Genomic DNA, 72,089 nt, shown 5'->3' on the forward strand with positions numbered 1-72,089 from the left:
AGGCTAGGACACAAAAGGTGATACAGCTTCCATCTGGGTCTTTCTCTGGGACCCTCCCTTTTGGACCTCAGCCACCAAATTTTGAGGAATCCAAGGCTCCATGAAGAAGCCACCTGTAGGTGATCTGGTTGACAGTCCTAAATCAAGTCCCAGATGAAAGCTATTATCAACTGCCAGGCATGCAAGTGAATAGCCTCCAGATGATTCCAGTCCCTAGTCTTCCTTGGTAGTATCTTCCAGATGAGGCTTCATCAATATGGATCAGAGACAAGCTATCTCTCCTGTGCCCTATTCAAGTTCCTGACACATAGAGAATCTGTAACAAATGGATGTTTTTGCCTTATTTGGGGAAATCATGGAAAAACAACTTTCACCCTTATAAAAATGGAATACTCACTTTGAGTTATTGAAATTAATAATTATTGAAGCATATATGTTTAAAACATCAGGTTTGAACAAGGCTGGACACATTCACACCCTTCCATCACCAATGCTGGTTCTAGTGTAGAATTAATTATTTTACTAGAGATATGAATCAATATCAATGGATCTCAGATGTCTCAGGTGGGCACTTCTTCCTGTCCTTTGGTATTTTCTCTCCTGTGTAGCTGAAAATGTTTAAAATTGCAATAGATTCTCCTAATGTTTAATTGAAAATTTCCCTTCCTATGTTTTAAGGCATTGTCTCTAAGGTTTCTATCTAATGTCAGCCTTGACCCTCCTATTGCATGCTGTATACTCTACTGAGATTCATTTCTCTTTCTTGGCACCTGCATTCTCTGTTAGGTTGGTAGAGTTGAATGAGAATTAATAATTTATTCATTTGGAAGGAATTGATAAGTTTATTATTTAGCAAGTATATTTCAGAATGCCTTAGGCTTATCTATTAAGGATTCCTACTCCTTTAGATTGTAAAAAAAAAGCAGTAAGGTTTTACCCAAGACACCTATTAGGTCAGCCCTGCAAAAAGAAATCAAATTGGGTAAGACCTTGTTTTGTTTTTAGTTTTAGTGAGCAAGACTCTTTGCTTGGACTCAAAGCTTGATGCAACAGTTAATGGGAAATTTTATCTCTTTCTGATGATGTGCAAATAGTCACACAGTTGAGTGTGAGTCTTATATTCAATCAAAGATTAAAGCCTACGTTCATTTATGGTGTCTCGGGTTCTGTTTTGGTAATGAAATTCAGTGTTTTAAAAAAATTTACTCTGCAGCTTGTTCTAACACAATTGCTATCTGACTACATTTATAACCTACACCATACCATTTATGGATAAAATAATGAAATTTCACAGAGAATTAATTTAATGTTCTCAGGGGAATTTTCCATATCTGTTTTTTTCTTTACTTACCAAATATGGCTGTGTGAATAAGGGAGGGGAAAGACATGGGAAACTAGATTCTATTCCATTGCTGCGGTTTGATCTAAAGCAACTAAGAGACATTCTTTTTTCAGGTTCCTCAGATGGAAAATTTTCTACTCATGTTGGTCCTTTATCTTCCTAGGTGAGGTATAGATAATGAATGGGATACTGTTGCTGATTTGAAGATGAATATGTTAGAGAGGTGTTAGGATTAAATAATAATTTGTAATTTGTGGTATTAAATAGTCTAGTGTTACTTTTAAATCACTACCTCATAAATTAGAGTTGCCAAAAGTGATCTAAAATTGGAAATATGTAGGGGCATCTAGGTGGCTCAGTCGGTTAAGTGTCAGACCCTTGATTTCAGCTCAGGTCATGATCTCACAGTTTGTGAGATGAAGCCCCATGTCAGGCTCCATGCTGACTGCACAGAGCCTGCTTAGGATTCTCTCCCTCTCTCTCTCTGAAAGTAAATAAATAAACTCTAAATAAAATGAGAATATGTAGCATTAATACTCTATTCCTTGTGTCTTGAAAACCAGACATGTTTGCTGCTACAGCTACTTTATGATTCTTGGTGTGCATGTATATATACATGTGTATGTTTACAAAATGAAACAAAGACCAGAGAAGTATATCCTTTGAGAGAAAGTGCATACAAATAGGAAAAGCTTTTTACCCTGAGGTTATTGATAACTTTCTCTCCAGTTCCTTTCAGGAATTTTCCTTCAGATAATCATGGAGCTGAGAGAGTAGGACAGAACTCACCCATACAGGATGTTACACTTGCTGGATGTTTTCTACTCCTTTAGTGTAGCTTCTTATCTCAAGCAGGCTTCCTTTTTGGCAGTGTCCAATCATGACAGAACTATGTATGTAAGAGAACTCAGAACATAGACATAGCTAGAACGTCTTCATTCATTATGAGCTAAAATATAAGTGTGCTTATATGAAACGTGTCCTTGTGTTTGTTTTGGTTTAAAATAGGTTTCTCTGATTCTGGGTTGAGCTTCATATTCTAGCCCATGAAAATAATTTTCCAGATGGATTTCTTAGGCACTTAATTTAGTACTTTCTAGTCATGGCAATAGAATTTTGAAGTGGCCCTATTTTTTTCCCTCTTTTTGGACTACTGCAAAATATCCTCCACTCAGTCAACACTTAACTGTGAACTATGGTGTGTGACCAACTCTATTGGTGAAACTATCTATTCTTGCAAGAAATAAGGGCATGCGGATTTGGGAGATTAGTTTGTGCTCCACAGTCACAATTCTTTTTCTTTTAATGAACTTAGGACATTATTCTCAAAGCATTCAGGGGGCAGGTCTTTCTGGCATTTTTTCTTATAATAGCCATAATCACCGTTAGTACTACTGTCACTGCATTCTGTTTTGTGGCTACCTACCAGATGTCAGACATTGCTCTCCACGTTCAATATGTTATCTTCTTAAACTTTGTGAAATAGATATAACCCCTTGTTTTACAAATGAGTAAGTCATAGTCACCAAAGCACAGTGGCTATAGTAAAATTATTGGTGTCACAGAGACTTGAACACAGTCTCTGCCACTTCAGAGATGTGGTATTATTGCTTAAGTCATTGGATTTTTTTTTTAATCTCAACGTCATAAAAGATTTAAAAAAATGTTTGGTTTGAGGGAACCATGAAGCAAAAAACAAATGAAAGAAAAACAAAAAGCAAAAAACAAAACAAGCAAACAAAACAGACAACCAGACTTTAAAGATTCTTTCCCCACCCCACCCCCCTTCAGGTGTCTAAACTGTTGTAAAAATGACCAACACCCACGTTGATCAGGTGAACTTGAACTTCTGATTAATTTCCCTTGAAGTTTAATAAATCAGTCATTCTTACTGATAAGCTGACGTGTTTAAGTAACCAAGGAATTCATTTTATGTGTTTTTATATATGTATTTAAATTCTAAACAGCCTAAAAATATTATTTTTGTCCTAAGTTTAAGCTACCATGAAGTTATGACTGAATCTCTGGTTAATCAAGAGTTTTTATCATTTCAGTTTAAATCATTCTCTTATAGAAGAAAACAAGTATTAATTGGAAAACCGAAGTATTAACCAAAGTTGATTTTAAGTTATCATGTCTCTTGGCACCCTTTCTTTTCAAATGAAGTTCCGTTAGCTTTTTCACTTACACTTTAAACCAAGACATTTACAATTTTTTTTAACGTTTATTCATTTTTGAGACAGAGAGAGACAGAGCATGAATGGGGGAAGGTCATAGAAAGAGGGAGACACAGAATCTGAAACAGGCTGCAGGCTCTGAACTGTCAGCACAGAGCCCGACGCAGGGCTCGAACTCACGGACCGCGAGATCATGACCTGAGCCGAAGTCAGACGCCCAACCGACTGAGCCACCCAGGCGCCCCTAAACCAAGACATTTAAACTGACAATAGCCAGAAAAATAAAGAGAGAGACACTATGGGGTTTTTTAAATCTCAGCTCTGGAAAACCAATATGCGTATTCAGTCTTCCAGGATTCATACTTAGTCTAGAAGACACAGTCCAGATGTGCAATGCTCTTTGGTGAGATTTAAAGTCTTCATCTGGCCCAGGGTATGTGGAATCTTTGAAGCTTCCTCTGAACAGAGGTATATGCAGTAAAATATCACCTCTGGTTGCCCACAAGAGGAGCCTCCTCACCTTCTAATTTGGCCAGATTTCTGTGATAGCCTTTGTTCAGAAAGGATGAGTTGTGTATTAATGGGTACTAAATACCTTATACTACCAAAGAGTGTTCCTTTTCATCTTCTGGTATCAGATGATCACAGTAATCTAGGGAGAACATTATTTTGTGCTGAGGTGACTTTTTCTTCTGAATACTTCAAAGTGAAACTATCATTAAACCTGAGTGGCAGTCATTATTTGCCTCTAAAACCCAAATGAGCAGATGAGTGGGGACTGTCTAAATGGCAAAGGGCGTGACAACTGACAGAATTCTAAACCTGATGCTCAACCTATCCCTTGTCATGAGGACAATGATATGGAGATAGATTTTATACTATGGAGGGTCCACATAAGAGAGATATTCCCCAATTGTGGTCTGTCAATTAAAAAACACTCAACAAGAATTTGTTTAATGCCTACCATGTGCAGTGTTGTCCCTGAGCCACATCACTCTCTGGGAACTGTTCTTCAGAGCAAACAATAAGCCACACTCATGAGCAAGTTCTTAACAGCTATGACCTTAAAGGATAGAAGTGTGGTTTCACATTAAAGTTTTCCAACTGGAATTAAATGCTGGAAAAGGCATGGGAGTCAGAGACACAGCTAATCCCACATCCTATAGACAGATACAGAAGACTTACTTAGAAAAGACTTTGCTAGAAACATGATTCACCCCAGTTTGAAATGTCTTAAAGGGAAATGTTCACAATTTTCCATGGAAGCTCAAATTCATGGTCTGTTAGAAGCTGGTATCCCCCTATTTCCTTGAATTTAAAGGAGAATATTTTTCTTTCTCTTTTTGAATCTTTCGCCTCCTGTTATTTCCTTACAGTGTAATGCTTACCCTATTCCATTATCATTTCCATGTAACTGTGGTTTGGAAGTTGATACCTAAGGATTTCTAAAAGTTGGCCAAATATCCTTGGAAGGTACCTTGATGATTATCTCAGATCCACTAAGATATCTGCATTTTATATCGCATACAAATTAAAAATAAGTGCATTTTTGCTATAAAAAAGGCTGAAAAATCCTATTTAAATAACCCTGTGTGGAACTCTTTTATAATCAATTCTTTAAATTATTCCCTTACTAAAATTTGAGGTAAATGAAGGTAGCAAGGTTCTCTGGCACTTGGATCATTAAGTATCTGCCTTCCTTTTCCATATCATAAAAGACAGTCTTTTGCCTTGGTTTTCTTTCCTGTGTCTATTTAAAGAATGCTTTGCCTGCATGCCTTTGACACATTGCATTTCATATCCTGCTTAGCCTTTGCTGGTCAAGAGAGCTTGGGTTTTCTTTTTTTAGAAGGTCCATTTGCTTAGAGACAAATTATATGAAATGATATCAGTAAAGGTGGCCTTGGGTGATGAACATGTGCTCATATCATTCATGTGCATGCCCTTCAACCCAGTACAAATTAACTTTTAATATGTTAATTAAATCACTGTCTCCTTAAGAACAGAGAGCACATCTCTATCCTCCCTTCTCTCTCAGTCTTTCTGTCTTCTATCGTGCCTAGTAGGGTGTTGTATACTTTGTGATTGCACTGAGGAAAGGGTGCTGGCACACTTTGAAGACATAGTAATATAATAATAATAAAACCTTCTATTTTCTTTTCTAGTTTCCTAATCTAAACTCTGTATCTTTCTATCAATCACTCTTATGGTTCCCCTCAGCTCCCTTCATTTCAATTGTATTCTTCCCATAAGAAAATGAACAAACCAATGTCAATTTTCAGGTGGCAATCTCATGCATTTCCATGGCTTTATTTACTATGTATGCAGGTGACAGCCTGCTCATTCCATCAATCACAGAGGTAAATTCCCATGAGTCCCCGAGATGCCTCGATTTATTATCCCTGGACTATTCCCTTTGAGAGATTTATCAAAGAAAGGGTGTTTCAGAGAAACCTAACAATCCTTGCATTGAGGTTCACTCAATCATTCAGACAGTCTAAGGAATCACATTTGTGAAGCCTCTTGATGCATAAAATAATGCAAAGAGAGGAATAAAACTTACCCTGAACTTGCACTAGTGGGAAAGCCATGAATTGTAGTGATTAAAAACACAGACTTTGGATTCAGCCAGTCTGGATGCAAATCACAGCACACCAATTACTGGCTGTGTGATGAGGGCCAGTTCCTGAATCTCAGTTTCCTCATATGCGAAAAGAAGTAAGAATATCTACCTCATACGACTGCTGAGAAAATCGAATGAGATAATGGTTGTAAATATGAAACCTAGTAAGATGTGCATTTTCCCAAAACTGTAACTATAGTTATTCTTAAAGGCTGCAAAATGGCCAATCTCATTATGAGAAGGTTTCTTATTTCAGTTTCACAGATTCCTTTAGTTAAATCTCATTTTTCAAAATATCTCTATTGAACATGGTAGGGAGCACATATTATCAGACACCACCAGTCCTGTTTTGCCATCTGCAGCATTATCAAGGGGCAGGGGAGCCATCTCATCACATTACGAATTTGGCAGAAGGATTAAAGATGTATATAGTTTGAATCATAGGCTATGTGTTAATTAGTATAAAAGCCAAAGGAGTACTTGATTTAAGTTCAACTTGAAATTTTTAATTTATTTCTCAGTTCAGTGGGACAGTAATATTAATAGCTAGCATTAATGGAGTGATTACTCTGTGCCAGGCACTAGATTCCCTAGCACAAATATTTCTCAATTTAGGGGAACATTCTGTAGGTGTCTGGGACAACAATCCTTGGGTAGGGAATAATTATTGTGCCTTCTCCTCAAGTGAATCAAAATTCAAATTAAGTTCTCCTTTGACTTTAGATATGCCAACATCTGGCATCTACTTTGACATCTATGTCTCACCAGGCCATTTATAACTCTCTGATTTTGTCTTCATTCTGAAGGCTGCTTTTTAATGAATTCCTCACCAATGTACAAAGGCCTTAAAGTTCAGTGCATTTTCACAGTCAGAGGCAGATTTTTAGGGATCAGCTGTGTTATCATGTTGGGTCATTTGCGACATCACTAGGATACTCCTTATTGCCCAATTTTTATTTATTCAATGAAAAAGCAGAGGACAGTTAACACTAAATGACACATCTGAAAGACTTATAAATAGGGTAACTAAGGGGCTACACTAGGCTGAAAGCAGTAATTTCATGGCAGGAAGAATGCCTAAAGGGCTTATTTCAAATTCTGATGATGCAGCAGATCTAGATGCTAGCATTTTATAGTAATGCCTGAACTGACAAACATTAACCAGAGATCATTGCCCATGATACAGGTGGCAATCTATCATGGTAAATGTCAGTCTGGGGAAGACTTTAAAAGCCAAAAAACAAAAAAGATCAGACACAAAGCTCATCCAATTGGACTTTGCTCCCTAGAGGACTTGTAAATTCAGATTATAATTGGGTGACCTCTGCTCTTTATAAGTTCTCAAAAAGTCCTCTCACTCTGGGTGGTACTGTTTACTGCCCTACATGATTACATATCAGTAGAAGAGAGGCAATCTTTGCATGACACAAAGATTTCTAGGTTCTACATGACGGCCCATGTATTCCAAGCTACATTCAAGTCAATAAAATTTCAAAGTAGTACAAGTGATGGAGTTGGATTCATCCATGTGAATCAGTATTAATAAAATTTAACTCTCAAATTTATTTTTTTTTTTCAAATCAGAAAGCTAATCTAAAGATCCTAAGCAGAATATATCAGCTTCCCCTTTTAGATCGAATATCCTTATTTCAATCAATATTATGATAGAAATCTCCTATTAATATGTTTTTAAAACATAAAACTGAAATACAACACTCAACTGATTAAAAAATTCTAGGACTCTTGTTCCAGAAATAAAGCCTAAATCACTGGCAGAATACAAAATCTTTCAAAATGACCTCAACTTAACTTTCCAATCTTTTTCCTACATTTCTACTCATCTCCAAAATTTATACCTAAACTATAGCTACATGGATCTGTTGCAGTTTCTCTAAAATTTCATGGACTTTTACCTGTTTCTTGCACTTAAATGACCCACTTCCCTTCTCTGTATGAATGATTCCAAATCAGTCTTCAAACTCCAGCTCCACTACAACTCACAGAGCTGGTTGCCTCCTCCATCTGTGCAGAGTTGATCTATCAGAGCCTCTGCCACATTGTGCTGGCCTCTGACCACATCACAGAGAGTGAAAAACTCTACTTTGCCTTTGTATTTGCAGTACTCAGAATTTCATTTAAGAGTCAGTGGACAATAAATAATATATATATTTTTTTCTGAATGAATCATTCCCAGGGATGTTGTGTATATCTGTGCAGGTTATGCATAACATAACTCTGAGAGCCCCAATTCAGATAGATTATGATGTGAACAGGAGGCCTGCAGTTGTGAGGTGAACACCAGGAGCAACAACATGTGGCAGACTCAGTCATTCAAGATGAAAGTTCTATATTCCCTCATGCTGAATGTTAGTATTTTACGCTACTCATGCCCTCTTCCATTGGTTGCCAAATCCTGATAAATCAGGATTAGCTAGGTTTTGCTGTAGTAACAAACAGTTCCAAAATCTCATTATTTAACCCAAGAAAAGTGACTCACTCATCACACATGTCCAATACAATTCTTCTCAAGATTGTCTTTCAGAGAACCAGACTAACATAGGTTACAGCTTGACATATGGTCATGATCCTTGAGATGTTAAAATCAGAATATGGCAGATGATGTACTGGCTTTTTGAGCTTCTGTTTAGATGTGGCACATATCACTTCCAGTAACATCTCAGTGACCAAAGAAAAACATGTAGCCATGATACAAAGGTCAAAAAAAATGAAATTCTACCACATACTCTAAAGAAGGGGAAAATATTCATAAATAGGAGTATCTCCTATTTCTATTCCATTTATCTGGTTTAATTCCTTCTTACTTTATCCTTGGACTATTAGAATCACCTACATAGCCTCCCTGCCTCCCTTTTCTTTCCTCTATCTTGCCCTCATACCTTCTTTCCATCAATGGCAGACTGATCTTCTTAAAACACAACTCTTTCTTCTTTCAAAGAAGACATTTTTAATTAAACACCTTTAGTGATTATTCCACTGATTACCAAATTAAGCCTCAATTTATTCATCAAATCCCTCCTTTCATTCATTCTACAATTTTTGTGTTCTTAATGGGAATCAGGCATTTAAGAAACAAAGAAAAGAGTTCCTGAATTTAACATAGCTTATAGCCAGGCATAAAGAGAAAATGAGGGCATTTCAGAGTGATGCTATAGTGGCATAATTCAGTGGTAAGATCAAGAAGTAAATAACTTTGATTGGAAGTCAGTAAAGGCATCTCTGAGGAGGAGATGCTTAAGGTGGTTCTTGGATTTTTAATATATGCTTTCTAGGCAAATATAGTTGAAAATAGGCAAACTAGGGAGGAGTGAAGGAAGAGGGAAGAGAGTAGATAAAGATAGATGGAGGCATGAAAATTGGTGTGTTGTAAGAAATGTAAATGGTGAGGAGCCAAGATAGTGGAACAGCATGGATGTTTTTTGTGTGTTTCGTGTCCATGAAATACAGCAGACCAACACTAAACCATCCTACACATCTAGAAAACTGATTGGAAGATTAACACATCAATCTGCACAACCTGAACCACAGAATTCAGCATGTATGCAGTATGGAGAAGTGAATTTGGGGAGCAGGAAGCCGCAGAGGGTAGGGAGCCACTTTTGTGGGCAGAGAGAGGACAGAGACTGGGGAGGGGGGAGCATATCGGAAAAGCACCCCTCCCCAAAAGCAGCTGAAGAGAAAGTGGAAAATTGGAAATAGCCACAGGGACTAAATTAAAAAGGGAGAAAGGAGAGAGGAGAGGGTTTAAATTCCATTAAGACTGTAAACAAGGGGAGCGCAAAGGCTGCAGCTCCGCAGCTCCATACCTGGCGGTGCTCTGGTGGGAAGGGCGAATCCCCAGGAACAGAGTGGGGTCCGGGAGGTTCTCAGGCCACACAGGGAAAAGCAGTCCCACTGCTGGAAGGACACTTGGTAGAGACTGTTGAAGCCACCTGGTCCCAGCAGACCCTGGAAAACAGCCACATTCGCTGGTGTTGAAACAGGTTCGTAAGGGTGAAGCCTGGTGCCAGATGTGTGTTGTGATTTTCCATAATCCCTGAAACGCCGCTGCTACACTATCTCATGAACTTTTTCTAGGGCGGGCTGGCAACTGGCCATAGTCTCAGGGACCAGCAGCAGCAGGGTCCAGCAAGTGTTCCTGGGTGCAGCCGATATTCGGCCATTGCTCAGTGAGACCCTCCCACAGAGGGTCAGAATGGGTCAAAGCCACAGTCCTTCAGAAGGAAGGGGCCAGGGAAAACAGCCACATTTGAGACAAAACTTGGGAGAGAGTTACTGCCTGGGGCCTGGTCATGGAGAGTGAAGAAGCGGGGAGTGGATGAAAGCTGTAGACAGAGGACCGGTGCGTGATTGTTGATCCCGTAGAACAGACTGGGTAACTGAGTGGCACCATCTTCACTGCTCCCGCGCATGTGCATACGCACCTACAAGCCTTGCGACAATTCACCCCAGTAGGCTAGCAGCACCATCTAGTGGAGAGCGGAGCTGTTACACTGAGCCCTGCCAAACTGGGCTGACTTTGCTCTTCAAGAACACAAGTCTTACCGCGTGCTTAGTTTATGGACTATAAAGCGCTACATAGACAGACTTCTAGGGGAAAAGGAAGTAATTTCAGTCCTACTTCAATCTGTTAGCAGGTCCATCTATTCAATTTTCTCTCTTTTCTTTTTTTTCAAGTTTAGAATTCTTTTCCTTTTCTTGAATACAGAAAGAGAAAAAATTCATTTCTATTTTCATTTTTTAAAAATATTTTTAATTTTTATAACTGTTTTTAACTTTTGTGTAATTTTTTCAAATTCTATTTTACTTCCATCATTTTATTTTAGTCTGCTTCAGTGTATTCAATTATTCAAAATCTCAAACGATTTCTTTTTTTTCTCTCCCTCCCATTTTTTTCTCTAATCTGTCAAACCATTTTCAATACCCAGACCATAACACACCTAGGATCTAGCATCATATATTCAATTTGTGTGTGTGTGTGTGTGTGTGTGTGTGTGTGTGTGTGTGTGTGTTTAATTTTTTAAGTTTAATATTTTTTTTAATTTATTTTTTTAATTTCAATTTTTCTACCTCATTAATTCCTTTTCTCCCTTCAAAATGACAAAATAAAGGAATTCATCCCAAAAGAAAGAGCACAAAGAAACGACAGTCAGGATTTAACCAACACAGGTATAATAAAGATGTCTGAACCAGAATTTAGAACCATGATAACAAGAATAATAGCTGGAGTTAAAAATAGATTAGAATCCCTTTCTTCAGAGATAAAAGAAATAAAAAATAGCCAGAATGAAATTAAAAATTCTATAAATGAGCTGTAATCACAGATGGATGCAGCGACAGCCAGGAAGGGTGAGACAGAACAGAGAATCAGCGATATAGAGGACACATTTATAGAGACTAATGAAGCAAAAAAAAAAAAAAAAAGAGGGAGATTAAGGCAAAAGAGCACGATTTAAGAACTAGAGAAATCAGTGACTCATTAAAAAGAAACATCAGAATCATAGGGGTCCCAGAAGAGGAAGAGAGAGAAAAGGGGGTTATGTGAGCAAATCATAGTGGAAAACGTTCCTAACCTGGGGAAAGACACAGACATCAAAATCCAGGAAGCACAGAGGACCCCCATTATATTCAACAAAAACCAACCAACAACAAGGCATATCATAGTCAAATTCACAAAATATTCAGGCAAGGAGAGAATCATGAGAGCAGCAAAGGAAAAAAAAGTCCTTAACCTACAGTGGAAGACAGATCAGGATTGCAGCAGACCTATCCACAGAAACTTGGCAAGCCATAAAGGAGTGGCAGGATATACTCAGTGTGCTGAATCAGAAAAATATGCATCCAAGTATTCTTTAACCAGCAAGGCTGTCATTCAAAATAGAAGGAGAGATAAAAAGCTTCCCAGACAAACAAAAATTAAAGGAGTCTGTGACCACTAAACCAGCTCTGCAAGAAATTTTAAGGGGGACTCTCTGAGGAGAGAAAAGATGAAAAAATATATATATATACATATATGTGTATAAATATATACATATATGTATAAATATATATATATACACATATATGTATATATATGTGTATAAATATATATATCAATATTTATACATATTATAAATATATTTATATTTATATAAATATTTATATACACAAATATTTATATTTATATATATATAAATATTTATATATATATAAATAAATGCCAAAAGCAACACAAGATTAGAAAGGACCAGAGAACACCACCAGAAACTCCCACTCTACAAACACCATAATGGCAATAAATTCATATCTTTCAGTACTCACTCTAAACGTCAATGTACTCAATGCTCCAATCAAAAGACACAGGGTAACAGAATGGATAAGAAAAAAGATCCATCTATATGCTGTTTACAAGAGACACACTTTAGACCTAAAGACACCTTCATATTGAAAATAAGGGGATGGAGAACCATCTATCTTGCTAATGGTCAACAAAAGAAAGCCGGAGTAGCCATACTTATATCAGACAATCTAGACATTAAAATAAAGACTGTATTGAGGCACCTGGGTGGCTCAGTCAGTTGAGCGTCTGGGTTCGGCTCAGGTCATGATCTCATGGTTTGTGAGTTTAAGCCCTGCGTCAGGCTCTGTGCTGACAGCTCAGAGCCTGGAGCCTGTTTCTGATTCTGTGTCTCCCTCTCTCTGCTCCTCCCCTGCTCATGCTCTGTCTCTTTCTCTCTCAAAAATAAATAAATAATCATTAAAAAAATAAAAAAATAAAATAAAGACTGTATCAAGAGATGAAGAAGGGCATTATATCATAATGAAGGGGTCTATCCACCAAGAAGACCTAAAAATTGTAAACATTTATGTGCCAAATGTGTGAGAACCCAAATATATAAATCAATTAATCACAAACATGAAGAAACTCATCGATAGTAATACCATAACTGTAGGAGACTTCAACACCCCACTCAAGCAACGGACAGATCATCTAATCAAAACATCAACAAGGAAACAATGGCTTTGAATGGCACGCTGTACCAGATGGACTTAACAGATATATTCAGAACATTTCATCCTAAAGCAGCAGAATATACATTCTTCTCCAGTGGACATGGAATGTTCTCCAGAACAGACCATATACTGGGACACAAACCAGCCCTAAGTAAATACAAATATCGAGATCATACCGTGCATATTTTCAGACCACAATGCTATGAAACTCGAAATCAACCACATGAAAAAATTTGGAAAGGTAACAAATACTTGGAGACTGAGGAACATCCTACTGAAAAATGAATGGGCTAACCAAGAAGTTAAAGAGGAAATTAAAAAGTATATGGAAGTCAATGAAAATGATAACACTACAACCCAAAACCTCTGGGACACAGCAAAGGTGGTCCTAAGAGGAAACTATATAGCAATCCAGGCCTTCCTAGAGAAGGAAGAAAGGTCTCAGATACACAACCTAACCTTACGCCTTAAGGAGCTGGAAAAAGTACAGCAAATACAACCCCAAACCAGCAGAAGACAGGATAAAGATTAGAGCAGAAATTAATGCTATTGAAACCAAAAAAAAAAACCCCAAAAAACAAAAAAACAAAACAGTAGAACAGATCAAAGAAAGCAGAAGTTGGTTCTTTGAAAGAATTAACAAAATTGATAAACCACTAGCCAGTTTGATCAAGAAGAAAAAGGAAAGGACCCAAATAAGTAATATCAAGAATGAAAGAGGAGAGATCACAACCAACACAACAGAAATAAAAACAATAATAAGAGAATATTATGAGCAATTATATACCAATAAAATGGGCAATCTGGAAGAAATGGACAAATTCCTAGACACATATACACTACCAAAACTGAAACAGGAAGAAACAGAAAATTTGAACAGACCCATAACCAGTAAGGAAATCGAATTAGTAATCAAAAATCTGCCAAAAAACAAGACTCCAGGGCCAGATGGCTATCCAGAGGAATTCTACCAAACATTTAAGGAAGAGTTAACACCTATTCTCTTGAAGCTGTTCCAAAAAATAGAAATGGAAGGAAAACTTCCAAACTCTTTCTATGAAGCCAGCATTACCTTGATTCCAAAACCAGACAGAGACCCCACTAAAAAGGAGAACTACAGACCAATTTCCCTGATGAACATGGATGCAAAAATACTCAACAAGATATTAGCCAACCGGCTCCAACAATACATTTAAAAAATTATTCACCACAACCAAGTGGGATTTATACCTGGGATGCAGAGCTCATTCAATATCCACAAAACAATTAACGTGATTCATCACATCAATGAAAGATAGGACAAGAACCATATGATCCTCTCCACAGATGCAGAGAAAGCATTTGACAAAATACAGCATCCTTTCTTGATAAAAACCCTCAAGAAAGCAGGGATAGAAGGAGCATACCTCGAGATCATAAAAGCCATATATGAACGACCCAATGCTAAATCATCCTCAATGTGGAAAAACTGACAGCTTTCCCCTAAGGTCAGGAACAAGACAGGGATGTCCACTCTTGCCACTGTTATTCAACATAGTATCGGGAGTCTTAGCCTCTGCAGTCAGACAACACAAAGAAATAAAAGGCATCCAAATCGTCCAGAAGGAGGCCAAACTTTCACTCTTCGCAGATGACATGATACTCTATATGGAAAACCAAAAGATTCCACTAAAAAACTGCTAGAACTGATCCATGAACTCAGTAAAGTAGCAGGATATAAAATCAACACACAGAAAACAGTTTCAATCCTATACATCAATAGTGAAGCATCAGAATGAGAAATCAAGGAATCCATCCCATTTATAATTGCACCCAAACCAGTAAAATAACTAGGAAAAAAACCTAACTGAAGGGATGAAAAATCTATATGCTGAAAACTATAGAAAGCTTATGAAAGAAATTGAAGAAGACACAAAGAAATGGAAAAACATTCCATGCTCATGGATTAGAAGAGAAAATATTGTTAAAATGTCTATAACTACCCAAAGCAATCTACCTATTCAATGCAATCCATAGCATTCTTCACAGAGCTAGAACAAATTATCCTAAATTTTGTATGGAACAAGAAAAGACCCCGAAGAGCCAAAGCAATCTTGAAAAAGAAAACCAAAGCAGGAAGAATCACAATCCCAGACTTTATACTACAAAGCTGTGGTCATCAAGATAGTATGGTATTGGCACAAGAACAGACACTCAGATCGATGAAACAGAATAGAGAACCCAGAAATGGACCCACAAACGTATGGCCAACTAATCTTTGACAAAGCAGGAAAGAGTATTCAATGGAATAAAGACAGTCTCTTCAGCAAGTGGTGCTGGGAAAACTGGACAGCGACATGCAGAGGAATGAACCTGGACCCTTTCTGACACCGTAGACAAAAATAAACTCAAAATGGATGAAAGACCTCAATGTAAGACAGGAAGCCATCAAAATCTTCAAGGAGAAAGCAGGCAAAAACCTCTCTGATCTTGGCCACAGCAATTTCTTACTCAACACATCTTCAGAGGCAAGGGAAACAAAAGCAAAAATGAACTACTGGGACCTCATCAAAATAAAAAGCTTCTGCACAGAGAAGGAAACAATCAGTAAAACTAAAAGGCAACAGACAGAATGGGAGAAGATATTTACAAATGACATATCAGATAATATCAGACATATCCAAAATCTACAAAGAACTTATCAAACTCAACACCCAAAAAACAAAGAATCCAGTGAAGAAATGGGCAAAAGACATGAACAGACACTTCTCCAAAGAAGACATCTAGATGGCCAACCGACACATGAGAAAATGCTCAACATCACTCATCATCAGGGAAATACAAATCAAAGCCACAATGAGATACCACCTTACACCTTCAGAATGGCTAACATTAACAACTCAGGCAACAACATGTTGGCGAGGATGCAGAGAAAGAGGATCTCTTTTGCACTGTTGGTGGGAATGCAAGCTGGTGCAGCCACTCTGGAAAACAGTATGGAGGTTTCTCAAAAAACTAAAAATAGAACTACCCTATGACCCAGCAATTGCACTACTAGGCATTTATCCCAGGGATACAGGTGTGCTGTTTCTTTTTTTCTTTTTTTTTTTTAATATATGAAATTTACTGTCAAATTGGTTTCCATAAAACACCCAGTGCTCATCCCAAAAGGTGCCCTCCTCAATACCCATCACCCACCCTCCCCTCCCTCCCACCCCCCATCAACTCTCAGTTTGTTCTCAGTTTTTAACAGTCTCTTATGCTTTGGCTCTCTCCCACTCTAACCTCTTTTTTTTTTTTTTTTTTTTTTCCTTCCCCTCCCCCATGGGTTTCTGTTACGTTTCTCAGGATCCACATAAGAGTGAAACCATATGGTATCTGTCTTTCTCTGTATGGCTTATTTCACTTAGCATCACACTCTCCAGTTCCATCCACGTTGCTACAAAAGGCCATATTTCATTCTTTCTCATTGCCACGTAGTATTCCATTGTGTATATAAACCACAATTTCTTTATCCATTCATCAGTTGATGGACATTTAGGCTCTTTCCATAATTTGGCTATTGTTGAGAGTGCTGCTATAAACATTGGGGTACAAGTGCCCCTATGCATCAGTACTCCTGTATCCCTTGGATAAATTCCTAGCAGTGCTATTGCTGGGTCATAGGGTAGGTCTATTTTTAATTTTCTGAGGAACCTCCACACCGCTTTCCAGAGCGGCTGCACCAATTTGCATTCCCACCAACAGTGCAAGAGGGTTCCTGTTTCTCCACATCCTCTCCAGCATCTATAGTCCCCTGATTTCTTCATTTTGGCCACTCTGACTGGCGTGAGGTGGTATCTGAGTGTGGTTTTGATTTGTATTTCCCTGATAAGGAGCGACGTTGAACATCTTTTCATGTGCCTGTTGGCCATCCGGATGTCTTCTTTAGAGAAGTGTCTATTCATGTTTTCTGCCCATTTCTTCACTGGGTTATTTGTTTTTCGGGTGTGGAGTTTGGTGAGCTCTTTATAGATTTTGGATACTAGCCCTTTGTCCGATGTGTCATTTGCAAATATCTTTTCCCATTCCGTTGGTTGCCTTTTAGTTTTGTTGGTTGTTTCCTTTGCTGTGCAGAAGCTTTTTATCTTCATAAGGTCCCAGTAATTCACTTTTGCTTTTAATTCCCTTGCCTTTGGGGATGTGCCGAGTAAGAGATTGCTACGGCTGAGGTCAGAGAGGTCTTTTCCTGCTTTCACCTCTAAGGTTTTGATGGTTTCCTGTCTCACATTCAGGTCCTTTATCCATTTTGAGTTTATTTTTGTGAATGGTGTGAGAAAGTGGTCTAGTTTCAACCTTCTGCATGTTGCTGTCCAGTTCTCCCAGCACCATTTGTTAAAGAGACTGTCTTTTTTCCATTGGATGTTCTTTCCTGCTTTGTCAAAGATGAGTTGGCCATACGTTTGTGGGTCTAGTTCTGGGGTTTCTATTCTATTCCATTGGTCTATGTGTCTGTTTTTATGCCAATACCATGCTGTCTTGATGATGACAGCTTTGTAGTAGAGGCTAAAGTCTGGGATTGTGATAGGTGTGCTGTTTCGAAGGGACACATGCACCCCCATGTTTATAGTGGCACTATCAACAATAGCCAAAGTATGGAAAGAGCCCAAATGTCCATTGATGTATGAATGGATAAAGAAAATGTGGTATATATATATACAATGGAGTATTACTTAGCAATCAAAAAGAATGAAATGTTGCCATTTGCAACTACGTGGATGGAACTAGAGGGTATTATGCTAAGTGAAATTAGTCAGAGAAAGACAAAAATCATATGACTTCACTCATATGAGGACTTTAAGAGACAAAACAGATGAACATAAGGGAAGGGAAACAAAAATAATATAAAACGAGGGAGGGGGACAACACAGAAGAGACTCATAAATATGGAGAATAAACTGAGGGTTACTGGAGGAGTTGTGGGAGGGAGGATAGGCTAAATGGGTAAGGGGCACTAAGGAATCTACTCCTGAAATCATTGTTGCACTATATGCTAACTTGGATGTAAATTTTAAAAAATAAAAAAATAAAAATAAAAAAAAAAGAAATGTAAATGGTTCTGTAGGCTGGAAGAGAAGGAGTTCATGTGTTAGATTGGATCAGTTCTGAGGAGTAGAAAGTACACTTGGAAATAGAGATTGAAGTCAGGTGAGAAATGGAGGAGGCTTACAGGTGGTTTTAAGGAGTTTGTCCTTTGTACTTTGGGAAATGTAGAATAATTCAATAGTTTTAAGCAGGATATGATGTAATCTGATTTGCACGTAAGGTTTACTCTGGTGTTAGTATGAATGCTGAAGTGAAAGGCAGGGAAAATCTATTTTGGGGATACTTTTACTGAGTGTGGTGGTGAATTTTATGTGTCAGGGCCATAGCGTGCCCATATATTTGGTCAAACATTGTTCTGGGTGTTTCTGTGAAGGTGTTTTGGATGAAATTAACATTTAAATGGGTAGACTTTGAGTAAAGCAGATTGCTGTACCTAATGTGGCTGAGCTTCATCCGGTCAGTTGAAGACCTAAGTAGAATAAAAAGACTGGTCTCCCCTGAGGAAGAGAGAATTCTTCAGCAAACTGCCTTCAGACTTTATCTGCAACATCACTTTTTCCTGGTTCTAGAGCAGAGTAGTCTTAGACTCAACTGGAACATTGGCTCTTCTGTGTCTCTAGCCCATGAGCCCACTCTGCAGATTTTTGACTTGTCAGCCTCCATATCAGTGTAAACCAATACTTTATAATAAATCTCTCTCCCTCCCTTTCTCACCCCCTCCCTCCTTTCTCTCTCCCTTCTCTCTGTCTCTCTTTTCTCTCTATCTCTCTTTTCTCTCTCTCTCTGTTGATTCTGTTTCTCTGGAGTATCCTGACTAGTATAAATTGTGGTACTGGGAGTGGTTCTGGAAGAACAGAATCTTAGGGATGAATTTTCTGAGTTCACAACAATGTGAATGTACTAACATTACTGAATTACACACTTGTAAGTGGTGAAGATGATGAATTTTATTTTATGTGTTTTCATCACAGCTAAAAATAAAAAGTATTTTTTATTAGTAAAAAAAAAGAGAAGAAAGAATCTGGGTGGCCACATATATAATACTTTTGGATGTTTTTGTCAAAGTAACAATCTTAAATGGTTTAGCATTTGACAAGTCAGGAAATAGTCTAAGAAAACTTAATTGACTTGCCCAAGGCACCAAAGCTTAAAGTGGAGGAGGTATGTCTTGAACTTACATTTGCTGATGTAGTTTCCTATATTTTCCTATATTTTCACCCATTACTCCAAAACTGAAGGAAAACCTTGATTTCAGTCCAAGGACTTTACATTTGAATTACAATTTGCAGTTCTCTGGAAATAGCTCAGTACTTTCCAGGATGGCCACAATGTAGATGCTGACTAAGGATTTATTAACAATGGAGGTGGGCATGATCTGATGGGATTAATCAGGTATGGGTCACACTGCCCCAGAAGTAATTTCCATAAACTACACAGAAAACCTAATTATGTAAATCACTTTAGAGATCCCCAACTGACCTTCTTGACAAGACCTAACCAGCAGTAATGAGTGGAAAAAGAAAATACTGAAAACTGGATCATTTCCTCAGACAAATCCAGAGTTGACTACAATGCTTCTTGAATTTGAGTGCTGTAGTTGCATACTGGGGACTACAATTGCTAATTCAAACTCCCTGAATGTGACATATAGATTCACTAGGAAGTAAACTAAAAAAAGAGCTGTTTTCTGTTTCTGAATGACCTAGCTTTATTAAAACTTGAAATGTTTCTCAGAGTGATGGTAAACAAACTTCTTGAACTGGCAAGGAAAAAAAATCACTCTGTATTTTCTAATCAAGGAGGATTAAAAGGCTGTGAAACTATATCTAATGCACAAATGTTGTAATTACGATAAATATTTGTCCTTTCTGTTTTCACTACAAACTCAAAAATCCTAGAGTCTGTGTTTGGCACATGCAGGAGATTACAGCCATCTGCTGAGAGACAAAGCTGTCAATTATAAAACAATCTGGCTTTCTATTTCATTCCATTTCCAGGTTAAATGTGGCCCAGCTGAGGTAGAATCATACTATTACTACTATTAAAATTGAGAAATTTGTGATGCCCTCTGCCTTGTAAACCTATTCTCAGGATCCCAAGAAATTTGCAAATCTCTGAACTTGGACTTTCAAACTCAAGGTCAGCATGTCTTGTACAGGCCATTAAATAAGGGAAGACTATGAGCTTTATATCTAACTTGAATACAAAATGATGTTTTTATTCATTTAAAATGTACTTTAGGCTAAGGGGAGAAATTATGGCAAACAGAAACAACTAAATGGAGATAGGGTTGTTCTCTCTCAGCAGGACTGGTGAACATTTAAAACAGAGGCTTTGAGGTTAAAAAAGAATAATAAAACAATGAAACACAGGGGGCTCCTGGTTGGCTCAGTTGGAAGAGATTGTGACTCTTGATCTTGGGATTGTGAATTCGAGCCCCACATTGGGTGGCAGAGATTACTAAATATACAAACAAGTAAACAGACAAATAAATAAATAAATAATAAATAAACTTAAAAAAACCAATGACACATGAAAAGCAGAATGGTCAATTTAGTAACTTAGGATTTGGCAACATTGAGGAGGGACAATTCAAAACCATAGCAGAGACATTTTAATGGAAGAGGCAGTAGTCCTAAAATTGTGGCCATTAAAGACGAAATGGAAGTGAGTTTGCCTTTGTTACAGCCAGATTCCATATTAGAAAATTCACTCTGCTTTCTGAATTTTTCCTACAGTTTTACTGGAAACAGTTATCTTGTGTTTTGCCTTAGACAGTTAAATTACCTTTTAAAAGACTGCTCAGAAACTCTTCCATTCCTCAGCAGCAGTGGAGGAAGAATTGGCTTTTAAACAGACACCTCACAGTAGAGAATAAACATTTTCCCACCTACATCTGGGTGTGGGTCAGGCCTGAGGACACTTCCAAGTGGCCATTGAGAGCCTAGATTAAGACTCTCTTTACATAATGCTAATCATAGTGTTTTCTGGAAGAGTTCTTCCTCAAGGCCATTAGTGACCAGACAGAAATGAAAGAGTTTGAATTTTCTCAAGTGCATGATTCCTCCCCTTAACTCAATTTAACAACCATACTTTGCATTTCATACCAATCTTGGGTCAATAATTTCACCTACTGACTCTTGAAATCAAAGCAAAAAAAAACCAAAAAAACAAAAAAAAAACCACTCTATTTTTTTATAATTGAAGGGCCCACTGAAACATAATTCATAAAGTTGCTAATGCTTCTCAGTTAACTATAAAAATGCTTATCTAACAGGATTCAGTATAAAGCAAATTGGGTAACAATTAAGGCATCTGGCTCTAGCCTGCAGAAGCAAATTTGGCCTCCTGGTTCAGGGAGAAGGTTAAGTTGGATTTCAAAGTTACCTTCTACTTTCCAGCTGGCTCTGTCCTCCCATATGGTGACTGCTTATCCTAGCAGCATCCTCACTGTTACTATTTCATTTTCTCTTCTCTCTGTTTTGTACTCAACCATCAACACTGTGTGTCCTGGATCTTATTCCATCCACCAGATTAAATGTTAACCCTATGATAAAAAACAGTCGACTAACCTTATTGTTTAGTGCAGCTGTTCTCAGCTTTCAGTGTCAATATACTCCTAGACCACAATCAACTGTGAAGTTTATTTATTTACTTTTTTAAAGTTTAATTATTTTTGACACAGAGCACTAGTTGGAGAGGGGCAGAGAGAGAGAGAGACAGAGAGGATCCAAAGTAGACTCTGCACTGACAGCAGAGAGCCCAATACAGGGCTTGAACTCATGACTTGCAAGATCATGACCTGAGTCAAAGTCAGATGCTTAACCAACTGAGCCATCCAGGAACCCCAATAAACTGTGAAGTTTACTATAATTCATTTGACACCTATACAGAGACTCCTCTACTTAAAGACTTTCAACTTCAGACTCTTTTAGACAAAAAATTTTCACTACAGAATCGTCAACTTTTCTTTCCTCAACAAATGATAATATATGGGGGATCCTGCAGATAGGTATTGAAGGATCAGATATACCACCTAAAAATATACCATCTTGACATAAGGATTACTTTGAGTTGAAGGCAATTGAGAACTAACAGATGCAGAAAGTGTTCTCTGCCCTCCCCTTATCTGCCTAAAAGCAGAACATAAATTTCCCTTTGTGAAGGTTACCTCATTTTATCAGGAAGAGAAGAGTGACTGTCACCTGAGACAGAGAGCCAAGGTGAGTTTGAGCAAACTTTACTAAAAAGCCCTTATCTCCCATCCATTGCCCCATATATTCCCTAGTCCCTTCCCCATAATTTATTGCCCTCTGAAGCTCAAACTTCCTTTCTTTTGTTAAAATGGTATACAAACCCCTGAGTCTAACCACTTTTTTGAGTGTCATTTTTCTATGAACTCTTATGTATGTAACTCTTAATAAAAATTCTGTGCCTTTTACCTCTTAATCTATCTTTTGTTAACTTCACAGACCACCCTTTCAAGACTGAATGTGAGAATTATGATATGGAAGAGTTTCAACACTGCGTGCCTAAGGTTGATACAGGAGAAGGACAGGAGTATGTTTGAGACTTAATTCCTACATGTAGTAAAGTTACTGCTGATGGAAATTTTTCTGGGGACTATAATGTTGGTTCACACTCAAGACAATTTGCATCTGCACATCATTAAGGCTAACGGTAAGATGGAAAATAAACTTGTGAAGTTTATTAATGACATGTGGCTTCCACTGCTTGTTAACCTACAATATCTGTTTTCCTATTTTTAATTCATAACTTGAATTTCTTATTCATAATGAATTTTTTATTTATAACCCTTACTTCCTTATCAGCTCTGATTTCATTCCAAGTAGCAGTGATTCACTGTTTAGGCCAAAGAAAAGAACTTACCACCTTAGGCCTCCTTGAAACTAGAGGATTATATGGCCCAGTTGTGGCTAATGAGGGGAGGTCTCCAAGTGGAGATTTTGAGAATAATATTGTTTTCCTGTCAAAAGAGACAAACTCATTTGACATGAATCATATGAACCGTTTGCTGTTTATTTTTCTCTTTTCCTCTTGCTGGAATACAGATGCAATGTCTGAAGCACGGCCATCTTGCAATCATGAAGTTAAAACAAACAAGCTAAGACCAAGAGGAAGAAGGAGGCTTGCTTTTGATGACTTCCTAGAACAACTGTCCCAGTTTTGGACTGCCTGTATCTGGAATTCTGGTCATGTGAGAAAAGTCTCTGTTTGAGCCACACTTGAGGTTTCTGTGATATGAAGCCATTTGTAGTTCTAAGTGATACAAACTGCTCCAACAGATTTTAATATTGACAAAAAGTGGTCTATTTGGGGGGAAAATGCTGGGAAGGTCTTATTTTAAGACTCTGAGGACTAGTTCAGACTTCTATGCAGGAAAGGGTACTGCATAGTACCTTGAGCAAGTTCAGTTTCTCTCTGAAACTACAGACTTACATAAAGGGAAGAAGAAAAAGACAAACAAATTTTGGCTATTCTTTCTTTGCCAAGGGACTGGCATTAGTAAGTTATTTCTCTTTATGCAAATTAAAATGCATTGAATATTTTTCCCACAATAATGCCTCTTTCCTTCACTTGTCAATTGAAGTTCCCTACTAGTGATAGAAGGGAGGAACTTTAAGTAGCACTCCTGGAATCAAACACACCCTGGGAGTTTATCCTCCAAGGGAATCTCCTATGCTATATTTGTCACAGGGAACTATTTAAAAACTGCTGGAATCGAACAAGCAATCCTAAAATTCATATGGAACAACAAAAAGCCCCGAATAGCCAAAGTAATTTTGAAAGAAGAAGACCAAAGCAGGAGGCATCACAATCCCAGACTTTAGCCTCTACTACAAAGCTGTCATCATCAAGACAGCATGGTATTGGCACAAAAACAGACACATAGACCAATGGAATAGAATAGAAACCCCAGAACTAGACCCACAAACGTATGGCCAACTCATCTTTGACAAAGCAGGAAAGAACATCCAATGGAAAAAGACAGTCTCTTTAACAAATGGTGCTGGGAGAACTGGACAGCAACATGCAGAAGGTTGAAACTAGACCACTTTCTCATGCCATTCACAAAAATAAACTCAAAATGGATAAAGGACCTGAATGTGAGACAGGAAACCATCAAAACCCTAGAGGTGAAAGCAGGAAAAGACCTCTCTGACCTCAGCCGTAGCAATCTCTTACTTGACACATCCCCAAAGGCAAGGGAATTAAAAGCAAAAATGAATTACTGGGACCTTATGAAGATAGAAAGCTTCTGCACAGCAAAGGAAACAATCAACAAAACTAAAAGGCAACCAACGGAATGGGAAAAGACATTTGCAAATGACACATCGGACAAAGGGCTAGTATCCAAAATCTATAAAGAGCTCACCAAACTCCACACCCGAAAAACAAATAACCCAGTGAAGAAATGGGCAGAAAACATGAATAGACACTTCTCTAAAGAAGACATCCGGATGGCCAACAGGCACATGAAAAGATGCTCAACATCACTCCTTATCAGGGAAATACAAATCAGAACCACACTCAGATATCACCTCAGGCCAGTCAGAGTGGCCAAAATGAACAAATCAGGAGACTACAGATGCTGGAGAGGATGTGGAGAAACGGGAAGCCTCTTGCACTGTTGGTGGGAATGCAAATTGGTGCAGCCACTCTGGAAAACAGTGTGGAGGTTCCTCAGAAAATTAAAAATAGACCTACCCTATGACCCAGCAATAGCACTGCTAGGAATTTACCCAAGGGATACAGGAGTACTGATGCATAGGGGCACTTGTACCCCAATGTTTATAGCAGCACTCTCAACAATAGCCAAATTATGGAAAGAGCCTAAATGTCCATCAACTGATGAATGGATAAAGAAATTGTGGTTTATATACACAATGGAGTACTACGTGGCAATGAGAAAGAACAAAATATGGCCCTTTGTAGCAACGTGGATGGAACTGGAGAGTGTGATGCTAAGTGAAATAAGCCATACAGAGAAAGACAGATACCACATGGTTTCACTCTTATGTGGATCCTGAGAAACTTAACAGAAACCCATGGGGGAGGGGAAGAAAAAAAAAAAAAGGCTAGAGTGGGAGAGAGCCAAAGCATAAGAGACTGTTAAAAACTGAGAACAAACTGAGAGTTGATGGGGGGTGGGAGGGAGGGGAGGGTGGGTGATGGGTATCGAGGAGGGCACCTTTTGGGATGAGCACTGGGTGTTGTATGGAAACCAATTTGACAATAAATTTCATATATTGAAAAAAATAAAAATAAAAAAAATAAAAACTGCTGGAATAATACATGTAGCTATGATTAGTTTTCTAAATTCACACGCTGATTTTAATGATCCTTTCTTTAAACGCAAAGTCTTAACCCAACAAAATTCTGTAGAAGAATGAGAAGGTGGGTGTTTGGGGAACTGGTCCTTTCAGTATTCAAAATTGGTTCGCCTCCATGGGTAATCCTCTTTTAGAATATGAATGCTAGATGAAGGTAAGTTGGTGGAAAAGCAAAAGGGAGAGAGGAAAGAAGTGGCCTCCATCATAATACTTTGCATATGGCTCCCAAGCTTTCTCAGTAGGTTTATTTGTACAGTGATCATTCTTTAGGGCTCCCTGCACTAGGTAAAGATTCCATCATTAGGTTTGTGACTTGTAAAACTCCCTTGCTGCCTCACTCTCACTGGTAGGGACCAAATGAATCAATCCGCATCACTTTCCCAAGGCTCTGTTTGCAACCAAAAGGGCCAAAGGTTTTCTTGTTTATGATTAGCAAAACATCCTGCTAGAACGAGCTCCACAAGAAGGTTTGCCAGCATCACACATCCTCATCCCTACATCCAACTCATAAAGAATATACACTCTTTGTGGTGTATAAGATGGTGCTTAGCAGCTGTTTAACAGCACAGCAACTGTACACAGGATTAAAAGCAAAGGAAAATACCAGATTTGATTGAACCTGCAGGGAAAATTTCAGGTGGCATAATGTAATTACCTGAGTTAGGATATTGAGGTTAAATAACACCTATGCTCTCTTACCTAAAAGTATCTAGGATCTATACCAGCCATAAATGACTTGGATCTTAGTTTTATAACCTGGTAGTGGAAAGGGAGGCAGTTCTCCAGCAGCACAGCAGTCTCTTGTTGGAAACCCTGTTTCTCATCCGGCACCACCTGTGTGTCCCCTTGGCTGCCCCCCAGCACAAGGCACTGATGCAGCCAAACCCACTGAGCCTGTGAGAGTGGCCAGAAACACAGCAGAAGGTGTTGGCTTCCTGGCCTCTCGTTGAGGCCATCTGGACCCTCTAACACACCTGTTTGGGAGGGTTTCCGTAGCTTCGTTTACAAATGTAAGTGCAGCTCAAAATGTTCCAGTCCAGTGCTGATCATTTGCCCTTACTTTTTGGGATGTTAATTATGCAACAAGATCATTTCTGTGCCCATTTTTCTCCTCCGTTATAAACTTTAGATGACAAAAATGTGCTTCTCAGTATGTTTTTTTTTAGTAGAATGAACAGATGTAAAAGTGTTTTCAATTCCTTAATAAAGGTGACATTAGGCCAGATTTGATATTACACTAAGTCCCACATAACATTTAAAAATGGGGTTTTTCAACCATAAAATTACTAATTGATCTGTCTTGTAAAAAGATAAAGGAAATGAATGCCTATTTGAGTTTCATTTCTGTCAGGCTTCCGATTCCTTATTTTATGTAGTGCAAAATGAATTTTAATGAACCAGCCTCCAAATTTCAAAATATGCCATTACCCTTCTGAAGTAATTGGCATATTTGACTGCCTTTTCCTTTCTTAGAGTCTGTCTGACTTTCTAATCTTAAAGTCAATGTTCCATTCAACATGTTCTTGTGCATGCCATCTAAAAGAAGTAAATTAAAACAAAAGGAGAGACTATACCAGGAAGAATTCATTCATTGAGCCACTCAACAAATATTTATGGAATTCCTGCTGTAGGTCAGGCACTGTTCCAGGTGCTGCAGAAAGAGGGGGACATAAGTGAAAAATCCCTGTTTTCATGGAGTTTCCATGTCAGTGCAGTAAGTCAGTATAATAGACACACAAATATATAATATTCAGGTGATCAGAGCTACAGAGAAAAATAATGAATGTTGATGTGTAGAAAGGCACAAGATGGAGAATCTCAAGCAGAGACTCAACTAAAGCAAAAGTGTGAGCTATTGGGGGATGAGAATCAGCAGATAGAGTAGCCTTTCTTCTTCCTCCCATTTAAAAAACAATTGTTTAATGTTTTGTTTTGTTTTTTTGAGAGAGAGAGACAGAGGGTGAGTGGGGGAGGGGGGGGGGGAGAGAGAGACAGACAGACAGACAGACAGACAGAATCCAAGGCAGGCTCCAGGCTCTGAGCTGTCAGCACAGAGCCTGATGCAGGGCTTGAACTCATGAACCGTGAGATCATGACCTGAGCTGAAGTTGGACACCTAACCAACTGAGCCACCCAGGTGCCCCTCTGATCTCAGCTTTTTGCCTACTTATATACATACAAAACATTTCTGGCTGCATTGTCTAATCTGGGAGGGAAGCTACAGAGGGCATGAGGAGAAAGGCAACTTTGATTGAGTACCTACTTGTGCCACAATATGTACATTTCCGTTTTGTGAATCTGTGGGGCAACCCTCTGGTCTGTTGATCTGATCCTTATTTTATAGCTGGGGAAGCAAAAGCTCAGGGACATCAGGTAGTTCGGTGGACAAATGTTCTAGTTATTTATTGTTGCCTTACAAACTCCTGAATTTTGTGGCTTAAAATAACAATTATTATTTATGTTGCTCATAAATATGCAATTTGGGCAAGACTCAAAAGGGAAGGCTTATGTCTGTCCCCTGTGGCATCATTTGGGGAGCACAATTTAGGGCTAAGGATCCATATCCAAGATGACTCATTCCCATGGCTGGCAAGTTAGTGTTATTTATCCAATTTATCCAATGACTGTCGGAGGGCCTGTGGGCCTCCTTTTCTCTCCATGCAGACTGGGCTTCCTCACAGCATAGTGACTGGGTTTCTAAAACAATGTTCTAAGAGAAGCATAAGATAGAAAAACATGGCATTATGATGGTGTAGTCTTGGAAGCCCATTATGCCCAGGTCTGCCTCTCACTAGTGTTGGGTCCTTAGCAAACTGATATCACCCCAGAGGGAGGGCATTTTCCCAAATAACAGGTTTCTCTGCAACCATTTGTTTAGTCAACAAGCATTCCTGAGTGCCTCTAGCACAATAGAACTCTGCTCTGGAGTCCAATTGCTTGACTTTGCATCCTAGCTCTTCCACTTGCTTGCTGACAAATTAGGAAGATTTACTCAATCTCTCTTTGCCTCAGTTTTATTAAATGTAAAGCATCAGGATTTAAGGAAAGTCCAGAGAACTTCTCATGTACCTAATAAGAGCACTAATTTCTACCCCTGCAATACCATCAGCTCAGCCCCAATGCCTTAAAAAATCAATCCCAAGAAGGAAGGTAAAATTAGAATTAATGGCCTACCTTCTCCAAAATTGCCACACATTTTATCTCCACAAGAGGTCCAAGACTTATATGATATCTTTTACAAGAATTCCTGGGGCGCCTGGGTGGCTCAGTCGGTTAAGCATCCAACTTCGGCTCAGGTCACGATCTCACGGTCCGTGAGTTCGAGCCCAGCGTCGGGCTCTGGGCTGATGGCTCAGAGCCTGGAGCCTGTTTCCGATCTGTGTCTCCCTCTCTCTCTGCCCCTCCCCTGTTCATGCTCTGTCTCTCTCTGTCTCAAAAATAAATAAACGTTAAAAAAAAAATAAAAAAAAAAAAAAGAATTCCTATTCCCTTATGTTTTTATATAACCCTGAATCTAATGCAAGCTCTCGTCTACCATTACCACCATCACCCTTGCCCCAGCAGAGCACCAAACTCTTCCACTCTTCCTTTTGGAATTCATGGGCATCATAAGGGCAAAAACAAAAACAAACAAAAACTTCTTTTCTAAGCAATCTCTTCACCTTCTTTAAGGGAAAATGGTTTCCTAAAGCTCTTCTCTGCAGTGGCTGTTTCTTCGTTTCTCTTGTTTCTGTTTGTTTGTTTTGTTTTGTTTTGTTTTGTTTTTTACCACATCACCCCATGTGGTGAAGGGCTTTGTGGTAGGATAATCATCTTTCTTGATCTTTCTTACCGTGTCTAAATCATTTCTTTTCTCACCATCCCCAAATCCAATGTTCTTCAAAGCAAATGCCATAAGACTATATTGCCTGCCATCACTACATAACACAATCATCCATGGATACCATGCTTTTTCCTTACCATTCACTTGGGACTTTAGCACCTGCCTCAGTCAATAAGTTTTTCTCTGCTACTGTATCAGTCACTATGTTATCTGGTTTTACCACATGTACAGATAATCCACCCATTATCCTGGCCTCTAACAATAAATTGTCCTTCCCTCTTCTAAAAGTCTTGTCTTTTATCCCATCTCTACCATGCACTTTTACAGCCATATTTTGGATCCTATCTTTTCAGCTTAGCACTGGTTCCAATAATTCTTAGTTCATCAAGAATTTTAATCCACTTTTTTTCAACATTCCTCTCTTCCTTCTTCTTCCTCCTTACCTTGCTATGTAGGTAGGATTCTACAGTCTATTACTAATGACCAATCCTTTTCATAGTCCATCAACGACTTGACCTTTATTTCCTATGCAAACACAGTGGTTTGAAACAACACTCATTTGTTTATTTCACAGTTCTATAGGTCAATGTCTTGTGGGTTCTTACCTGGAGATTCTGAGGAATTATCCACTTCTAAGCTCATTCAGATGTTGGCCAAACAATTCCATACAATTGTAGGACTGAGGTCCCATTTCTTTGCAGGCTGTTGGCTGGGAGCCACCCTAAGCCCCTAGAGGCCACTGTCTGGTCTTTGCATGTAGACCATCACATTTCAAAGCCAACAAGTTCCATTGAATCTTTCTCATACTTAGAATATCTTTAATCTCTTCTTCTGCCTCTCTGCTTTTAATGTTTCATGTGTCTACATTGGGCCCACCTGGATTATGCAAGATAATCTCCTTATCTTAAATTCAGCTGATTAATAACCTTACGTCTTCAAAGTTCCTTTATAGCAGGAGCTAGATTAATGCCTGATGGAATAACCAGTGGATAGGATCCTGGAGAGTCATCTTTAAAATTTTGCCTACCACCATCCATGTAACTTTTACATGACAAACTCTAACTCTGTTTAAACCTGGTTCTTGACCACTTTGCAGCTACTCCATAGCATCTCAGTATGGCTGAAGAAAAACATTCAATATTCTTACAGGGACATTCTGAATTTGTGATGGCAAACCTCAAGCAGGACTCAGCACAGTCCAACAATCATTCTGTGCTTCCCTAGGGACACCAGCATATAGAAGATGTTTAAGACATTGGGACTAATGAGCTCAACAATAGAGAGAATGTTGATAGAGAACAGAAGAGAGCTGATGATTGAGCTCTGAGGAAGTCCAATATTTAGAAGTCAGGAAGAAGGAGAATCAAACAAAAGGAACTGAAGAAAAAAAAAAGCAGCCACAAGTACAAGGAGAGTACAGTGATCTAGACAATAAATAAAGAAGGTGTCTTAGGAACTGGGGATTCATCAACTGTGTCAGATGTTGCCAAGAATTGGGAATTGTTCATTGGGTTTGGCAAAATGTAGGTCCACAGTGACCCTGAGAAGTGGAATATTAGTAAATGGTAGGGGCAAAGTCTGACTGGAATGAGTTGAAGAGAAAATAGCTATTGGGGAAGTAAAGAGAGCAAGAGTGGACAACTTTCTAAGGAGTTTTGCTATAAAAATGAGCACAGAAATGGGGGCAGTGCTGTAGGGTTTTGTGGGATTTAAGAGCAAAGAAAGATTGGTGGGAAAGCAGAGGGGGGCGTTTGTATTGACTACTAGTTGGTGTGAAAACCCAAAAGAATCCACTTAGAAAATTTTAATTTCAGCTTTTCACTGTTAATATTTTCAAATTACTGAACATTGAATGTGTGGATACTTGCTTAGATCTTTATGCATTACTGGACAAGTTCTAGCACAGTGTAGAGTAAGAAGGCCATAACACATTACACTGTACCCAGGAACCATATATCTTTTCCATGACAAAGTCCAGGGAGGATTTTGTTTTTAATGGGAGAAATTTCTGTATTTTGTATTGTGAGGTTAGCAATGCAGCAAAGAGAGAAAAAGGATGCAGAACAGAAAGTACAATTGTAATTGGAAAGTCATAGAATAGGCAAGAGGGGATGAGATTGAGTGCATCCTGGGAGGTTGATATTAAATTAAAGCAAGGAGTTAAATAGGAGCAGGGAAGATGAATATTTGCATAAAAATGCAACAGATGACAAGATTTGATAATGGGGAAATGCCATAGATTTCGTCTGATTGCTTTGAGTCTTCCTCCCAGTGAAATAGAAGTTGAAGCCATCACCTGGATATATAATATGAATAGAGTATTGAAGATTAGAAAAACATGTGAAATGCCATGTGGGGCAGTGGAAGCATCCCATCTCAATCAGGCTTTGCCCCTACCATTTACTGATATTCCACTTCTCAGGGTCACCGTGGACCTCTACAATGCCAAACCCAATGAACAATTCCCAATTCTTGGCAGCATCTGACACAGTTGATGAATCGCCTGTTCTTAAGACACCTTCTTTATTTATCTTCTAGATCACTATAATCTCCTGGGTTTTCTTGTACTTGCACTTTTGGCTGTTCTTTTTTAGTTCCTTATGCTTGGTTCTCCTTCTTCCTGACCTTTAAATATTGGACTTCCTCGGGGCTTAGTCGTCAGCTCTCTTCCATTCTCTATCAACATTCTCTCTATAGATGAGCTCATTAGTTCCAGTGTTTTAAACATCTTCTATATGCTGATGGCTCCCAGTTTTAGATTTCTAGTTCTGACATATCCCCTGAGCATTAAACTCATTTACCAATTGCTTACTCAACATCTCCACGTGGTTGTCTAATAAGGTTCTCAAAATTAGCATGTCTAATATAACACTCATGCTCCTCTCCATTTGCTCTCTCCCCTCCCCACCACAAGTCAGTTCTCTGCCTGTTTCATCTTCATCAATGTTACAATTCACCTATCTGCTCAGATCAAAACTGTGTTAGTCAGGGTTCTCCATAAGGCAGAACCAATTAGATGTGTAAGCATGTAGAAAGAGAGATGTCTTTTAAAGAATTATTAGCTCAGGCAATTGTTGAGGGATAGCTAGTCTGAAATCTGTAGGGAAGGCCAATAGGCTAGAAACTTGGGGAGGAGTTGAGGTTGCAGCTTAAGTCCAAACACAGTCAGGAAGCAGAATTCCTTCTTCCTTGGGGAACCATAGTCTTTGCACTTAAGGCCTTCAACGATTAAAGGGTACTGCCTCACGTTATGAAGGGTAATCTACTTTACTCAGAGTCTATTGATTTAAATGTTAATCACATTAATCATGTTAATATTTATCTAAATGAAACTTAAATTTAAATGTTAATTTAAAAAGTATCTTCACATCAACATCTAGCCAAGCTGACATAAAATTAACCATCACCGTCCACCCCTTATCAACTTGACGTCCATATGCACCTTCTTAAATATTTAATCTCCAAACAAAGGCCATAAGGTCACACTTCTGCCTAACATGATAGAGATATCCTATGTACAACCAAAACACACTCATAGTTTTCCTAGAAAAGGATGCAAAGTCCTTAGGTGACATTCACTTTTCTTCTTTATATCTTGTATTTAAATACTGTAATGTAAAATCTGTACATCTTATCTTATGTGATATGATAAAGAGAGAAAAGGGAAAAAAACAAATATTTTATATATATTACTTATGTTTATTATATGTATTCATATCTATTTATTAAATATTATGTATATGTAATATTTTTGGTGTCAATGCAGAGCTTGTGTCCAATAATCTTAAACGGTCGCTATTTTTAGTTCTCCCTTGTAGGAGGCCCATAGGCAGCAACCATGGCACCCATTCAGAATGACATGATCCTGAAGCGTGACTTTCACAAGGACAGGCCAGGGCACTTGGCCATGTGGTTCAACCAGCTGGTGCAGAAGATCCACAAATACAAGACCTGAGAAGCCAAGGCATGCCACAATGCCCAATGCCCTGCATGTGGGCCCATCCAGCCCACTGTGAGGTGCCCTATGGTGAGGTATCACACCAAAGTGCGAGCTGGCAGGGGCTTCAGCTTGGAAGAGTTAAAGGGTGGAAGGGTGGCTGGCATTCACAAGAAGGTGGCACAGGCCATTGGGATCAGTAGATCCAAGAAGGTGGAACAAGTCCTTAAACCTCTGCAGGCCAATGTGCAGCAGCTGAAGGAATACCACTCCAAGCTCATCCTCTCCCCCCAGGAAGCCCTCAGCCTCCAAGAAAGAAGACAACTCTTCTGAAGAACTCAGATTGGCTACCCAGCTGACAAGACTGGTCATGCCTATAGGGAATGCCTATAAGAAGGAGAAAGCCAGAGTCATTATAAAAGAGAAGAACTTCAAGACCTTTTCCAGTGTTAGCATGACCCATGCCAATGCCAGGCTCTTTGGCATCCAGGCAAAAAAGACCAAGGAAGCTACAGAACAGGATGTTGAAAAGAAAAAGTGCCACTGACAAGTTGTGGAAAAAAAGGGCATTATTTTATTTTCCTCAGTACATAGTCACCTTGATAAAAGGCCATATATCCCTTTGGAATACACTGAGAGAAATATTAACAGTATACATTTTTGACAGTGTGGTGAGGTCCTTCCACAAGGGGAACTGTCCTCTCTTTCATTCAATTCAAGGGGTTCTTAGTCTCTATAAACTGGCTTGGAGTTTAGGAATTATGGGTCTGTGATTCTGCTTTTATAATTAAAATTTGTCTCTTGTTCCTGTGACCTAGATCTCTCTGCTTATACAAATCAAGTAAGAATTTAGTAGACTTACCATGTGTTTTACTCCTAGAAATACCATGATCAACTAGCCAATACTGGAGGTCTCCGAAAGTCATAATATTCTGACTGCTGCTTTGATTCTGCTGTCCATTATAGTAACCATGCCCACCTTGCCTTTGGTGATTAAATAGCACCACTTGGCCTCTGACATCTTGGGATTCAATTACTTCCGTTGCATTTAGGTTTTCCAATTCAGTGACAGATGTTCCCACTATAATTTCTGACTTAGAAAATCAGGGGCACCTGGGTGGCTCAGTAAGTTAGGCATCTGATTTCAGCTCAGGTCATGGTCTCACAGTTCTTAAGTTCGAGCCGCATGTCAGGCTCTGTGCTGACAGCTTGGAGCCTGCTTCAAATTCTGCCTCTCTCTTTCTCTCTCTCTCTGCCTCTACCACTCACACTCTGTCTCTCTCTCTCTCTCAAAAATAAATATTAGGAAAAAAAAAAGAAAATCACAGAGCTCCTCAACAATGTTGGGGCTCCCCTCACAAACTTGTTGTTCATAGTCATAGTGAAAATTATGTCCTTTGTACCCTCCTAGGGTGGATGAGCATATCTTAAATGATAAATCCACTCTAACATTCCAGTCTCCCTAAGCTTTTGAATCTCCTCCTTTCTAGTTTATCAAGGCAGTTCTGGCATTTCAGTTCATTTAGTGTCAGTCACCTGTTGGTTTGTGTTTCAGGTAGCCAACCAACCAACCAGTTAGAGCTTTTTCCAACCCTCTAAGTTGCAACATTAAATCCAGATCTCTGCTTAGTGGGCCTAAATAAATTCTGCCTGATCCAATTTTATGGTCTTTCTACCACTATGCCACACCTTTAATATTTACTCCTACCCACATTTCTTGGATTTCTCTTTATATAAATTGGAAAAATCAAGTCGTTCTTGTGGAGTGTACTCCACCTATTTATGGGTTACACTTTGTACCTCACCATTAGGGGCCTACAGGAACTTGAGTCCAGTGATAAATCTAGAAGCAAAGAGGAGTGGTGGGGGTAGGTTCTGAGGAGAATCAGCAGTGTCTTGTAAGGCAACTACCTTAGGGGAGGCCATTACAATTTGTTCAGGCAGAGGAGGGTTAATCTCCTCAGATAAGGATGGAGTGGTTTCTTCTACTGGCAAAGAAGACTCATGGGAGTTTAAGGGTTCAATGTCCCCAGCTTTATCAGGATCTTCCCATATGTCCCCAATCAAATTTTCAGGATCTCATTCCTTCCCAATCTATGCCCTCACTTTAATAGCAGACACCCTGTGAGGTTGAAAATTCAATTTGCATTGTAATTCAACCACTTGCGGGATGAGACTCTGAGTTTAGTTTTCAGCAATCTCAGCTCTTTGGCTACAGGTGATAAGGGTTTCTTTCAGGACAGACAGAGATACTTTTAGGTCATTTATGCAGCACATGATCCGGGAATTTTTTATCCTTTTATTTCCTTTCATTTCCTCATCCTTTTATTTCCTCACTTTGTCCAGTGCAATTAGGAGCAACTAGCCAATCTCATACTCATTATTTTGATAAAAAATGTTCTAAAATATTAAAAACATGGTCACTCAGAAACTTGTCTAAGAGTTTGATTAGGAGTATCCAATGGCGATACTTCATGAACCTCTATTGTCACATCACACCACAAACTATCCATGCTCTGTTTACTAATGGAGTAGTCATCAGTGCCTTTGAATTTAGTAAGATTAGAGAACCAATTCCAAAAACTGGGCACCATGCTCCAGCTAACTTGACGCATAAAATTAAGCATTATAAAAACCTACAATCCTTAACGTTTTTCATTCTTACCACATTTGATCCATCAACTCCACTTTCAGAGTATACCCTGCCTCTTATCATTTATCACGTTCAACATTGTTGCCGTCCTCATCCAAACCATCATCATCTCTCACCTACACTCTTAAAATAGTCTTTTTGCTTTCTTTGCTTTCACTCTGCCTTCTATCCCACTGGTCCCACATACACTCTGAGTCTGTAATTTATGCAGCAACCAAAATGGTTTATTTAAGATCTAAATTTAATCATTTCACTCATCAGCTCCAAAACTCCAGTGGCCCTATCAAACGCAAAAGTAAAACTCAAACTTCCTATTGTTTACAACTCTCTGCAGTCTGACCCTGCCTCTTTCTCTGATTTTACTTCCATATTCACCAGCATTTTTATTAACTTCCTAATTTCCAACTATAGGTGTGTTGTTTTTTTTTAATGTTTCTTAATGTTTATTTATTTTTGAGAGGGGGAGACACAGAATCTGAACCAGTGAGCAGAGCCCGATGCGGGGCTAGGACTCACAGACCACGAGATTATGACCTAAGCTGAAGTCAGATGCTTAACTGACTGAGTCACTCAGGCACCCATCAACTGAAGGTGTTTTTGTTCCTTTTGCCTGGAAACCTCCTCTCCCAGATGTTTATATGGCTCCATTCAGATCCTTGCTCAGAAGTCACCTCTTCAAAGTCCTTTCAGGGTCACTCTATTAAAATTAAACATTATACACTATTCTCCTATGCTGATTAACATTTCTTCATTACCCTTATCACTGCTTAGCATATTATATGTGTATTTGTTTGATGTCTCCCTTACCAACTAGAATAAAACCTCCAAGGGGACAAGGGCTTGCATGCTTTGTGTCCTGCCAAATCCCAAAGCCCTAGAACTATATCTAATGTACAGTAATGTACAATCATATTCGTCAAAGAAATGAATGGTAGTAATAACAGTACCCTAAGGTTAGTACTTATAAGGTTGTTTAGATGGTTAAATTTGATAATACACATATGCCAAAGACTGCTAATTATCTTCTAACGTCAATTCTTCTTTCCTTCTTTCCTAATAGAATCCCCAATTTTTATTTAGTCATATGGTTTCAATCACTCTGAACTAGTGCCATGCCTGGAATCAGACTGCAACCACTGTTGCACCCACCACCTCCTGTTGCCTCTGGACCATGGACCCCACAGTGAACAAGCTTCGGGCCTTGGTGAAAATGTGCAGGCAGGATCTGAGTATTCTGCACACTGAGGAAATGCACTTCCTGCATGAGTGGGTGGAGAGCATGGGGGTAAAATACCACCTGCTATTTATAAAACTACATCAGAAGACAATATCAAAGAAGAAAAAACAGTAAGAAGGAGGAGGAAAACAAAGACAGACAAATCATAAAGTGAGGAAAGTGGTCTAAAAGTTTACAGTGAAGTGTGATTGAACCAGATACTTATGCCCCTCAAGAAATGGGAGATGAAAATGTAGAGATGACTGAGGAAATGATGGATATGGCAAATGATAAAAATGTAGCTGCCATTGATGCCCTAAGTGATGGTGAACTACAGAAAGCCATTGACTTGTTCACAGATGCTATTAAGCTGAATGCTTGCTTGGGCACTCTGTATGCCAAGAGAGCCAGTGTCTTCATCAAATTACAGAAGCCAAATAAATACTGCCATGCAAGACTGTGACAGAGCTATAGAAAGAAATCCTGATTCAGCTCAACCTCACAAGCAACAAGGGAAAGCATACAGACTTCTAGGCCATTGGGAAGAAGCAGCACATGATCTTGCCCTTGCTTGTAAACTGGATTATGATGAAGACGCTAGTGTAATGAGGAGAGAAATTCAACCGAGGACCCAGAAAACTGCTGGACATCAGAGAAAGTAGGAGAGAAAATGTGAAAAGTGAGAGATCAAAGAAAAAGTAGAAAGGGTTAAGAAGACTTGGAAAGAACATGAGAGAGCCTAGAGGAAAGAAGAAGCCAGAGGACTATCAGGAGCTCAGGATGGCTCTTTCCCAGGTGGCTTTCCTGGGGGGATGCCTGGAATGACAGGGGGCAAGCCTGGAATGTCAGGAATGCCTGGGCTCAGTGAAATTCTTAGTGATCCAGAGGTTCTTGCAGGAATGCAGGATCCAGAAGTTATCATGGCCTTCCAGCATGTGGCCCAGAACCCAGCAAATATATAAAAATATCAGAGCAACCCAAAGGTTATGAATCTCACCAGTAAATTGTCAGCCAAATTTGGAGGTCAAGAATAATGCCCTTCTGACAAATAAAGCCCTTGCTGAAGGATAAGCAACTTAGATCACCTAATGGACGTCACAATAACACAAACCAGCGTACCTCTGGCCTTCTCATGGAGAAAGCTGGGGTGCTGTGAAGATAATCGCTACCCCTCTGCCCAATATGCAACTGAGACATTTTACAGTGGTTTCCCATTGGGGTATTCATTCAGATAATATTTTCCTACTAGGAATGACAAACTTTAAACACTTCTTAAGTCTTAAAAATATTTGAAAACCATTTAAGAGGGTGTGTTAATCCCTACATTTTTCCTTACTAATCATTTCAGTTTTTTTTTTTTTTTTCCTCTTTGGCTTAATTGAGCAAAGAAGATATTTCAGTATGGAAGATGTATTGCTTAGTCTGAGTGAAATAAAGGTTTATTAGCAGGAGGCAAATCTCACATTTAAACACATAAAGTTTAAGTTGGTTACTCAGGCATTTTGACTTCTTTTTAAATGTTTTATTTTTAAAACATGATTTATTTGATAAAATCACTGGGACCACCAGTATTGCAGTAGGACCTTGGTAAGGACCAGAAATACTTGACAAGGCAGCAGAAACCTTACTCCTTTTATAGAGCATGCATCCTTGTGCAGATGCATTGAAATATTGCACTGTGGTTAAGGGATAGTTTTTATAGTGCTGCAGTAGAGTTGGATTACTTAGCTGTGTTCTTGTCTGATATAGAAAATGAACATTTCACATCATTTGCACACAAAAAAAGACTCCATTTCCCACCATGCCTTTCAGTTAAGAATGCTCATGTGACTAGTTTCAGCCAATATGGCATAAGCAAAGTTCCACATGAAACTTCTGAGAAGAGATCTTAAAAGAAGTAGGTGAAGAGGAGGAGTTTGTCCCCCTTCTCTTTCTTGGCTGACAGCAATTCAGGCATGATGGCCAGATCTCCAGAAGCTCTAACATCCATCTTGAAGCATGAGATGACCTTCAGAATAGAATTCTACCATGGAGGATCATAAGATACAAAGGGCCTGGGGTTTTGCTACCACAGAGTGACATATTATGTCTAGCCTCTGAACTTCTTGACTGTGAGGAAAAAAGTAGACTTCTTTCATTCTTAACTCATTATTTTGAGATTTTCTGTTTCTTTCAAACAAGAAACAATTTTAACATGTAAGTGACCAAGACAAACTTTGGACTATAAAACCTTAATAAGTATTGTCTTTTAGTTGGTATTACTGTCATTATTTAAAAAAATTTTTTTAAATGTTTATTTACTTTTGAGAGAGAGACAGAGAGTGAGTGGGTAGGGGGAGAGAGAGAGGGAGACACAGGATCTGAAGCAGGCTCTAGGCTCCGAGCTGTCAGCACAGAGCCCAATGTGGGGCTCGAACTCACGAACCGTGAGATCATGACCTGAGCCAAAGTCAGACACTTAACCGACTGAACCACCCAGGCACCCCTCCTGTCATTATTTTTTTTCCTGTTTCTGTATCTCCTTGTTAGCATTGTTGTTATTTTTATATGCTGTATACTGTACCAAATTTTAGGAATATGGGCAAGAATAAAATAGAGCTTTGATTTAAAAGACATTGTGTTTTGGGAAGGGTGAGATAAAATGACAGCACAATGTGAAATTTGCTTTAATGCTTTAATAAAAACATGCTATGGGAACACATAGGAAGGAAAGCATAAGTCTTCCAGGAGGAGTAGAGGCAGATTCATTGCAGAAGACATAAATCTTGAAACAAGATGTAAATATGTATAGCAAACTATCATGAGGACAGAAGGTTGGGGAGGGCAGAAAGAAAAGCAAAAGAAATGACTGCATATGGGCTTCCCTATCTGGTGAGCAGGAGTAATTTGGACCTTACCAAAAAAAGTAAAGCTGAGACTCTAAGCTTTATTGACTCTAAGAAAGCTGAGACTCTTATCTTATCCAATATTTCATTGCAAATGTGAAGTCACTGTATTAAACAAACAAACAAACATTAGCATCAGTTTGATTGATTACAAGATGGGTTGGTATCTTAGAAAGCAAAGAAGTGATTTCCAGATGGAATGTATATAATCAGGTCTATTAAAAGAAATGACATATCTTTGTTGGGCTTTTTGGGGGATAGAGGTGGAGGAAAGAGGTGGGGAGGTAGCAGGAAAGAATATATAAATGTATAAAATTAGAAAGTTCTTCCAAGGGAAGGATAGCCACTTAAGGTTCTTAAGTCAACAATTTTTAAAGTAGTTTCTAAAAATTAAACTGTAAGTACTCCCTAGTCTGTTCTTTATATTGACAAGCAATAAGGAGCTTAGGATAGTATTCATTTGACTTTATTTTTCAAGGCAATTTTTTTAATAAATTTAAAAATCCTCACCCTAACCTCCACTGTATGTTTTTGTAGTGCAAGTCAGAGGGTAAAGGAAGAAGAACTAAGACAGGAAAACAAGGATAAACAGTTGGGGATTTCCTCCTTAAGACATCTTTACTGCTGCAACCTCAGTGCTTCTGCTGATTCCAAATTTGGACCCTCAGGATTCTTGACATTGTCTGTTTAACCTCCTGAAACTAAGCTGACCTTAAATTTTCTCCTGGAATTTCCTTTTACCTCTAACACTAGATTTAGCATTCATTCACAGCTTCTCTAATACTCACTCTTGATTTTTTATCTTGATACCCTGTCCCACTAGCAAATTATTTTAAAAGTAATTTTTAATATGTCTCAGAGCCAAGTGTACTCTGAAAATGCAATGGAAATCTATTGAAAACTATTAGTTGATCTATAAAATCTGATTTACAGATACTAAATTTCAAGAATGACTGTATAATAAAAACAAAACAAAGTAAACAAAACAAACAAAAATACTCCAAAAGGCAACTGTTAAAGGAATTGATTTCTGGGACTGAAGGGAAGGGAAAATAACATTTGCTTAATATTAACCTATTATAATGTATTCTTCACCTCAGCTTCTCTTTGCCACATTTTAAAGCCGCAACCCTTTTTACTGACCATATAATTCAAATCTTTCTTTGGAGAAATATGCAATAGTTGGTAATTGCATGCATTCTAAAGCATCTCATTTTATGCCCCCCAAATGCATGATTTACTTTGAATGATAAATATGGCTATGAAATGGAGTGTTTCCGGCATTCACAGATCAAATGTAACTAGGGAGAAATAACTCAGATGCATCCTGATGTTTTATATTTCCATGCACTAATATTTGCTTCATACCATATGTCACAGTAACACAAGAATGTGATAAAGTAGAACAGCCCAGTGGTTCTCTCTTCCAACATCTGGTCTTCTGAGGAAGTCTAGCACTTTAGAGATTCATGTTTAAATCCCCAGATAGGTGGGATAATCAAATGCCTTGGTGAGAGGAAGCAAAGAGAGTACTGGAAAGCCTTCTTCCTATTATCAAATTAGCATCAGTGAATACTGTAATAATCTCAACTGAATTAAACAAACAGACCTAGTAGTCCAGTGGATGCTCCCTGAAAAGCCACACACAATGTCCATTACCAGAGCAGTAAAGAAAACCAGATGTTAGCTTTTAAAATAGTGGCCATTCATCAAGCCTTCTGACTCTTTGTTTTGTTCAAAGCAGCCGACCCTGGAGGGACCACAGCTACCTAAGGAACAATGGCAAAATCATCTTCCTAAAGCTGGCATGGCCAGTCTCCACAGAAAAAGATCAAGACCACATCAGCTAAATTGATAGGATTTGTAATACATACTTATCTCTCCAATCCTTTATAAAAAGGGGGGGGATATGCTTTCATATTTCCTACTCCCTTTCAGGAGTAAATTAACTATATTTGTTCTCTTCATTTCCTCACATGCTCCTTGTTCTTCATGTGGGCACAATATGGCCACCATCCCTACCATTTCATGGAGGCTACCCACTGAGTTCCCAAATGGCGACCATATAAGTGAGATTTCACATACCCTTTCATTCTTTATTTTGTATCACCACAACATTTAATATTGTTGGCTGCTCTCTCCTTGGAATATTGTTTACTTCATGAAATGCCAACTCTCTGCTTTTGTAATCACTCTCTTTAAGTCTTTTTATTATTATTATTATTTACTTTTTCTAGACACACACATTTTGATGTTTGGCAAACCTTGATCTTAGGCCTTTTTGTCTGCATCTCTTCCTGGATGATCTATTTCTCTCCCAAAATTCCAGGCCCTAATCATTTGTGTGCTGCGTGTGCTGGTATCCTCATTTGCTCCTCCAGGTCTATTGTCCACTCTTCTCTACCCTGTTCTGTGCTGTGGGAAACTGACCTCTTATGATGTGCATCATCAGTTCTTTGGTTGGTGGTTTACTTTTGTCAAGGAAAATACCAGTAGGAAAGTAGATAGTAGGAGGGGAGAGGTAAGATATTAACATTTTTCTGGCTCCTTCCCTGCCAGGCTCTGGGTTACCAGTGGTTGCATTGCTGTACCAGAGACCATTCCTGTTAGGCAGCTTTCTCCTACAGCTACAGCTCTTGTAGTTTCCAGTAGCTTCTCCTTTCTCTTTCCCCTCAAGCCTAGAGGTGGTAGCAGCTTTCAGTTGTTGCTCATTCCAGAGTACCTCCTCACTCTTGCTGTGTTCCTGAACCCAGCCAATAACTTTGTAGAAAGTTCATTAAGGGCTTTTCTAGTGACCTCTTTCCAATACACCATCTATTTTGATGTCAAAACTCTGACCCACCCTATGAAATTACCTTACTCTCTATCTCAAGTTCATCTTTCTTGCCTGAGATCAACATCCATAACACTGACTACTGTGGCTACTAACAAGCCCATCTGAATTTTATGGAATATTTAAATACTAACATGAACAGCAATGAACACATCAGCTTCTCCTGCTCTTTGTATATTTCCCTACTCAGCAAATGACATTGCTATTTTCAAAGCTCAGTTTTTCAAGCCAGAACATGGAAGTCACCTTTAACCCCCTCTCTTTCCTTCACTTCTATTTTTCCAGTGAAATACTAAGTTTTACTGAGTCTGCTCTAAATATTTCTTGAACCCAGTCATTTCCCTCATTCTCATTGCTTTTCTGCTAAACTGGACTACCTTCAACCTTTGTCTGCTTGTCCCTATGATACATTTTCCACAGGGAAGCAAGATCTTTCCAAAAGTCAACTTTCATTAGGTTGAAATTCTATTTAAAAAGTCCTTAAAATGGACTTTTCCTTTGGATAAAATCTGGGCTCCTTACCATGGTTATGTCCTCACCCACTACCTGATCTATGCAGTGGTATACCATTTATTACACTTTATTGTAATTTATTTAAATGTTACCTGCCTCCACATTTAGAGTGAAAGTCCATAGGTTAGGTATTAGGATTGAATTGTATTCCTCTAAAATTTGTATGTTGAAGTTCTAATTCCCAGTACCTCAGAATGTGACTTTATTTGGAAATAGGATCATTGAATATATAATTAGTTAAAATGAGTTCATACTGGAGTAGGGTAGGTTTCTAATCCAATATGACTGGTTTCCTTATAAAAAGAGGAATTTGGGGGATCCTGGGTGGCTCAGCTGGTTAATCTGACTCTTGATTTGGCTCAGGTCATGATCTCACAGTTAGTGAGTTCAAGCCCCACATCAGTCTCTGCCCTTACAGTGTGAAACTTCCTTGGGATTCTCTCTCTCCCTCTCTCTCTCTCTGCCCCTCCCCATTCATGTACACACTCTCTCGCTCTCTCTCTCTCAAAATAAATAAATGAACTTTAAAAAACAAAAGGCAAATTTGGACACAAACATAGACACATGTACAGGCAAGTTGATATAAAGAGACAGGGGGAGATGTCCATCTACAAGCCCAGAAAGGAAGCCTGGAACAGATCCTTCCCTCACAACCATTGGAAGGAATTAATGTGTCAACACCTTTATTTTAGACTTCTAGCCTCCAAAACTATGAGTCTATAAATTTCTTTTGTTTAAGCCACCTAGTTGTGATACTTCTCTAGCAAACTGATATAGCAAGGAACATGTCTGTCTTGATTATTGTGGTACCCTAAGTCTCTGACAGTGTCTCAAACATGCACAGTAGGTATTCTATAAATATTTATTGAATAACTTAATGAATTCCTGTAATTACTGTAAAGTAGAATTATATATTGGGCAGGTAGAACAGACCAATTTGATGGAGCTTAATTATTGAAGTATCAAGAATATCTCATTAAAACCTGAACCCAAATTAAAAATTTAAGGACAATGATTTAGTCAAACCTCGTCACATTCAATATTAATTAATCAAGCAGGAAAATAGAGTAAATTTTCCATCAGAAAAAAAAATGCTAAGGATCATTACTCAGCTAGAATAATTTATTTTTAAAATGCCATATCAAAAAATAAAATAAAACAATAAAATACCATATCAGCTTTCCCTTGTTCCATTCATAAGCTGTTTAGATTTTACTTAACTAAATAATAGAGTCATTATTGTCATTTAGGGACTTACACATAGAGGGTGGAAGACTTTGAATGGGTCCTTTGTCATTTTTACTTATATCTCAGGCACCAGGCTAGAAGGGTTATTTAGTTGCTACTTTTTGAGTTTATCTTTTCCTAAGTCAAAGCTGAGAGTTTCAACACCCCCAACAGAGTATTTATGGGCTGAAGTTTGGAAACCCTGTTAAAATTTCATGAATCTGAATCGAATATATTGGTTCATTCAGCTTTCCTTACTGCTCCTAAGGCTCAGATGGTTCAGCTGAGACATGGCCTGTGGATTTCTTAATGAATAGTGAATACTGTAAGTTTATGTATACTCCCCCAAAATCACATCGCTTAACACAATATCACATGTTAAACTTAGCTAATATCTTGAAAATCAGAGCCTCCGTGCCCTTTGGAGTACCACAGGTCAACATGTCACAAATGAAATAATCCTCTTTACTTAAATAAAGACTAGTCATGGTGATAAGTGGTCAATATAATTTGAATTAAATTATATCCTAAATAGTTAAGTCTAGAAAAATCAGCAGCCTAATAAAACTCATTAGTATTGACTTTGTACTTGATGACATCAATGATCTTTCAATTTTTATTCTTCAGGTGTAAAAAGACATACATGACATTCATGTATGTCTTATGAAATGTCATCAAGCTTTTTCCTTCAAAGAATGGATAGTACTTAAATTTAGCCTCTTAATTTTTTTATCTTTATTTTTTAGAGAGAGAGAGAGAGAGAGAGAGAGAGAGAGCGAGCACATGAGCAGGGACAAGGGAGAGAAAGAGAGAATCCCAAGCAGCGGGAGCCCAATTAGGGGCTCAATCCCACAACCAGATCATGACCTGAGCCAAAATCAAGAGTTGGAAGCTCAACTGACTAAGCCACTCAGACACCCTGAATTTAGCCACTTTAAGTAGCATTTCTTTCTTATTAACTACTATTTTATATACCCACGGCACAAGTCAAGCCGTTAAGTGCATTTGATATTTACCATGTCATACTAAGATAATTCTATAACCCTAGTCAAGTCTTCCATGAAGAGAAACTAAATGATCAGAATCTGGCACTTTCTTTAAATAATGAATCTGTTTGCACCATGTGGCTAGGTCTCAAGCAGAGAAGTCCTCACTCGCTAGCATATTCTTGGCCTATATCCAACTCTGTCTCATCTGAAATGGAATTCTTTTTCTTAAAATGTTATTTGAATCATCATTTTCTTGAGTACCCCAGGCCCCTTCTCTGATGAGTGACAATGCTTTTTTGCCATCAAATTTGGCTACTATACCCAGCTATGCACATGACCCCTCATATGGTATCACTCTTCCTCTAGCCATGCAGATTTCACTCTTAACTTGAGCAATTCAGATCCCTATACCTTATCACACCATCAGTGTGTAGGCAGAGATTTATGTAGTCCAGGAAATGGGAAATAAGATAATAATGAAAGAAGTATAGTTTGCTTTTGTTACTAATCTTAAACAGTTTTTTTTTTTTTTTTAATGTTTATTTATTTTTGAGACAGAGAGAGACAGAGCATGAACAGGGGAGGGGCAGAGAGAGAGGGAGACACAGAATCCGAAACAGGCTCCAGGCTCTGAGCTGTCAGCACAGAGCCCGACGCGGGGCTCGAACTCACAGACCGTGAGATCATGACCTGAGCCGAAGTTGGCCGCTTAACCGACTGAGCCACCCAGGCGCCCCTCTTTTGTTACTAATCTTGGGTTCCCTTCTCTACATCCATGGACCCTTAGGATCCGGGTTCACAAATTCATGGATATATGTTGATGCCATAATGGTTTCTCCATGGACTCCTACCTGAGTCAGAGTATATAATTTTAGAAAGTTTGTAAGTGTTATAGAATGCTTCTTCCGTCAAAAAATATTTTATAATCTTCTCCCTCTTTTAGCCTTCTATCATCATAGCAATTAGAAGACTGATTAGTACACTGCTGCCTGGGACACAAATTGGGAGATAATTTTCCTTGAAAATCTAGCTTAATCCTTGTTGGAGCCATTAGAAAATTGGTTTTCTATTACTTGCAAATAAGTGATTTCTAGAAAGTCATCTAATTCAGTCTTTCATATCAAAGAAACTCTAATCCTATTTTAAGATTTTAAGAGTTAGGGAAAGGAGACAAAGACAGGCAAAGGAGAAGAGCAGAAAAGGAATCTGAATGACTAATTGACAATTTCCTGTGTCTTTGAAACACCAGGGCCAGTTTAACATTTTGCAATATTGTCACATTAAGTATCCTGGTCTCCTCATGATTCAACTGGTGTTTTCAGGTAGCTTATCAAGGTATCCATGAAGTGATCACTAAATCATTGCATCTAATCAGCATGAAATAAAATTATTGTTTTTAAAGATCCTTAAATATTCTTAATTCTGAGCATTCGGAGCTTAAAAAAATACATCCAAAGAATACATTGTTTTTGAGTTTTGATATGAATTAGCAGAAAACAGATTCTGACACTGACCTAAGCTATTAACAAAAAGATTTAAGTATCAATGAATAAAAGTGGAGCATAGTTAAGGATGTTTATTATATCTTTTAAAAGAAACACCTTCATCCAGTGAAGAAATGGGCAGAAAACATGAATAGACACTTCTCTAAAGAAGACATCCAGATGGCCAACAGGCACATGAAAAGATGCTCAACATCGCTCCTCATCAGGGAAATACAAATCAAAACCACACTCAGATATCACCTCACGCCAGTCAGAGTGGCTAAAATGAACAAATCAGGAGACTATAGATGCTGGAGAGGATGTGGAGAAATGGGAACCCTCTTGCACTGTTGGTGGGAATGCAAACTGGTGCAGGCGCTCTGGAAACAGTGTGGAGGTTCCTCAAAAAATTAAAAATAGACCTACCCTATGACCCAGCAATAACACTGCTAGGAATTTACCCAAGGGATACAGGAGTGCTGATGCATAGGGGCACTTGTACCCCGATGTTTATAGCAGCAGTCTCAACAATAGCCAAATTATGGAAAGAGCCTAAATGTCCATCAACTGACGAATGGATAAAGAAATTGTGGTTTATATATACAATGGAATACATGGGGCAATGAGAATGAATGAAATATGGCCTTTTGTAACAACGTGGATGGAACTGGAGAGTGTTATGCTAAGTGAAATAAGTCATACAGAGAAAGACAGATACCATATGTTTTCACTCTTATGTGGATCCTGAGAAACTTAACAGAAGTCCATGGGGAGGGGAAGAAAAAAAAAAAGAGAATAGAGAGGGAGAGAGCCAAAGCATAAGAGACTCTTAAAAACTGAGAACAAACTGAGGGTTGATGGGGGGTGAGAGGGAGGGAAGGGTGGGTGATGGGTATTGAAGAGGGCACCTTTTGGGATGAGCACTGGGTGTTGTATGGAAACCAATTTGACAATAATTTTCATATTAAAAAAACACCCTCAGCTTATTAATCTTCTAATAAAAAATATTCATAATTATATCTAAGAGAAAGGATAAGTTATTAATAATCATACATTTAGAAGACTTTTAAAAAAAAGGGAAACATTTTCTAGTGGAGCAAATTCTTCAAAATGCAGGTAAATGTGATCTAGCAAAAACATCACGAACTCAGGCCTTTTATAAATACATACATATAATTTCATATTTACCTTTTAATAAAACATTGGAAGGTCAGAATGACAAAATGTGCCAGAACTACAGTTCATATTTAGAGGAATAATGATCGTATCTTTCCATGCTTCTTTTAGATTGACATTGGAATAATTATACAACAGTCCACAAATCGATAATACACTATATACATATGCCTTGTTAGAATATCAAACCCTAAAAGTCTGTTCATAATTTGGTTGGTCAACACAACCCTTAATTTTCTTGAAAAAGCCACACACACACACACACACACACACACACACACACACACAAAACAACAACAACAAAACAAAAACAAGCAATTTTCTCCCTTCCATGTTGGCTTCCCAAATAATGTCTGCATGGAGCCTGCAGGGAAACTTAGGAATTGGAACTCTTTTTCAATTAGTAAAGGAAAATCAAAGAGAATTTCCAGTAGTGACTCAATTAATCCAAGCACAGCAGGGAGTAACATCCTAATAGTTGGAATAAGAAATGGTGGGAGGATGCCTAAAATACATTTCTAATTCCAAAGCTTGAAAACTGAGTGGCCTAAGGCAATTTTACCTGCCTACCAGTCCTGCATGTTTCCCCATTGTCAAAATAAAAAACTGAAATTTAATTTAGTTTCATCATGTAGCAAGTGTTCAGAACATTTACATGCTCTACTAATGGGGTTCATAGAGCACCACAAAGAAGGGGCCTAGAGACTGACAAGACTATTAAATGCTACTTATGTCCTAAGTTAAGTTTGTACACCTCAGGTCTTCATTGATGTCAAGAATATTTTCACATCTGTCTTCAATTCTAAGATATTTCTACTTTTCAGGATGGGGAGATATTTATCAATGTACCCGAGACAGTTTTGATAGCATAAGTTTCAGTTTTAAACCTCTCTTGAGAGGCTCTCACATTTTGCAGGTTCACCTAGGCTGATTCCAAGGAAGTCTCTTGAGTAACTATCCTCGGGCCATCTGCATGCATTTTAGCTTCTAGCTGAGATCCCACTGAGTTAACAGTTTGTTAAAATTGTTTTTAGAAATATGTTCCTGAGTGGCAAAGCTCCAAATAACATCTAAATTATCATTTGTGAGGCATGAAGGGGAGTGTGGCTGTCTCCACCACGTCCCCCACAGGCCAAGGTCCACCCTGACAAAACACAGGGTGAAGCTCTCATCACACAGGAAATACACAATACCTACAGCAGCTTCAACTCAGAGGCAATGTGACAGCAGAGCTACAGGGTAAACACAGCTCATTAGGACAGTGGAGTTTTGCTTGCTTCCTCTTCCCATCTTCTCATTTTCCAATCAAAATGCAGATTTGCTTTGAAAGTTCAAACTGGTCCCAACAGAACCTACTGAGTAATATTATTTTACGTTTATTGCTATGTAGAAAGAGTCATGCTAATTTTCTGTTTTTGACTCTTCACACATATTCTTTCTTCTGTTTGGAATGTCTTTCCTCTTCTCAACTTGGGTAAAGTCCAATCCTAAAGGAAGAAAGTCTTCCTTGGGAACCTTGTGCCCTCCCCAGGTAATTTGAGTACCCATCTACGGACACACAGGCCCTCCTTTGGCTCCTATTTCGTAGCACTTTTCCCACAATGTTTGGGTCACTTTCTGGATCACTAGATTGTAACCTCCCTGAAGTAGAGAACAGATGGCATTACCTTAGTGTCTACAGGGTCTTTAGCACAATTCCTAACACGGAGGTATATACTAAAATAAGCATGTTTATTGAATTAATATACCTAGCACTATCCAGCAATAAATGTTGTCAGTGACTAACAGGATTTAGATTCATATATTCTATGTAATTATTTCAGCATTTTCAACACACACACTAGCATGTAGATAATAGATTATCTTTAAACTCATCCTTTTCTTAGATTGTCCTCTGACTCAAATGTGCTTTCTTGTAGCCATAATGTATTCTCATTTATCTTTTTTATTAGACTTTGAAAAAAGGGACTGTGCCCTGCTTCCTATGGCTATCAGGGTGCAAAAATAAATATTTTTGGAATGAATAACCAACCAAATCTGAAAAGATAATTGTTGATGCCCATGCCTAGGAAGAGGGCATGGCTATTGTGGATTGACTCAACAGATACACAGCTAATCAGAGGTGATAACTGGAGTTAAGAAGGGAGAGTAGGGTTGGAACTGGGATAAGGAGTTTAGGAAATTCATAATAAAAACCCTTCCATAGACTAAATAACACTAGCCACAGTCAAAATAAAAGAAATTATCTCCTATATAAAGATGTTGCCATAGTAATAGGGGGTGTGAGGAGGAGCCAAGATGGCAGAAAGGCATGGAAGCTTTTTGTGTGTCTCGCATCCATGAAATACAGCCAGACCAACGCTAAACCATCCTACACACCTAGAAAACCGACTGTAAGATTAACACAACAATCTGCACAACCTGAACCACAGAATTCAGCAGGTACGCGACACGAAGAACTGAACTTGGGGAGCAAGAAGCCCCGAAAGTAGGGAACCCCTTTTGTGGGTGGAGAGAGGACGGAGACTGGGGAGGGGGGAGCATATGGGAAAAGCACCCCTCCCCAAAAGCAGCTGAAGAGAAAGTGGAAAATTGGAAACAGCCGCAGGGACTAAACTAAAAAGGGAGAGAGAGGCGAGGGTTTAAATTCCATTAAGACTGTAAACAAGGGGAGCGCAAAAGCTGCAACTCCGCAGCTCCATACCTGGCGGTGCTCTGGTGGGAAGGGCGAATCCCCAGGAACAGAGTGGGGTCCGGGAGGTTCTCAGGCCACACAGGGAAAAGCTGTCCCACTGCTGGAAGGACACTTGGTAGAGACTGTTGAAGCCACCTGGTCCCAGCAGACCCCGGAACGCAGCCACTTTCGCTGGTGCTGGGGCAAGGTTGTTGAGGGTGAAGCCTGGTGCCAGATGTGTGTTGCAATTTTCCATGGTCCCTGAAACGCTGGGGCTACACTGTCTCATGATTTTTTGGGGGGCGGGCTGTCACCTGGCCGTAGTCTCAGGGCACTGGCAGCAGCAGGGTCCAGCGGGCGTTCCTGGGTGCAGCTGACATTCAGCCATTGCTCAGTGAGACCCTCCCGCAGAGGAGTGGAGCGGGTCATAGCCACAGTCCTTTGGAAGTAAGGGGCCGGGGAAAAGAGCTACATCTGAGACAAAACTTGGGAGAGAGGTACCGCCTGCGGCCTGATCACGGAGAGTGGAAAAGCAGGGAGTGGACGAGAACTGAAGACGAAGGACCGGTGCGCGATTGCGGATCCGGGAGAACAGACTGCGTGGCTGGGGGGCGCCATTTTTCACCGCTCCCGCGCATGCGCACGCGCACCAAGGAGCACTTGCAACCATCCACCTCAGTAGGCTAGCAACTCCATCTAGTGGAGAGCGGAGCTGTTACACCGAGCCCCGCCCAGCTGTGCCATCTTCCCTTTTCAAGAACACAAGCCTCACCTGCGGCTTAATTTATGGACTACAAAGAGCTACATGGACTGACCTCTAGGGGAAAACGAAGCAATTTCAGTCCTACTTCAATCTGTTAGCAGGTTCATCTATTCAATTTTTTTTCTCCCTTTTTCCTTTTTCTCTTTTACAATTCTTTTCTTTTTCTTGAATACGGAAAGAGAAAACACTCATTTTCATTTACAATTTTCATTAAAAATATCTGTCTTTAATTTTTATTACTATATTTTTGACTTTTGTGGAAATGTTTTCAAATTATACTTCACTTCCATCATTTTATTTTAGTCTACTTCAGTGTACTCACCTTTTCAAATTTTCAATTTCCTTTTTTTCTTTCTTTTTCTTTTTTCTCTTTTTCATTTTTTTTCTTTTTCTTGAATGCAGAAAAACTTTATTTTTACTTTCAATTTCATTTAAAAATATTTTTATTTAATTTTTACTCTATATTGCTGCTTTTATGTAAATTTTTTCAAATTCTATGTTACTCCCATCATTTTATTTCAGTCTACTGCAGTGTATTCACTTTTTCAAATTTTCAAATGATTTTTTTGTCGTTTCTTTTTTCTTTTTTTAATCTTTGTTCTCTTTTTCATTTCTTTTCTTTTTTCTTAAATACAGAAAATGAAAAATTCATATTTTTTTCTTTTTAATTTTTATTAAACATATTTTTCTATAATTTTTTAAATATATTCTCTACTTTTGTGTATTTTAGTCTGCTTTAGTGTATTCATTTTCTCAAATTCTCAAATGATTTCCTTTTGTTTTTCCTCTCACCCCCCCCCCTTTTTTTTTGTTTCTCTAACCTGTCAAACCACTTTCTACACCCAGACCAAAACACACCTAGGATCTAGCATCAACTATTCAATTTTTGTGTCTGTGTGTTTTTAATTTTTAGTTTTAATATTTTTAAAATTTTTTTAATTTCAATTTTTCTACCTCATTAATTCTTTTTCTCCCTTCAAAATGACAAAATGAAGGAATTCACCCCCAAAGAAAGAGCACAAAGAACTGACAGCCAGTATTTAACCAACACAGACACAAGCAAGATGTCTGAACCAGAATTTAGAATCACGATAATAAGAATACTAGCTGGAGTCGAAAATAGATTAGAATCCCTTTCTGCAGAGATAAAAGAAGTGAAAATAGCCAGAATGAAATTAAAAATGTTATAACTGAGCTGCAATCATGGATGGACACAGCGGCGGCAAGGATGGACAAGGTAGAACAGAGAATCAGCGATATAGAACACAAACTTATAGAGAATAATGAAGCAGAAAAAAAGAGGGAGATTAAGGCAAAAGAGCACGATTTAAGAATTAGAGAAATCAGTGACTCATTAAAAAGGAACGACATCAGAATCATAGGGGTCCCAGAGGAGGAAGAGAGAGAAATAGGGGTAGAAGGGTTATTTGAGCAAATCATAGTGGAAAATGTTCCAAACCTGGGGAAAAACACAGACATCAAAATCCAGGAAACACAGAGGACTCCCAGTAGATTCAATAAAAACCAACCATCAACAAGGCATATCATAGTCAAATTCACAAAATACCCAGGCAAGGAGAGAATCATGAAAGCAGCAAGGGGAAAAAAAAGTCCTTAACCTACAAGGGAAGACAGATCAAGTTTGCAGCAGACCTATCCACAGAAACTTGGCAGGCCAGAAACGAGTGGCAGGATATATTCAGTGTGCTGAATCAGAAAAATATGCACCAATAATTCTTTATCCAGCAAGGCTGTCATTCAAAATAGAAGGAGAGATAAAAAGTTTCCCTGACAAACAAAAATTAAAGGAGTCTGTGACCACTAAACCAGCTCTGCAAGAAATTTTAAGGGGGACTCTTTGAGGGGAGAAAGGATTATATATATATACCAAAAGCAACAAAAGATTAGAAAGGACCAGAGAACACCACCTAAAACTCCAACTCTACAAGCATCATAATGGCAATAAATTCATATCTTTCAGTACTCACTCTAAACATCAATGGACTCAATGTTCCAATCAAAAGACATAGGGTAACAGAATGGATAAGAAAACAAGATGCATCTATATGCTGTTTACAAGAGACCCTCTTTAGACCTAAAAACACCTTCATGTTGAAAATAAGGGGATGGAGAACCATCTATTATGCTAATGGTCAACAAAAGAAAGCCCGAGTAGCCATACTTATATCAGACAATCTAGACTTTAAAATAAAGACTGTATCAAGAGATGCAGAAGGGCATTATATCATAATCAAGGGGTCTATAGACCAAAAAGACCTAACAATTGTAACCATTTATGCACCAAATGTGTGAGAACCCAAATATATAAGTCAATCACAAACATAAAGAAACTCATCAATAGTAATACCATAACAGTAGGAGACTTCAACACCCCACTCACAGTGATGGACAGATAATCTAATCAAAAACTCAACAGGAAACAATGGCTTTGAATGACACATTGGACCAGATGGACTTAACAGATGTATTCAGAACATTTCATCCTAAAGCAGCCTAATATACATTCTTCTCCAGTGCACATGGAATGTTCTCCAGAATAGACCATATACTGGGACACAAATCAGCCCCAAGTAAGTACAAAAATATCGAGATCATACCATGCATATTTCAGACCACAATGCTATGAAACTCAAAATCAACCACAAGAAAAAATTTGGAAAGGTAACAAATACTTGGAGATTGAAAAACATTCTACTAAAGAATGAATGGGCTAACCAAGCAGTTAAAGAAGAAATTAAAAAGTATATGGAAGTCAATGAAAATGATAGCACCACAACTCAAAACCTCTGGGATGCAGCAAAGACGGTCATAAGAGGAAAGTATATAGAAATCCAGGCCTTCCTAAAGAAGGAAGAAAGGTCTCAGATATACAACCTAACCTTACGCCTTAAGGAGCTGGAAAAAGAACAGCAAATAGAACCCCAACCAGCAGAAGACAGGAAATAATAAAGATTAGAGCAGAAATTAATGCTATTGAAACCAAAAACAGATCAATGAAAGCAGAAGCTGGTTCTTTGAAAGAATTAACAAAATTGATAAACTACTAGCCAGTTTGATCAAGAAGAAAAAGGAAAGGACCCAAATAAGTAAAATCAAGAATGAAAGAGGAGAGATCACAACCAACACAACAGAAATAAAAACAATAATAAGAGAATATTATGAGCAATTATATGCCAATAAAATGGGCAATCTGGAAGAAATGGACAAATTCCTAGACACATATACACTACCAAAACTGAAATAGGAAGAAACAGAAAATTTGAACAGACCCATAACCAGTAAGGAAATCGAATTAGTAATCAAAAATCTGCCAAAAAACAAGAGTCCAGGGCCAGATGGCTTTCCAGGGGAATTCTACCAAACATTTAAGGAAGAGTTAACACCTATTCTCTTGAAGCTGTTCCAAAAAATGTAAATGGAAGGACAACTTCCAAAGTCTTTCTATGAGGCCAGCATTACTCTGATTCCAAAACCAGACAGAGACCCCACTAAAAAGGAGAACTATAGACCAATTTCCCTGATGAACATGGATGCAAAAATCCTCAACAAGATATTAGCCAACCGGCTCCAACAATACATTAAAAACACTATTCAACACGACCAAATGGGATTTATACCTGGGATGCGGGGCTGTTTCAATATCCGCAAAACAATTAACATGATTCATCACATCAATAAAAGAAAGGACAAGAACCATATGATCCTCTCAATAGATGCAGGGAAAGCATTTGACAAAATACAGCTTCCTTTCTTGATAAAAACCCTCAAGAAAGTAGGGATAGAAGGAGCATACCTCCAGATGATACAAGCCATATACGAGTACCCCAACGCTAATATTATCTTCAATGGGGAAAAACTGAGAGCTTTCCCCCTAAGGTCAGGAACAAGACAGGGATGTCTAGTCTTGCCACTGTTATTCAACATAGTATTGGAAGTCTTAGCCTCTGCAATCAGACAACACAAAGAAATAAAAGGCATCCAAATCATCCAGAAGGAGGCCAAACTTTCACTCTTCGCAGATGACATGATACTCTATATGGAAAACCAAAAGATTCCACTAAAAAACTGCTAGAACTGATCCATGAACTCAGTAAAGTAGCAGGATATAAAATCAATGCACAGAAATCAGTTGCATTCCTATACACCAACAAAGAAGCAACAGGAAGAGAAATCAAGGAATCGATCCCATTTACAGTTGCACCAAAACCCATAAAATACCTAGAAATAAATCTAACCAAAGAGGTGAAAAATCTATACACTGAAAACTATAGAAAGCCTATGAAAAAAATTGAAGAAGACACAAAGAAATGGAAAAAGATTCCATACTCCTGGATAGGAAGAACAAATACTGTTAAAATGTTGATACTACCCAAAGCAATCTACATATTCAACGTGATCCCTATCAAAGTAACACCAACATTCTTCACAGAGCTAGAACAAATAATCCTAAAATTTGTATGGAACAAGAAAAGACCCCGAAGAGCCAGAGCAATCTTGAAAAAGAAAACCAAAGCAGGAGGCATCACAATCCCAGACTTCAAGCTATACTACAAAGCTGTAATCATCAAGACAGTATGGTACTGGCACAAGAACAGGCACTCAGATCAATGCAATAGAACAGAGAACCCAGAAATGGACCCATAAACGTATGGGCAACTAATCTTTGACAAAGCAGGAAAGAATATCCAATGGAATAAAGACAGTCTCTTCAGCAAGTGGTGCTGGGAAAACTGGACAGCGACATGCAGAGGAATGAACCTGGACCACTTTCTGACACCATAGACAAAAATAAACTCAAAATGGATGAAAGACCTCAATGTAAGACAGGAAGCCATCAAAATCCTCAAAGAGAAAGCGGGCAAAAACCTCTCTGATCTTGGCTGCAGCAACTTCTTATTCAACACGTCTCCGGAGGCAAGGGAAACAAAAGCAAAAATGAACTACTGGGACCTCATCAAAATAAAAAGCTCCTGCACAGAGAAGGAAACAATCAGCAAAACTAAAAGGCAACAGACAGAATGGGAGAAGATATTTGCAAATGACATATCAGATAATATCAGACATATCCAAAATCTACAAAGAACTTATCAAACTCAACACCCAAAAAACAAAGAATCCAGTGAAGAAATGGGCAGAAGACATGAATAGACACTTCTCCAAAGAAGACATCCAGAGGGCCAACCGACACATGAAAAAATGCTCAACGTCACTCATCATCAGGGAAATACAAATCAAAGCCACAATGAGATACCACCTTACACCTTCAGAATGGCTAACATTAACAACTCAGGCAACAACAGATGTTGACGAAGATGCAGAGAAAGAGGATCTCTTTTGCATTGTTGGTGGGAATGCAAGCTGGTGCAGCCACTCTGGAAAACAGTATGGAGTTTTCTCAAAAAACTAAAAATAGAACTACCCTACGACCCAGCAATTGCACTACTAGGCATTTATCCCAGGGATACAGGTGTGCTGTTTCGAAGGGACACATGCACCCCCATGTTTATAGCAGCACTATCAACAATAGCCAAAGTATGGAAAGAGCCCAAATGTCCATTGATGTATGAATGGATAAAGAAAATGTGATATATATATATATATATATATATATATATATATACACACACACACACACACACACACACACACACACACACACAATGGAGTATTACTTGGCAATCAAAAAGAACGAAATGTTGCCATTTGCAACTATGTGGATGGAACTGGAGGTATTATGCTAAGTGACATTATTCACTCAGAGAATGACAAAAATCATATGACTTCACTCACATGAGGACTTTAAGAGACAAAACAGATGAACATAAGGGAAGGGAAACAAAAATAGTATAAAAACAGGGAGGGGGACAAAACAAAAGAGACTCAAAAATATGGAGAACAACCTGAGGGTTGCAGAAGCAGAAAACATTTTTCAGAATTACTGCAATATACTACCCGCTCATTGGAGGTTCTTACAGTGAGGGTTGCTGGAGGGGTTGTGGGCGGGGGTGGGCTAAATGGGTAAGGGGCATTAAGGAATCTACTCCTGAAATCATTGCTTCACTATATACTACTTTGGATGTAAATTTTCAGAAATAAAAAATAAAGATAAATTAAAAAAAAAAAGAAATAGGGGTATGATCCTATAGTGCAGAAGGGTTAAAACTGTTTATTGATGAAAAAGATTTTTATCAAGCTTAGAATTAGAAAAACAAACTTGAGTTATCCCAATGGAGGGAATGGAAGAGAGCTAGTTTGTAGTACAGATCTGTAATAGGCAGTTTTCCAAGGGAAAGGACATGTTGCTTGGACATGGGGCTAAAGGGAAGACATGGATGGGGACATGATCAATTCCATCCATAGACAGCTACTTGAGAATTACAGGGAAATAAGGCTGGAAAATCCCTTTTCCACCAATCAGGTATGTTCATTTCCAAGTGACTTGGCTTCTTTTTTCAATCCTGGCCCATTGCCTATTAGAATAGAGAATCATTTCAGAGGCCTGATGCACCCAGCCCGGATGCTTTGACAGTTCTGGCATGCTTCATTATTGCATCAAAGCACCCAGATATCAGATCATTGTATTGCACCAACTGGAGACCAGCCTTTTATCTTGATGCTTATGTGTTTTTAGGGTACACAAACACTTGGAAATCACTTAGGGGAATTATCAGCCAAGGTACCATATCATGTAGCCAGCCATGATTACTAACAGAGCCCTACTAACACCAGCACCTGTTCTGTTAAGAAAAACTAATAAGTTACTCAGCTGTGCAAGTCAATTCCCATTCAATTGTTGCTAGCCCCAAAGTGCAGTTACGTAGATCCAAGCTAGCAGTAACACACACACACACACACACACACACACACACACACACACACACACACACACATACATCCTTCAGTAAAAACTCAGGAATCATAGGATTTGGCATTGAGCCTGGCAAATAACTAGAAATGTTTTTTCTTTCTGCCCCTTCTTCCAGTTGGCCAACAGGTATAACAAGCTGACGAGTCTGCAATCAGCTCCATCAGAGTGTGGATGAAAGAGCAAAAGCAGAAAAATTTTCTGTGTCTAGTCTACCTAGCATCCCCTGGGAAATCTGCAGAAGTAGAAAACATTTTTCAGAATTACTGCAATATACTACCTGCTCATTGGAGGTGCTTACAGTGATTGAAATGTAGTAATTAAGTCTCCTATCCACCTTGGGGATTTGGACTGTAAAGGTCATTAAAGCAGGTGTGTAAAAGATAAAGTGTCTGTTACCTATGCCAATACTGACCCAAGACTCATGTATAGGGCCCTTGTATCACCATATTTTTTTTCTCTATAGTCTGTATAGCCAGAGAGAAGTCAAGCCAGGCCTATGTTCGAGGCACCTGACTCTGCTTATTAAAATTTCAGGGCTATGGTAAAGCCTATTGTGTGTGGAGGGGGAGGGTGTATAAGAGGACATGAAATAGCAAAAAGAGAGCATGAAAACTGAGGAGGAATAGTATAGTGGAGAAAGCTCATGGCTTTTCTTACTGACTGGTTTTTAGTAATGATGGCAATAAATGAACCACCCTGGAGTAGTGTACTCCAGTATTCTTAATGAAGAGATTAATTAATATGGCTCATTCTTAATAGGTATTTAAGAAAACCACCAGATTTCAGGAAGTCAAAATGTTTGTTAGTCTTTTTGCTGTCTTAAGAATCATCTCTAAATGGATGATTTCCTTGTGTGTGTCTCAATTTAATCTCAATAATTTCATATGGGCCTTGCCTGTTGAAATACTTCCTTGCTCTCTGATGGATGCTGGAGATAGTTAATAGAAGAGATGGTCCTCCTCTCCATGAGTCCCTCTGGCCTGTTTTTGAGCGTCCCTGCCACATTATGTATGCCCTTTTCATTCTTCCAGGACATTTCATTCTACAGGACTGTGCTCCTGCTTGAGATCCCACTGGGCAGTTGCTCTTGCTGGCCCTGATGTGACCTCACTCTGGGACAGACTTCTCATTTTTAGGAAGGAAGGGAGAGTTTCCTGAGGGAGAAAAAGGAAAGAGCTCTGGCATTAAAGTTTTTTTTTTAATTTTTTATTTCCTTGACTGTGGTCCAGATTGTTTAACCAATTTTGGTGATTATTTATTTCTGCAGTGTGCAGTCCTTGTAGGCCTCCTACCATTTGTATCACCAAACTACATTTCTGACTACCAGAGCATAGGTTCTGGTGCCAGACAGCCTGGATTGAATTTAGCTCTAATCCTTTAATGACCTTTAATGACCTTGGATAAATCATTTAATCAATCTCTCTCTCTCTCTCTCTTTCTCTCTCTCTCTCTCTCTCTCTCTCTCTCTCTCTCTCAGTTTCCCACCTATAAAATGGAGTTAAGAAGCTATTTTTACTTCATGGAGCTGGTATGAGAGTTAGGCTTTCTGAGTTTTCCACAAGCCCCATGTCCCTTTTGCCATAGGCCCAAATGCTTCCTTTATTATATGCCTGGTCCCTAAAGGTATTTGAATTTACAGTTAAATATCTTTAGACTCCTCAATGCCTACTATAAACCTATGTCTAAGAAATAAGCACTGTCATAGGAGACATTAATATTAAGTAGATAACTGGTAGAAATATTTTTTAAAACTAGAGATTCTTCTCTCTATTTTCATTATGAGACAGAGCCAGCCCCAGGGGAACTTATAAATCAATTACTCCAATTAATAATTGATGTATTTAATGGCCATAAAGACTAGTTGATTCAAAACAAATTTATATTCAACTGTATGAATATTGGGAGTTCAAAGTGAGGAGGGCCAGTAGGAGCTGCAGCTGACAAGCAAGTCTCATGGCCTTACTCAAGTTCAACAGTAAAGAAGGCAGGAAGACAGAGTGCTTTCATCTGGACAAGTATGGGGAGGTCAAGGGCAGCATAAAGAGCTGTGCAAAATTTTGGTCTAGTTAAATAAACTTTTGCTTTGTAAAAACTTAAAAAAAAATTTTTTTACACTTTATTTATCCTAAGAGAGAAAGAAAAAGCATGAGTGGGGAAGGGGCAGAGAGAGAGGGAGACAGAAAATCCCAAGAAGGCTTCAGTCTACCAGCCCAGAACCCGATGTGGGGCTCAAACTCGAAAAATTATAAGATATGACCTGAGCTGATATCAAAAGTTGGACGCTTAATTGGCTGAGCCACCCAGGTTCCCCTGCTTTGTAAAAAACTTTTTAATGCCTGTCTGCTCTAAACTTAAATTTGGAGAACTGAAACACACACACACACACACACACACACCACACATTTTAGTTCTTGCTGACATATTCATCAAATATTATTACAAAAAAACAAACAATAAGAACCCCTAAAATCAAAAGACTCCACTAATGACTGGAGGCAAATCTATCTTCAGGGCTATGATAGGATAGAACTTTTTGGTTTTGTTAACTGGCTGATGCTTTACAGGGTTCATGTATAATTTGCTGCTGCCTGGTGTCTCTGGTGTTTCTGCTTTCAGAGTTTCTCTATCTCTTACAGGTTGAACACTAGACCTCTCTTCCTTTAGTGTTTATTTTGCAAGCTAAGAAGACTTCATCTCAAACACCTGTCAATCTTCTTGCAATAAAACCATTTAATAATCTAGTAACTAATGGAGTTGATCTTGATTGCCCCCCAATGAGTGTACCACTTTCCTTGGCCCGTTTGCCATCCCACACTCTGTCATAGGTTGCTATTACCAATGATTTTTTAACTCTATCAAAAATTTTTTTGTTTGATCCATATGCTCATATATTTACAAACTAGATATTATTTTGAAATTGCCTTGTAAAGACTGAAGAGAGGAAGAAAACCAGGGAAAGCTTTTTACTGTTAGATGAGAAGAAGTTGGAAGATTAATTCCTTAGGGTGTATACCAACAAAGAAGACAATATAGCTTTGTGAATGCCCACTGGGCATTATTTTGTAAAACATGGCCCTGAAACATACAGGAAGTATATATTTTTGCTGAATTCCTTGCTACTTTCTCTCCTCCCTCTTTCCATATTCTCTTCCTTTTCATTCTTTAAGAAAATTTTTTTAATGTTTATTTATTTTTGAAACAATGCGAGAACAGAGTGCAAGCAGTGGAGGGGCAGAGGGAGACACAGAATCTTAAGTGGGCTCCAGGCTCTGAGCTGTCAGCCCAGAGCCCAACGTGGGTCTCGAACTCATGAACCGTGAGATCATAACCTGAGCCGAAGTCAGATGCTTAACCAACTGAGCCACTCAAGTGCCCCTCTTCCTTCCCATTCTTTGACTAAAATTCTCTAAACCTGGAACTCCGCTTGGAAGAGACATTCATGATATATTTTGTGGATTTATAGAAGTGTCTATTTCTTTTTTAATTTAAAATTTTTTTTAAAGTTTATTTTTTTATTCTTGAGACAGAGAGCACAAGCAGGGGAGGGGCAGAGAGAGAGACGGAGACACAAAATCTGAAGCAGGCTCTAGGCTCTGCATTGTCCATGCAGAACCCATCCTGGGGTTTGAACCCACTAACTGAAAGATCATGACCTAAGCCAAAGTCCAACACTTAACCAACTGAGCCATCCAGACGCCCCAAAGTGTCTATTTTTTGTATCATCTACAGGTATCTCCTATTTCTCAAAAGTTAGCATCACACCACTTTGTTCTCAAGTGGTTACATGTTTTCATTAATACATGTTTTCACTAACCAAAAGAAATCCGAAGCTCACTTTTGCTTTTATGAAAAATCCTGTTACCATAGGAATGCAAAAAGTGGGGATACTCTGCTTTATGCCAACATTTCACAGAAAAGCTTACTTTTGAATAGCAGGGGAAACCTGGTATTCATTGAATTTTGAAATTTAACATAAATTATGTAACATCACATGGGTAGTATTACACTAACTGGTTCTGCCACCACTGGGCAAACTGATTTGGCAAGCTACTGAAAAAATGGGGAAAAATACCAAGCAGCCAATGGCTAAACCAAATAAATGTGCTTTGCATTGGAACCCTGTAAAGGTGGGTTTCAGTGGAAACTGTGGAGGTAAAGCTTTTGTAAAATTTTGTTATAAGTACCACTGTTACGGGTAAGAGAGTCTGCGTTTTGTGAATGGAGGTCTTGGTATTTATTTATTTATTTATTTATTTATTAATATGAAATTTATTGTCAAATTGGCTTCCATACAACACTCAGTGCTCATCCCAAAAGGTACCCTCCTCAATACCCAAGGTCTTGGTTTTTAGATTTCCCAGGAGAAGATGTACATGGGGATTCAGGCTAGAAAACAGACAGCAAGGAGGAAAGCAGCAAGCACAAAGAAGTTTATTAAAGTGAAGGTACACTCACAAGGTGGGAGAGCGGGCAGGTTGTGTGCAGTGAAAATGGACCCCAGGTTGTCTTGGGAGTGGATATTATTGGGTCTCTCTGGGCTGGAAGAAGCCTAGACTCACAGTGGGGTGGTCTCTAAATGGAGACAGCTTTCAATGATTTACGGGACTCCTCCCACAGGTTGGGAGGGAAGTTTTTGATGCTACAATGTTTGTACTGGAACTATCAACGTGGCCTTTCCTTCAAGGGGGTGGGGGGGGACAACGTCTGCAACACAAATGAATTATAATGAGTCTAGGGGTTACCTTGGGGCAGAGGTGAAAGAGGACAGCACATTTCTGCACCTGTGGCTCTTTGGTCTGTCAGCCCCAAGTGCTTGGAAGTCACAAGGTCAAGATATTGTGCTCCTGGGGCTTTTAATGTGTAGCTTACTTATCACTGTTCTTGCCTCCAACTCATATCTTTATCATTCTCCTTGAAAGACTTGGGACTCTGTCTTGGGAGTTCCTTCCACTGCTCACATCTAGCTTCTACTTAACACCACAACCCCTTTTAAATGGCAGTAGACATTTTAATTCCTAGGATAACTTAAGTAAGATAAATATCTGTGTCTCTCAGAAACATAAGGAATTGTAACGATCACATGTTTTACACCATATGGAGAGAAGAGCACTGTCTAGTTCATTGCAGGTACAAAAGGCAAACTTTACAGAAGAATATATGGAGACTTTGGCTTCCCAGCCAGGTAGGAGTAAGTGTGATAAGATTTGCTCTCTGATGTAAACAACTGGAAAATAAGTAAAATCTATAAAACAACTGCTTCAGACACTGGACCACAGGCAGCACAGGACTGTGATTCCTGAGGGAAGGAAAACAAATCAGGCTTTCTGCTTAGAATCACCTTCCAAATGTTGATGGAGAACCAAGGAACCCAAACAGACAGATCACAGTGTTTTTATTGCATTGCAGAGATGGAGGTCAGAGCACAGGGAAGCTGCGTAGCTGGAATTGTGGATGGATACCAGAGAGAAGAGAACTGCATGGAGACAAACTTCAGAAATCTGCACCGGGAACCTTGAAAGCAGCTGCCATTGGATACTTCGCTACACATGCATAAAGTGAAAATCTATAAACCAGACAAAGAATTCTCAGGGAGAACAATACCTAGAGTTCAAACAAGGCTGCAGGACATTTGAATTTCAATCAGCCAGAGTGGGGCATTCAGTAGTAGGGTAAAACTTGCCCAATAGTAAAAACCACAGTAGACTATTAATAATAATGCTTCAATGGTAGGGTTAATCTTTAAGTAACTTTAAAGCCTTTCAGAACATTTTCCAACACTCTTTGTAGGAAGACCACAAAAAAGTAAAAAACCTAAGTAACATAAACTTTATAGTGTCTAACATCCAAACAAAAAATTACTACCCATGAAAAATGAAGGACAATTTGACCAAGAATCAGGCAAAAAATAGGTCAATAGAAACAGACCAAAGATATGACAGAAATAAAAAAAAAACTGTGAGAAAAAGTCTTTAAAACTGCTGTTGTGAATATGTTCACCATGTTTTAGAGTTAAACAAAGAATATGAATATAATGTGAAGGGAAAGTAAAGATCAGAAGGTTCCAAGTGGAAATTTTAACAATGAAAAATACAATACCTGAAGTGAAAAATTCAGTGAATGGGAATAACAGCTGATTAGATTAATGCAGAAATAAAGACCAATGAACTTGAAGATGCTGTAATAGAAACAATCCAAATTGAAACATAGAGAAAAGATTTAACAATACAGCCTTAGTGATCAATAAGATAATGCCAAGTGATCTAGAATATGTATATATGAAGTCCCAGAAGGATAGGAAAAGTGTGGGGGGTAAAGAAATAATGCCCCCAAATTTTCTAAATGTGACCAAAACCAAATCTACAGATCCAGGGAGTTCACTGGACCCCAACCAGGATATACATACATAAACACACACACACACACACACACACACACACACACACACACACACACAGAGGCATGACCAGACCAAGATGCATCATAAATAAATTCCTGAAAACCACGATAATGAAATTTTAAATCTGCCAGAAGAAGAAAGACATAGCACATACAGAGGAATGAAGAAAGTAATTACTACAGACATCTCAGAAGAAATAGGACAAACCAAAAGAAAATGAAAAACCACCTTCAAAGTGGTGGAAAAATATTTACCAAATTAGCATTCTAAATCTAGCAAAAAAATCTTTAAACATGAAGGCATAATGAAGACATATTCAGACCAATAAAAGCTGAGAGAAATTTGTTGCCAGTAGTCCTGGATGGTAAGAAATGAGAAGAAGGTTTTTTGAGCTGAAGGAAAGGGATTCAAAACGGGAACCTGGATCTAAAAACAGGAACAAAAGGTACCAGAAATGACAAATATATGTCAAGTATGTAAGGCTTTTTACCTCATGTTCAACTTTATTTAAAAGTTATTGATTTTGGAGATTTTAAGGAAGATGGCAGCGTAGGAGAACGCTGGGCTCACTGCGTCCTGCTGACCACTTAGATTCTACCCACATCTGCCTAAATAACCCAGAAAACCACCAGAAGACTAGCAGAAAGGACTCTCCGGAGCCAAGCGTAGACAAGAGGCCCACAGAAGAGGGTAGGAAGGGCGGAGAGGCAGTGTGCGCTACACAGACTGGCAGGAGGGAGCCAGGGAGGTGAAGGGGCAGCCAGCCCACCTGGCAAGGCAGAGCCCCCAAGTCTGGCTTGCAAAAGCAGAGGGGCCAGATGGAGTGTGTTCTGACAGCCAATGGGACTTAACATCTGGAATGTTATAAGTCAACAGCTCTGCTCAGAGAGCGGGAGAACTAGAGGACAACGGGAGGGAGAGGTGTTGAGCCCAGGAAGATAGAGCTCAGCTTGGCAGAGAACAAAGGTGTTGGGAAGCGCCATCTCCTTCGCCCATCCCCCAGCCAAAATCCCAAAGGGAACCAGTTCCCATCACGGAACTTGCTCGTACTGCGCAAACAATGCTGTGCTTCTGTGGATCCATCCCTCTGATGGGTCTGCCTCCCTCCCGGTGCCACAGGGCCCCTCCCAAAGTGGACCACTGAAGGTAAAGCGAGCTGAGTCTGCCCCTCCCGACCCTGTGCACCTTCCGGATCCACCCTGGCTAATACACCAGATTCCATCGAAGCAGCACCACAAGCCTGGCAGTGTGCAAGTAGCTCAGACAGGGGTCACACCAGTCCACAGTGAGTCTTGCCCCTGGTAGAGGGGAAGATAAGGTACACAAGTCTGACTGTGGCCCCAGTGGTGGGCTGGGGGCAGACATCAGGTCTGACTGCAGCCCCACGCACAACGCAAGTTACTCCAGACAGCACATAGGAAGAGCCCTGCAGTCCTGCGCCACTCTAGGGACTATCCAAAATGATGAAACGGAAGAATTCTCCTCAAAAGAAACTCCAGGAAGTAGCGAGAGCTAACAAACTGATCAAAAACGATTTAAGCAATGTAACAGAAAATGATTTTAAAATAATAGTCATAAAATTAATCATTGGGCTTGAAAACAGTATAGAGGACAGCAGAGAATCTATTACTACAGAGATCAAGGGACTAAGAAACAGCCAGGAGGAGCTAAAAAAATGCTATAAATAAGCTGCAAAATAAAATGGAGGTGACTACAGCTCGGATTGAAGAGGCAGAGGAGAGAATAGGTGAATTAGAAGATAAAATTATGGAAAAAGAGGAAGCTGAGAAAAAGAGAGATAAAAAAATCCAGGAGTATGAGGGGAGAATTAGAGAACTAAGTGACACAATTAAATGTAATAATATACGCATAATTGGGATTCCAGAGGAAGAAGAGAGAGGGAAAGGTGATGAAGGTGTACTTGAAGAAATCATAGCTGAGAACTTCCCTGATCTGGGGAAGGAAAAAGGCACTGAAATCCAAGAGGCACAGAGAACTCCCTTCAGACGTAACTTGAATCGATATTCTGCACAACATATCATAGTGAAACTGGCAAAATACAAGGATAAAGAGAAAATTCTGAAAGCAGTTAGGGATAAACATGCTCTAACATATAAAGGGAGACCGATAAGACTCATGATGGATCTCTCTACTGAAAATTGGCAGGCCAGAAAGGAATGGCAGGAAATCTTCAATGTGATGAACAGAAAAATTATGCAGCTGAGAATCTTTTATCCAGCAAGTCTGTCATTTAGAATAGAAGGAGAGATAAGGGTCTTCCCAAACAAACAAAAACTGAAGGAATTCATCACCACTAAACCAGCCCTACAAGAGACCCTAAGGGAGATCCTGTGAGACAAGGTACCAGAGACATCACTACAGGCATGAAACCTACAGACATCACAATGACTCTAAACCCATATCTTTCTATAATAACACTGAATGTAAATGGACTAAATGCTCCAACTAAAAGACATAGGGTATCAGAATGGATAAAAAAACAAGACCCATCTATTTGCTGTCTACAAGAGACTCATTTTAGACCTGAGGACACCTTCAGATTGAAAGTGAGGGGATGGAGATCTATCTATCATACTACTGGAAGTCAAAAGAAAGCTGGAGTAGCCATACTTATATCAGACAAACTAGACTTTCAATTAAAGTCTGTATCAAGAGATGAAGAAGGGCATTATATAATAATTACAGGGTCTACCCATCAGGAAGAGCTAACAATTATAAATGTCTATGCGCTGAATATGGGAGCCCCCAAATATATAAAACAATTAATCACAAACATAAGCAAACTTATTGATAAGAATGTGGTAATTGCAGGGGACTTTAATACTTCACTTACAACAATTGATAGATCATCTAGACACTGGATCAATAAAGAAGCAAGGGCCCTGAATGATACATTGGATCAGATGAACTTGACAGATATACTTAGAACTCTGCATCCCAAAGCAACAGAATATACTTTCTTCTCGAGTGCACATGGAACATTCTCCAAGATAGATCACATATTGGGTCACAAAACAGCCCTTCATAAGTATACAAGAATTGAGATCATATCATGCACACTTTCAGACCACAATGCTATGTAGCTTGAAATCAGTCACAGGAAAAAGTCTGGAAAACCTCCAAAAGCATGGAGGTTAAAGAACACCCTACTAAAGAATGAATGGGTCAACCAGGCAATTAGAGAAGAAAATAAGAAATGTATGGAAACAAATGAAAATGAAAATACAACAATCCAAATGCTTTGGGATGCAGCAAAGGCCATCCTGAGAGGAAAATACATTGCAATCCAGGCCTATCTCAAGAAACAAGAAAAATCCCAAATACAAAATCTAACAGCACACCTAAAGGAAATAGAAGCACAACAGCAAAGACACCCCAAAACCAGCAGGAGAAGAGAAATAATAAAGATCAGAGCAGAAATAAACAATATAGAATCTAAAAAAACTGTAGAGCAGATCAATGAAACCAAGAGTTGGATTTTTGAAAAAATAAACAAAATTGATAAACCTGTAGCCAGGCTTCTCAAAAAGAAAAGGGAGATGACCCAAATAGATAAAATCATGAATGAAAATGGAATTATTACAACCAATCCCTCAGAAATACAAGCAATTATCAGGGAATACTATGAAAAATTATATGCCAACAAACTGGACAACCTGGAAGAAATGGACAAATTCCTAAACACCCACACACTTATAAACTCAAACAGGAAGAAATAGAAAGCTTGAACAGACCCATAACCAGCGAAGAAATTGAATCAGTCATCAAAAATATCCCAACAAATAAGAGTCCAGGACCAGATGGCTTTCCAGGGGAATTCTACCAGACGTTTAAAGCAGAGATAATGCCTATCCTTCTCAAGCTATTCCAAAAAATAGAAAGGGAAGGAAAACTTCCAGATTCATTCTATGAAGCCAGTATTACTTTGATTCCTAAACCAGCCAGAGACCCAGCAAAAAAAGAGAACTACAGGCCAATATCCCTGATGAATATGGATGCAAAAATTCTCAATAAGATACTAGCAAATTGAATTCAACAGCATATACAAAGAATTATTCACCATGATCAAGTGGGATTCATTCCTGGGATGCAGGGCTGGTTCAACATTCGCAAATCAATCAATGTGACACATCACATTAATAAAAGAAAAGATAAGAACTATATGATTCTGTCAATCGATGCAGAAAAAGCATTTGAAAAAATTCAGCATCCTTGCTTAATAAAACCCTCGAGAAAGTCAGGATAGAAGAAACATATTTAAACATCATAAAGCCATTTATTAAAATCCCACAGCTAATATCATCCTCAATGGGGAAAAACTGAGAGCTTTCCCCCTGAGATCAGGAACACGACAGGGATGCCCACTCTCACAGCTGTTGTTTAACATAGTGTTGGAAGTTCCAGCATCAGCAATCAGACAACAAAAGGAAATCAAAGGCATCAAAATTGGGAAAGATGAAGTCAAGCTTTCACTTTTTGCAGATGACATGATATTATACATGGAAAATCCGATAGACTCCACCAAAAGTCTGCTAGAACTGATACATGAATTCAGCAAAGTTGCAGGATACAAAATCAATGTACAGAAATAAGTTACATTCTTATACACTAATAATGAAGCAACAGGAAGACAAATAAAGAAACTGATCCCATTCACACTTGCACCAAGAAGCATAAAATACCTAGGAATAAACCTAACCAAAGATGTAAAAGATCTGTATGCTGAAAACTATAGAAAGCTTATGAAGGAAATTGAAGAAGATATAAAGAAATGGAAAAACATTCCGTGTTCATGGATTGGAAGAATACATATTGTTAAAATGTCAATACTACCCAAAGCTATCTACACATTCAATGCAATCCCAATCAAAAGTGCACCAGCATTCTTCTCGAAACTAGAACAAGCAATCTTAAAATTTGTATGGAACCACTAAAGGCCCCAAATAGCCAAAGTAATTTTGAAGAAGACCAAAACAGGAGGCATCACGATCCCAGACTTTAGCCTCTACCGCAAGGCTATAATCATCAAGACAGCATGGTATTGGCACAAAAACAGACACATAGACCAATGGAATAAAATAGAAACCCCAGAACTAGACCCACAAAAGTATGGCCAACTAATCTTTGACAAAGCAGGAAAGAATATCCAATGGAAAAAAGACAGTCTCTTTAACAAATGGTGCTGGGAGAGCTGGACAGCAACATGCAAAAGAATGAAACTAGACCACTTTCTTACACCATTCACAAAAATAAACTCAAAATGGATGAAGGACCTGAATGTGAGACAGGGAACCATCAAAACCCTAGAGGAGAAAGCAGGAAAAAAACCTCTCTGACATCAGCTGCAGCAATTTCTTACTTGCCACATCTCCAAAGACAAGTGAATTAAAAGCAAAAATGAACTATTGGGACCTCATGAAGGTAAAAAGCTTCTGCACAGCAAAGGAAACAATCAACAAAACTAAAAGGCAACCAACGGAATGGGAAAAGATATTTGCAAATGACATATCGGACAAAGGGCTAGTATCCAAGATCTATAAAGAGCTCACCAAACTCCACACCCGAAAAACAAATAACCCAGTGAAGAAATGGGCAGAAAACATGAATAGACACTTCTCTAAAGACATCCGGATGGTCAACAGGCATATGAAAAGATGCTCAACATCGCTCCTCATCAGGGAAATTCAAATCAAAACCATACTCAGATATCACCTCACGCCAGTCAGAGTGGCTAAAATGAACAAATCAGGAGACTATAGATGCTGGAGAGGATGTGGAGAAACGGGAACCCTCTTGCACTGTTGGTGGGAATGCAAACTGGTGCAGGCGCTCTGGAAACAGTGTGGAGGTTCCTCAAAAAATTAAAAATAGACCTACCCTATGACCCAGCAATAACACTGCTAGGAATTTACCCAAGGGATACAGGAGTACTGATGCATAGGGGCACTTGTACCCCAATGTTTATAACACCACTCTCAACAATAGCCAAATTATGGAAAGAGCCTAAATGTCCATCAACTGACGAATGGATAAAGAAATTGTGGTTTATATACACAATGGAATACTACGTGGCAATGAGGAAGAATGAAATATGGCCTTTTGTAGCAACGTGGATGGAACTGGAGAGTGTTATGCTAAGTGAAATAAGCCATGCAGAGAAAGACAGATACCATATGGTTTCACTCTTATGTGGATCCTGAGAAACTTACCAGAAGCCCATGGGGGAGGGGAAGAAAAAAAAAGAGAATAGAGAGGGAGAGAGCCAAAGCATAAGAGACTCTTAAAAACTGAGAACAAACTGAGGGTAGATGGGGGGTGGGAGGGAGGGAAGGATGGGTGATGGGTATTGAGGAGGGCACCTATTGGCATGAGCACTGGGTGTTGTATGGAAACCAATCTGACAATAAATTTCATATTAAAAAAATAAAAACAACCAATACAAAAAAAAAGTTATTGATTTTGGGGCATCTGGGTGGCTCAGTTGGGTAAGCAACTGACTTGGGCTCAGGTTCGTGAGTTCGAGCCCCGCATCGGGCTCTGTGCTGACAGCTCAAAGCCTGGAGCCCATTTCAGATTCTGTGTCTCCCTCTTTCTCTGCTCCTCCTCTGCTTGCACTCTGTCTCTCTCTCTCTCTCAAGAAATGAATAAACATTAAAAATTTTTTAAGTTATTGATTTTTTACAACAAAAATGAGAACAAAAGGTAGGGTTTATAGATGTAGAACTAAAATGCTTCACAACACTCGTATAAGTAATGGGGAGGGGGAATGGAAATACACTGTTGTAAGGTCCTTATGTTATACGTGAAGTGGCATTATGTTATTTCAAAGTAGAAAGAGGTTAAGTTAAAGATACATATTACAAACCCTGGAACAATCGCTAAAAAGAAGCACACAAATCCAAACAAAACAGGGATGTATCTAATGAACGAACAAAGGACAAACACTCTCAGTTCATTCTCTCTGTGGAATCAATTCTTCAGATCATATGAGGTTTTTTCCTCTTGACATTGCCTTAAGTAGTAGAAATTCCCCTGTG

General features: G+C 38.8%; 2 pseudogenes; both read left to right on the forward strand.

Annotated features, from left to right (window-relative positions):
* Positions 1–33,233: 33,233 nt before the first annotated feature.
* On the forward strand, positions 33,234–33,879 carry LOC122222663 (annotated as a pseudogene).
* Positions 33,880–37,156: 3,277 nt separating this feature from the next.
* Positions 37,157–38,235, forward strand: LOC122222664 (annotated as a pseudogene).
* Positions 38,236–72,089: the final 33,854 nt, after the last annotated feature.

This window comes from Panthera leo, chromosome B3, assembly GCF_018350215.1.
Source record: "Panthera leo isolate Ple1 chromosome B3, P.leo_Ple1_pat1.1, whole genome shotgun sequence".
NCBI lineage: Eukaryota > Metazoa > Chordata > Mammalia > Carnivora > Felidae > Panthera > Panthera leo.